We start from the raw sequence: 72,089 nt of genomic DNA, 5'->3' as shown, positions 1-72,089 counted from the left end.
CGAGGCGTATCAATATAATTATACAATAAGAACCACCCCCAATGTAATCAACCAGCAGAATTAGGAGAAAAGGTAAATCTGTATCCGTTACATGAGTTGTTGAGAATTAGAGATGAGAGAGTAGTCTTAAAATATCAAATACCTGTGACCCACGGTACCTGAGAAAAGTAACCTCAACATTTTTGGCAGGGTTGTTCTATAACCTGAAGTGACCAGACAGGCCAAATTTTTACACTACACGCTCTAGTCCTTTCTCTCTCCAACAAAAGAAACAGCCAGTCGATATCTCAACAAATAGAGTTGCGAATTTTACGCACCCGATTTAATTTTTGACAATTTTTTTAAATTTCTCGAAAATTTCCATTTTTTCGATATAATGACAAGGGAACATCATTTAACTTACTTGGTTTGCAAAAAAAGCCTAACCGCTTTTTGAAATACATCCATAGTCACGAAATGCTGAAGCATTCTCATGATGGCACCAGCTAAAAAAATTGACAGACAAGTTAATTTATCTGATCGCCTCACATTACCTTTGTAATTTTGTAACCCTGTACCATTACTTATGGAATTTAATGTGACCTCTCCAGAGCTGTCAAGTGCGAGGGCGTGCTGTGTGCAATCCAAAACGTATCGATCCATGGCATCCCAACCGATCTGTAACGCTTAAGCATTTACCGTGCTCATCGAAAAATAAGGTGTTTACCAAAGACGCTCCGAGATATCCGTAGTAGTAAACCAAACCTTCATTTAACCAGGTGTAGTTCCAGCTCACTGGGGAAATGTGGTTACCAAACCATTGTTCGGCGTAACTCTGAGACATTTCCAACGCATTGGTTTGGAGCTCAGGATCGCTCAGGTTGTACGCCAGACTTGAATTTCTACAAGTAGCACAATGGATAACAACGTAAGGTAATTAACAGTAGATTTACTTGCAACTCAGTAGGCCCCAACCGTTCACTTCTCCTCGTATCACCTCATGATCTGGAAGAGCAATTGAATCTATTTTAGAAAGCGGGTATTTCACTCCAATGTTGTCTTCCAGTTTAGACAAAAGATCGGCCCCTTCTTCCAAACGCAAGTTCACGTTCTCATTAGCCATATTAAGATCGGCAAAAATTCTATGTCGCCCATGACTCATCGACGATTTATAGTCGGTAATTACAAACGCGACTGAGTAGGTCGACATATTTAAAGATTCCTGGAATTCGTCAAGAAATCGACCTCCGCCCAAATATCTGGGGCATTTAAGCGTAGATTATGACTAATTAAGCGGATGTCTTACCTGGTATTCTGTAGGGGTTGATTTGAAATTGCCTGGTGAGTACTGGGTCGGATGATGTTGATGCAAAACTTCGCCTTTTGGTGTGGTTCGTCAAAACATGGGAACGCCCTTCTAGCCCCTTGCGGTTTGAATCGAGCTATTGCCATTTTTCTAAAAAGAATGACTTAGGTTGAACTTTTTACAATAGAAAATTGTTAATGGAACTTTGCCAGGTGGATCCATAACCAATAAAAAAAATAAACACGTGAGCAGGGGAGTGGGACTAAGTTTTTGGAGAGGGTGAAAAGGGGTAAAATCAGATGACGGCAATTTCAGGCCGAAGTTACGATCAGAGACAAAAGTCTTTTTAGTCACTTTCTCACATAACTTCAAATATCCGAAAAAATCGTGGAAAACTGTCTTTTTTGTTTTTTTTATTGTTCATTTCCACAAAAATGATTTTCTTTTAATGGCACTTGGTTGAAATATACTTTTTTCATTTAAAGAACTACAAAGTTTTTCAATATAAAAAATTAAGAGGTTTCCGAAATATTCGGCAAAAATCTTTTTTTTCAAATGAAACTGTCCTTTAAAGAATTATCGTAGGGAGTTCCATTTAGTGTCATTTTCTTTGTTTTTATTTATACTTTTTGACAGAATAAAAAAAGTATAGTCCATATTGGGGAAAAAGCTCCAAAAACGAAAAAACTCCAAAAAACACTTCAGTAACATGGAATTTTCTAGTAAATGTTTATAATTTGTTTAATTTTAGAAATTTGTCAAAAATGGATATCAGCATTCGATTCTACGGGAAAAAATATAAAAGAAACTACATTTCATTGTTTCAAGAGACTTTGTTCCTTGATAGTATTTATTAGAAACATATGAAATAATTTTGTGGAATGTTTGAAAGCGGAATTACCGTATATTTACAATAGAATTAAACCCCCCTTCCCCTTTCCAGAGTTCGAAATCGTTAGAACCCAGACAGGAGTGTGTTAGTGCCATTCTAAGAAGGCCCACGCTCGCATACACTTTAGGTATACGTATTATAGATTTGTACTCCTAGAGATGCTTACCAGCTCTTCAGCGCCATCTCGTTATTCATGTGAAACTATTAGTAGTGGGAAATTTAAAATTCTGCAAGTATATCCTTCGGAAAAATGAATCTGAAGACGCTTTCTCTGAAATGGAGTAGCCTGGTTTTTCTTTGGATGCTGAACATCAATTACCTGTGGAATTCAGTGATGACGCAGGGGAGCTTGAAGAACAGGGACAATTTGAGAATGATGAAGATTCAGTTCTAATCTAATCATCTTTGCGGAAATAAATAACAAAAAACACGGTTTTCCGCGATTTTTCTGTTACTTTGTGGTTATGTGAGGAAGTTACTGGAAAGAAAGTTGTAGAGTTTTTCACGATCTAAAATTTTTCTAATGAATACTTTCTCTGATCTCAACTTTTTCCGGAGATTACCATCATACGATTTTCAGTCGTTTTCACCCTTCCCCTGCTCACGTATTTATTTTTTTTTGTATTTGTTATAGACCATTTTAAGGTCCATTAACAATTTTCTTTTTTTTTTGCCTAAAAAATGGCAAAGTTGCGCAAGGGGAGAAATTACGTAAACGAAATTAATTAAACGTGGTGGTTGAATAATAATTTTTACTACTTATAGAGTAGTTGATGGTTACATAACAGGGTGTTTCATAATTGAATGTCAATATTTAAGGGGGCGATTTTTGGGTCCATTTTAAAAAGAAAACTTCATATGAACCTATGCCCTCAACGTCTTAACATTTAACATACAGGGTGGTAAAGTTTTCAAAAATAAATAATTTATTATTAATACCACCTTAGATATTTCAATGAAATTTGGCATGTATGTACTATGTAACCAGAGGCATTTCACGTAACACATTTTTTTAATTTCCACCAGTGGCGTTCGTACGGAATGTCGCATGCCCATTTTGGCAGGCATTGATGGTACGCCACTGATTTCTCTGAAAATAAAAATTATTCTTGAAATCCCCAATCATTGCTAAGCAAATTTGATCTCTTTGTTTTTTCAATCCGATGCATGGTTTTCGCTTAAAAAATAAAAACGCATCAACAGAATAAATAACTTTTCAGGCGCAGCCTACTACAATGATAAGTAATAATTCGTTTTTACTTAAGTAGTTTTCTTAATGTTTTATTGGAAAAGTTTCAAAATTGGAAGTAAGAAGCATAAGCAGATTTGAGCGCTTGATTTTTTCAATTCGACGTACGATTTTAAAAAGACAATCTTTTTCGCTGCATGAAATTGCCATGATCATGCAGAGAAACGGTTTTTATTTTTACCGTGCATCGGATTAAAAAAAACAAAGGGATCAAATTTGCTTGGAAATGATTGGGGATTTCAAGAATAATTTTTATTTTCAGAGAAATCAGTGGCGTACCATCAATGTCTGCCAAAATGGGCATGTACGAACGCCACTGGTGGAAATTAAAAAAATGTGGTACATGGCAAATTTCATTAAAATATCTAAAGTGGTATTAATAATAAATGATTTATTTTTGAAAACTTTACCACCCTGTATTTCAAAAGTTAAGACGTTTAGGACATGTTTTCTTTTTAAAATGAACCCAAAAATCGCCCCCTTAAATGTTGACATTCAATAATGAAACACCCTGTATAATATCTTCAAGCTTCCAATTGCGCTGTAAGTGTGTTGCATAACTATAGGAGTATGTCACTGCAGTAACTTTGCCTAAAGTTGGTAACTTGACGGTTTAAAAATAATACAGAGAATGCGACTAAATAAAGAGAGGTGGTGTTTGTAAACCCCCTGTTGAAACGGTCGAAGTTCACAAAAAAATCACAATCTGCTTAAGTGGCCTTGGAATTTGAAAATCCTCCCAGAATCTTGGGGTCGTCTTAGAATTTTATAATCTCATAATCTTTTAAGATTCTCCTTGTGATCATGGAAGACTTCTCGATGTCTTTGTAATATCTTCTGAGGATCTTTCTAAAATCTTCAGGATTATTAGCATTTTGGAATCTTCTCAGTATTCGTAGTCTCTTTTTGTTAAAGTACCTGGGCGTTCTTCTTGAATTAGGGAGGAAACGTATAAATAAAAAAAAATATTTCTCTACGTAGCAACCATCTTAATACATACATAAATAATAATAAAATAATAATAATAATATTTTTTTATTATTATTATTACTATTTTATCTTATTTTGTTTTATTTTTATTTTTTAAAATGATAGAATTTAGGACATGACTAGACGAACGACGTACACACATTAATCGTTACTTGATTTTAGCCCAAGTGTCAAGAGGGGGGGGGGGGGGTTTTTACGCACGCACCGTACGTTTAGTCCACCGTTGGAGCAGCAGTTTAATTATTTCGATAAACATGCATAACAATTGCGAATTTGACACCCAGGTTTCCTCTCTAGGCTATATTTAGTTTTTTCAAAAATTTTAAGGTAAATCTCCCCAACCCCTTCTAAAATCTACCCACACGGGTTCTAAGGAACAGCTGTACCAAGTGGCACCTTGGTATCACCATAGAGGACCTCTATGGTATCACAAAATGCAGAATTGCCGTTATACCGCTAGTACTACCGCTCTTTAAGCTTAGAATCAGAAAAAAATCCTTTTGAAAGGGCTTGAACAAGTTACCATTTATGAACATTTAAACGACCATATCTTACTCCATTTTTATTCTACAGAAAAAAACGAGAATTTTCAGAAAACCAATAATTTTGTACTCCACAATCCGGCTCTTCTATAATTTCTTTCGGGCTTTTCAAATCTACTGCCTCACCTTAACAGAAAGGTTTCCTTAAAAAATATCAGAATTTCACTTAGAGCGTGTAAGGTTTTATATAGAGTATCGTAAATTTGATTACCTGATTTATTTACTAAGACCAAAGATAATACTATATCTTTGCTAACACTAATAACGACTGATTTATAACAGTTAATTATTATTTACCACTTACTTGTATTCACACGTAATTATATAACACATTTACATTTATATTATGGACACCTTTGTACTCAATACGCAAATGGAAAAATGAAGTCAAAATAAAATAAAACACGAGCGCGAATTTCACTATTTATCACTTCGGCATCGATATTGAGACTAAAAAGTCAAGAAAATTTAATTGTTTATATAGCAAATAATAAATTTTCACAAAAAGTCTAGAAGGCATATCATATGCCACAGAAAGAATCGTTTTTTATTGCTGATGCCATGCCGCCTTGATATCGCTCTAGACAATTCGCTGCACTAGGAATTTTTCCAGAAAGAAGTAAAAGTTCTGCATTATTTAATTATCTTTGAGAACGACACGATGGTCAGAGTTGATTTTATATTGTTTGAATATTTCGCTCTTGGAGTAAAATTGGTGAACAAACATTTGCAGCGTCTTTAATATTAATACCTAAAGGACTTGCAAAGCTGAAACGGTTTTGGTCCGATTGATAAAATTTGAAAAAAAAAATGGTTTTTACATGAAAAAGTTTTCTCATTGCGCCAACCAAAAAAACCCCAAAACAATAGGGTTTACTCGGATATTCGAAAAAAATTTATGGCGTATGGCCCCCAAATAATATAAATGATTAATTTCGTCCTTTCATTTGCACCATACTGTATATTAAATATACGTTTATGTTACTGGACCAGCTAACTCTTTCAGTTATTTTGAAAACCAGAATTTTTTGTGTTTATAATGGGATCAGTTATATCTAAAGCTTCCCCCACCCCAGATAGATCAAAGATCAATAAAAATTACGTGGAAAGAAGAAGAAATTTAAGTGTGTACCTTTCTTTTCCGTTACGGTCAATATAGCTATTCAAGCAAAATCCCATTTTATCTTGATGACGCAAGTTTCCAGTGTAATCTTTTATAGTCAAATTGAAAAGATTTCCTACGGTTAGGGTATCTTCTGTTTGTATCACGTAGACGCCATTTTTCTCATCCCTATCAATTGACGGAATTTTCAAATTGTGCCCGGACGAATTAACGATTCCCACTTTCTCCGTGACAATCTGTATAGAATCGGCGTGCACGGTGATGTTTGTCGTGTTGGCCTGTACCAAGAAATCTATGGTCACACTACCGCTGAAAAGACCCATGGAGAAATCCGGATCCAAAGTGACATTGTAATGGATTGGTTTTACAATGTCTTGTTGGCCATGCACTTCTCTTAACAGTGCTAGCGCCAGAACGGCAGTAGAAAACATTTTTAAAATTCACTGGCACGAATCTATTTTAAAACTAATTTATTATTCAATTAACGTGTGAGATGTTTTTAGCATATCTTATCACAAAAAAGTCTTAATTAGGTGTAGAGATCTTAAATACACTAGATAAAATTGTTTAATGTATGATATTAGTGACGGCATACACAATTAGCGTTCCTAGAAGAAGCTTAAGACTGGAACCAAGCTTAACTGCACCATTCTCCGTGTTATTCACTTTATCGACGTAGGATTTAAGCCATTCTTGAACGATGTCTCCATACTTCGTATTCCAATCTACATTTGCTTGGATGATTTTTTTGGCAGAGTTAATGGCGTCTGCTTGTTTTGGATTTTCCTTAGCGAGGTTCGTAAACTGCAAACAAATACATTCAACTGCAACTGATTTGTTTAAATGGAAAGAAATGGAAACGTTAGAATTCCACGGAAGGCTCTGAAGTTCTTCAGCATTACTCAACCACAAAGTTTTCACTGATTATTAATTACAAAGCTCGTTTGGATGGATTCTCGCAGGTTTTTGACATTACTCACTCTGAGAGTCTTTAAAGATCCTCAAAAATTTTCCAAATATATTTTCACTCATGAAAAATTCTTGGTATTTTTAAAAATATTTTTCAAAAAATTCCTCAAGGATTCTTCACTTATTGATCAAGTGTGTTTTTTCACACTATTCAAACATTGTTATGAATTCCTTGGAGGTTTTTCAAAAACTAGATTTTTACGGGCTTTTTGGTGATTTATATTTAGGTATTCTGCAAAAATATTCTTCAGAAAATGTTTACAGATTATTGAGATATTCTTCCGTTATTGCATTAGGAAATAACCCAAATCTCAGAAAAGTTTTGAAAATATTGCAGGATTGATTTAATATATTTTTGAAAGCTCTGGAGAGGATCTCTATAAAGACTTTGTGATGAACCTGTTCGGACCTTATAAAGTATTTCTGAAGAGTCTTTAGGTAACTTTCAATCAATTTCTGAAGAATATATACAGAGTGCCCGCATTATTATATTATGGAATATAGTATACAGGGTGGTGACTTGCGTAACGCATCATAGGGATTTCAATGTAAAATTCATAACAGGCGATTATTGGCTCCCCAAATTATTTTAGAGCAAAAATTTATTAAGGTTTTTTGTAGAAAAAATTTTTTTACGCCAATCAACTGTATTAGTTTTCAATTTTTTGCATAATAAAGATGGAAAATTGGAAATTTAAAACCGGCATCTTTTTCAATAATCTGCGATGCCATGGAATTTTCTAAAACAAAAAGATATCCAGTTATCAATTAGCAGCAGTTCGAAATTGATTTTATGATCGACTTGGTTACTGTCTTGCAGTTAATGGTGACTTATTCGAACATTTATTGTAAATTGTTATATTAGGAAACCGTTTTTAGTAATTTGGTCTTTCTTTATGTTGAATTCACTGTTCTACATATAATACTTTTTGATAGAATGTGATTTGTTTTATAGCAGACATTCCATGGCATGACGGATATTGGCGTAGTTTTTGTATTATAACATTCCATGGCATCACAGATTATTGAAAAAGATGGGGGTTTTATTTTTCCAATTTTCCGTCTTTTTTATGCAAAAAATTGAAAACTAATACGGTTGATTGACGTAAAAAATTTTTTTTTACAAAAAACCTTAATACATTTTTGCTCTAATAAATATCGATAAGGCAGCATTCAGTTGTTTTTATTCCAGAAAACAAATGAGTAACGAAAAACAATTGAATTTTTTAAATTAATTGAGGGTATCCATGTTTTCTGGAACTCAAAATGGGGTGGACATCGAAGACATTAGGGAGAATTAATAACTCAAAACCTTCCCCATGTGTCTAAATTTAGACGCATGGGGAAGGTGTTGATTTATTAATTCTCCCTAAATCCTTTGAATTTTTTCAATGGCAGTGCACCTTTTCATTAGACTCATTTTTGTCTCTTTTCGATGATGTAACATTTTAGCACCCTAATAGAAGAAAATTTTTCAAAAAAACTTAAATATATAAAAAATAAAATGTTAAACAACTGTCATATAGAAAAATTTGGTATACATTCGATATTTACCGAGATATACTATGCTCCATACATAATGGGCGCCCTGTATAAAGACTAATCAAAAGATAAAAAATACTATATTTTTACATAGGTTCGAAAAACTCTGAGGAGATGTCTAAATATGAACACCTGCAAAGAATAGTGTCTCAAGAAACTCTAAAATATGAATCTTCTGAGCATTCTTGATAAGGGTCTATGGTGGTACACCATCCTGTTGAAACCAACGGTTTCCAATTTTTCCTTTTTTTGTATGTGACATATATCGTTGGATTCATAATAAAAAATGCTACTCAATAGCCCTGTGGTGCAGTTCAGTTAAAGCTAAACTGTGGTGCCAAGGGTCCCTGGTTCGAATCCGGGTTCGGGCCTGGATATTTGTAAATGTATCCAGTCCACTCAAAAATAAAGGCAAAATAAAGGAAATACAGTATGTACTTTTTTTACGGGCCATATGAAAAGAAAAAGGGTTACAAATCTCTCAATAGTATCTTGTAGAGCTCCCACAGTGACAATGAGAAAGTGTTTTTAATTTTTTTGTATCTGTTCAAATAACATCGGGAAAAAATAAAAATCAAATCGGCAAATTTCTGTTTTTCTGGCATATTTTCGGAAGTATTTGGAATTTTCTGGTTTCTTTTGAACCATGCATTCAAACGCGCCATTTTCAAGAGCGCCACCGGATGTGCAGGGCTCGTAGCTTACCATTGCGATCTCCGTAACGGTGAGAGATACAGTTTAGGTTAAATGGGGGGAAAGTTGCCCATTTTTGTGACCAAAAAACGCATTTGACAATTTTTAAGAAACCTACGCAAGTACTTAACTGAGATATGACCGAAAAACTGAAAACATCAAATTTCGCTGGGCACTTTTTTCGGAGCATCTGAATCTGTTATCAGAATTTCTATAGCACGCTAGATATGTAGAAGCTACAGGCTACACTTTCTTATTTTTTATGAGAACCATATTGGATTTTTACGGAATGAGATAGAGAACAAAAAAATAAATTCATTTGAATGCATCGCCACTGTTGGTTTTGAAATTCTTTTTGTAAATTTATGTAAAAGTATGGAGTGTGACACGTCATTAATTTTCTTTTTTTGTCCTCTATCTCATTCCGTAAAAATTCAATATGGCGCTCATAAGAAATAATAAAGTAGTAGCTTGTAGTTTCTAAATCTAGCGTGCTATTTTCATAACAGGTTCAGGTTCTACGAAAAAAGGTGCCCATAGAAAGTGCCAACGGGTAGGAAAATGAAAACGAAATTTGACATTTTCAGCTTTTCGGTGATATTTCAGTTATTCTCAGATTTTTCAAAAATTTCAAAAGGGTTTGTTTAGTCACAAATAGAAGCAAGTTTGCTACCACTTAACCTACACCGTATCTCCCACTGTTACGGAGATTTCATTGGGGAGTCACGAATTTGAACCACCCTGTACATTTGATAGGTGACTATTTTGGGAAATTTAATTGTAATTATATTTAGATAATTTTTAAAACTTATTGATTTGATCTAGTAAACAAAATTGCACTTACCGCATCTACGTGCTCAACGCTATGTAATTTAGTGGCAATATTGTTCAAAATGGTCGGCAAGGAAGAACTAAAAAGTAAAATAATTTTAAATAATTGAAATTGGTGCCTGCTTTACGTCTCACCATGGGGATCTCGGTTACCTTTTTTTTTGTTTCCGTAGCACGTGAAAACTGAATCACTAGAGAGGCGTAGCGAGGAATGGGGGGGGAGTTTCATAACATTCATCGAATACTAATTTTTTTTAGCAATGCAGTAGCTTTCACAAATATCGTTTTTCTTCAACATTTTGCGCCTTCCAAAATTAGAAATAATTATGTAAATTGAAATTATTTGTGCATTTGGGGAGGGGGGGGGGGATTTCAGAATTATCTTCGGGCTCTTTCTATCCTCGCTATGCCTTTTAGTGCGGTTATACTAACTCGTACAATTTAATCAAGTATAATTTGCCAGTCTGCCTAACTGAAACGGTTAGTTCAATTCCCAAAGGAACTTTCGGTTTGATATTTTAAAATTTGCCACAAGATCCCCATACTGAAATACGAAAAATAGGCACCCTCTATAGTCATACGTACAGTGTTTTTATCTTAGGAAAATTGGCAACGATGTAATTGAATAAAGATTTTATTCCGAAATCTCCCGCATTAGCAACTGCTTTAAACGCAACAGCCGTGTCAGTTGTTTCATCAGTCAACGCCATATTAAAGAACCTACCCAACCAGGGATTAGTTTCATTTAGAGGAAATGTCAAAATCTTACTTGTCCAACGAGTCTTTGTCTTCCGTGCAACTGAGGCCGATTAATACTCTGGATTTCCGCAGTGCGTGTTTGGTTGAATGATACAATTTATACAGTTTGATCCATTCGGCCGGAGTACCGGCACGTACCGCACCACAATATACCACACTCTGTAAGTTTGGAGGAATCTGAGAGGCACCATTGAACATCTCCGTCACATGGCTATTACAATGCTTGTTGCCAAACTTGCATAACCACTCCATCAGCATTACCCTCAAATATTCGGCAGTAATCGCCTCATTGCCCTTTTCAGTCATACCGAGCACTTGAAGTGCAGTTCCATTCAAAATGTTGTTCAAATAAATCTAAAACGATTTCGGATTTAACCTCGCCTAACCCAGTCGAAAGCCTCACCTTAAAATTCTCCCGGTCAGTCGAATTCGCCAATCTGTCTCCCATAATTCCCGCGTGTTTCAAAAATGTGGCAATGGGCACGTACTCTTTTTCACCCTTCAAAAAAGTGGTTAGTTCAAGTGTCGCGTTGTACTTCATTTGGCCAACGCTAGCGAAAGTGAAGGAGTCGTCGATCAGTTGGGCCTTATTGTACGTGTGAATTTTAGTATGGTCTTTGTTAATCAACTCCTCAGTTAGGCGCCTCCAATTCTCTTCGTCGTACATGATCCTATAATAACCTAAAATGGCCAAGTCTAGCAAACGCTCTATCAAATACACTGGAGTCATTACCAGTTTGCTGCTTGTTAAACAGTATCCACCCTTTCGTCGGCATACCGTGTAGTTCTCCCGTTTTCTCATGGAACCAGCTCGTAGCAACGGTGCTTGTATAGCTGTCACTATTTAGATTCACTTCCGTAACAAAGTTTATGGGTATATGCCAGACGGATTGATCAGTACCGGTGGAGTCTTCAGTGAAGAACCGTTTCTAAAAAAATCAGTGAATTTACAAGGGTTTAATTAAACGATGACTTACTTGAGATAGACTTATCACCCCGGTGTTGTAATTCCTGAAAACGCTCAGTACGGGATATCCCGGCTGGGAGTCCCAAGTCTCCATCATTTTTACTATCGTAACGCCATGGGTTAAGTTTGTCAATTTTTTCTCTTCTAAGGTCTTTTGGAATGACATATATAAATCTGTTGGTGTAACTGGAGTGTACGCGCTAAAATCGGTTTACAATGTAACGGGTCGTATTGAGACATTTACCACTCACTGTTCTTCTAAGTAACTCTTCAGTGCACTTACGAAGACGTCCTCTGTGACAACATGGTTCAGCATTCTTATAACGGACGAGGCTGTAAAGCAGAACTGTAAATTTGTCTACTACTTAATGCCCTTACATTTTTGATAATTGATTATTGAAGGGGCCGTTTCAGTGTTCATCGGCACTGTGTCTTTCGCGCTATCTTTCGCTAAAGCTGCATGAACCGAATCCATTACAAACAGACCTTCCATGTTCCAATTTAGCTGAAAGGAATAAATGCTCAATTTCACTTTTTTATAGCTCCTAGAGCCACAGATGTATTTAAAGCTATGACCTCTGTGAGTTATATTCGGAGCAATATTCCCCAAGAAGGCAAAGGAAGTCAAACAGATGTCACGAAGAAGGAGGAGTATAAAAGGAAACGAAGAGTGGACTACTGATGGAAAGCATGGTTAGTACGTCACTGAAGGCGGAAGCCTGAAAAGACCGAAACCTTAGGATTCAGGTTGAATTGAAAATCGATGTCAGAAGTGTTAAGTGATTGAGGAGTATATTTATTAATTAAATTATTAAAGCACGTTTACAAATGAAATTTTTATAGATTTTTAAAATATTCTTCAGAAAATCCAAAAGTTTTTTTCAGAATTTCTTTTGGAATCCATACAATTCCATGGAAGGCTCTGAAGTTCTCAGGATTACTCAACCATAAAATTTTCAAGGATAATTACAAACCGCGTTTAGATGTATTCCAGCAGGTTTTTGACATTGACTCACTCTGAGAGTTTTTAAAGATCCTCAAAAAACTTCCATAATATATTTTCACTCATGAAAAATTTTCGGCTTCTTTGAAAAATATTTTTCAAAATTCCTCAAGGATTCCTCGCGTATTTATCAAGTATTTTTTCACAACTATTCAAACATTGTTATGAATTCCTGGGAGGTTTTTTGTTTCGCGCGATTTATGCGTCCCAATAATAAGTTTTTAGCGCATTTTTTAAGAAAATAATAGTGCAATTGTTTGCGTTTTGTCCCTCCATCCGTCCGTCGGGGTCAACGTCTACGGTTGTAAACTACTTTTAGGAGAATTGTTCTAGAGTTCTGGAATGTTCTTGCAATAGGTAGTCTATACCTCTGCTTCTAGTGTAAAAGATTAGAGGTGGGAGGAGGGGGGTAGTGGTGTGGTAGACCCACGTACTATTTTTCATGATAGTCTAATGAAAGGTCTCATCAAAACAAATTTTCACCCTCTACTTTTGATTGAGAAGTCTAATCGAAAAAGTACGAATTGTTTTGAATTCTACGCACCAAAATTAATAAGAAAAAGTGTTTTCCCGAGAAATATTGGTGCAGTCGATTTTTGGTAAAAATGGAAGGTTATACACTGCCTTTTTTTGCCCCGAAAAAAAAATGGTCTCAGATCGACCGGGAAAAACCATTTTCTTATAGAATGTGGCCTGTAGAATCCATAATTTCAAACAGTTCCAAGATTGGGCTACTAGTTCAAAAGTTACAGCCCTTTGAATTTTCTTTCGAAATTGGTTCTACTCTATAACTTTTGATTGAGAAGTCTGATCGAAAAAGTACGAATTGTTTTGGATTCTACGCACCAAAATTAATAAGAAAAAGGGTTTTCCCGAGAAATTTTGGTGTAGTCGATTTTTGGTAAAAAAGGAAGGTTATACACTGCCTTTTTTTGAGGCCCGAAAAAAAAATTGTCTCAGATCGACCCGGAAAAAAATTTTCTTATAGAATGTGGCCTGTAGAATCCATAATTTCAAACAGTTCCAAGATTGGGCTACTAGATCAAAAGTTACAGCCCTTTGAATTTTCTTTCCAAATTGGTTTCTAGTCTATAGCCCCACAGGGCCATTCCCTTAACAATTAAATGACAAGTGGTACCTATCGAGCAATAGCTTGTTTAAAAGGTTATTCGAAGTTCTTTATTTGACGTTTGATTTTTTAAAATCGGTCGATTCGAAAATTAGAAAAATCTTTATTTAATTTATTTAATCGACCTATCTTAATTTGTTCAGATAGAAAACAAAACAAACGAAAATATCACTTATTTGTTGCTATTGGAAAGAAAGAATTTAATTTGCTGTCAGTTAATTTAATTTATATTATCCTCAAAGTTTGGATGAACAACATGTTTTTGAAAATGTCCGTCACGAATTTGAACATCGCCTATATCTTTGTTTGGCCAACATTTTGACACACTATTGAAATAAAAATTGTTTTTCATTTGTTTTTGTTTTTGTATCTGAACAAATTAAGATAGGTCGATTAAATAAATTAAATACAGATTTTTCTAATTTTCTCGAAAACGAATCGACCGATTTTAAAGAATCAAACGTCAAAATAAAGAACTTCGAAAGACCTCTCAAACAAGCTATTGCTCGACACCACTTGTCTTTTAAAAATTTTAAGGGAATGACCCTGAGGGACAGAGGGAAGTTGTCTTCCTTGACAAATCTTATGACTTCGGCGTTTTTTCCTTTAATCAGCGGTTTTTGATAAATTCGTGGTGGGAAGTTTTCAAATGAACACCGTGTATAAGCAAAGGCAGTTTGATGGACAATACAACCGAATATTACGGATTATTCAATTATCGTGATAGCAAAACAACTGGATGCCTGGAACAGTGTTAGGTTTCTCGCCATCTTTTGTGGTAATTGTGTAGTCGGACGTAGAAGGGCATTATCCACTTCTTTTTCGTCGACTGAGTTCTTAATTTTCGATCTACTACGCGCGCACGGATAAGTGACAGTACTCAGAACTGATTGGCTACGGAAACTCGAAGTGATTTTAAGGGTTGAAATGGCCTGCGGTTTACAGAAATAAATGTAAGACTCAATTCCGGTCTTACTGACAGCTAAGGTACACTTTTACAACTACCCCTAAACCGGCACACATTTTTCCATATGAAATGAAATTAAAATAAGTAAAATACAAGAGAAACAAGTAAAATTGAATAAGTTAGACGACAGGCAAGTTTCGTGAATTATAAAGGACCACATGCAAATGATTATGTTTAATTTAATTAATCAATGGTAAATTAAAGATATTATTTTGCATTACTGCCCAATTCGAACTTTATTAGTAGTGTAGATTTACTTTACGAACGAGTTTCGTTAACCGCCTACAGCGCCAAATGAGTAACGGTTGTACGTCTGATTCGAACCGTTCACTTTTCTTTCACTCTTATTTTGATTAGTTCTAAGAAAATAGATGTGATACCTACTCGAAAAATGATTTTTTTAATATTAGGCTCACCAGGAGAGAATTCCGGTCACAGAGGCCTTGATGTTGGTCTACAGATCGTAAGGTTTAATATGAAAAACATACGATTGCAGACCAGAATCAGGTCACCGGCATTCTCTCCTGGCCAGCATTATATGTAAAACCAAGAGAGTGCCAGTGCACCCAATTTAGTTCGAAAAACGTCAATTCTAATGTTTTTCTTTGAACACACGAGTATTTTGAATTTATTAGTAGAAGACCAATATTGTATCAATGGCAGTCATATAGTGGAGAAAAGTACTCTTCACAGAAATTTGTTCAATTCCCGACAATAGATTAATGAATACATACCATTGTAGGAAGAAAAAATTCAAAATATTCCGCAAATCCTTCGTTCACCCACGTGTAACTCCACCAAGAACAAGTAACCAAATTACCAAACCACTGATGGGCATACTCATGCGCGATAAGTGAAACAGTACGTACGCGTCCAGCTGTAGTTTGTTCTTGTTGTGGGTACACCAGCGAGCTTTTCCTGAAATTATAGCAGTATGAAAGGAAAGAGCATAGATCCTAGATGATCTTACTTGTAAGTTACTAAGCCCCAATTTTCCATGGCCCCAAACGCATAGTCCTTATCTGGAATGGCAATTTGGTCTAATTTACTGAACGTGTATCTAATCCCAGTGAATTCTTCCAGTTTTTTAAGAACTGTAATTCCCCATTTCAGCGCGTATTCTCCATCACCATTCCTGATCGAGTCTTCGTCAGCAAACACGCGTTGCCCCTGACGCGTTTCCGTGGAAATATATTTGCTTACGACAAATGCAACCAGATAGCTCGACATTCTTCTCGTTTCGCGGTAAGAGTCTATGTACTTTTCGGTTTGAAGGTACTTCCTAAAGTGACGTATATACTAAAATTCTGAACCGCTTTTTTGCACTTACCTGGAGGAAACTAGTTCCTCATTGGACAACGACATATACTCCTTGGGCCTAATTAAGTGAATAGTAAAGTTGGCCTTAAAGTGCGGCTCATCGAAACACGGAAAAGCTCTTCGAGCTCCAATGGTTTGGAATTGCGTTGTCGCAAATTCGCTAAAATCGAGTAAGTTAAATCGTAAATCCACAAATCGTACTCACTGTATTCTATTAGCGTTGTCATGGTACGTTGCCAAATAAAATCCTGTCTTATCCGTCGCCGATATTTGACCAGTAAAGCTTGCGAAGTTTATTAAGTACCTCGCTCCTTCACTTAGCGACTTTTTAAGATTGATTACTAAAAATTGCCGACCAGCATCTAGGGCAACTTCCTTGGTCCCAATTGACCCTCCATTGGTGGCGGATACGATTACATTAGTTTCATTAAATCCATCTAACTTGTTTGAGTGCAAAGTTATGACGTTGGTTCGTTTTTTTGCCTCAACTTCAATTTGAACCTGCCCGACAAATTTTCGTGTGCCTATATCCGGTTCTAAGGTTATAGTGTAACGAATGGGAATGATGTGTGTTGGAAGCCGTTCCATCTGCCTCTCATGCTTGTACTCTTTATAACACCATACACCCGTAATCAACAATAAAATATTCCATACCGTGTTTTTCATTTTTCAAGAATACATATATTAAATGCAATAATTATAACCTTAACTACAATCTCGTGATGTTCAAGCCTCATATCTCCATTTATATAACTTTTTTTAATCGAATTTGATAAATACGAATCTCGTTATCAATTAGATAATTATTCTAGAGAGGGTCATAGATCTACCTGTCAGGTACTTTGATTGTGTTGAGATATATACGTATACTTTATATGCGAACTTTGATTATCTTCAACTCTGTTACAACCCATTTAGATTAATATATTTTTTTCAAAACGCAACTCCAGGATCGCTTTCCGTTGTTAAAGTCTTCCTGTTTGTCATTTTTCTAACGAAATTGATAAGTGATTCCCATTGTGGAAGCCGACTGGTAAAGGTAACTAGTAGGTATTACTTTATTTAAGTTTCAAAAACCTTCTCCAGATTTTTATGTTATCAATCAATCAAAAATTAATTGTCTAATTCACAAACTATGATATGAGGTGAAATTCCAAGCAGACCTTTTTTATGATGGCCTCTCGAAAACTGAGAATGTTCATTTGCACCTCAGTTACTCTCGATAGATAAGGAAAGTGTTAACAGTACGTAACATCTATCAGATACCCTTTTATACCATCGTATTGTTATTACTGATTCTGTGGGGGGAAAATGCGCTCCTATATTTTCTTGTTTAAAGTGTTTATTAGAAAAGTGTCTTTAATGATGTTGAATGATCTGTCGTTAACCTCATTTTTTTAGTACACCATCTCTATACTAATCCAAAAAGAGAGCATGTTAAATTCTTTTTTCAAAAATATAACACAAAAAAATAAAAAAAACTCAGTATTGATCGAGAAAAATTCAAAATTTTTGTGCTATGAAAAATAAGCGTCACATGCTCTTTTTGGGTCAAACTTAAAATGGTAAAATCAAAGTTTGAAAATATTCGGGAAAATGCCAATTTCAAAATAATAATATGCATTTGCATTCTGCATTTCTTGTTTAAAATGTTTATTACAAAACTAGCTTTATAATTATTGTTGAATGATCTACCGTTTTCCAAATTAGTATACGGGGTCAGGACAAAAGTAATCGGACCTACCCTCATCTTTTTTAATGGAACGCTCTCTATATATTTATCCAAAAAGATAGCATATTATCTCTTCAGAAATATAGAACAAAAAATTTAATAAATTCAATATTGATTCAGAAAGATAAAAAAGGATTGAAATAATTCAGCCATCATCGAACCTAATCACATTTTTTTTAATGGAGTACCTTCTCTATATTGGTAAATTCTTTTTTAAAAGTATAGCACAAAATAATTTAAAAAAACTCTATTTTTTCCAAAAATATAGCACAAAAGACTTTAAAAAATTCAAAAATTGTTTAATATATGTGGGTCAAACTGAAAATGTCAAAATTTGAAAATATTCGCTGACTTAAGAGATACGAGGGAACATAAAAAATTGTCAGTTTCAGTGTGACCCTATATTTTATTAATTAAACGAGATACAGAAAATAAATATTCAGAATGATCCTACATGATCCGTTTTCAAAAAAAGTATACCGGGTCAGGCAAAAAAGTTATTGGTCCTAACATAATTTTTTTAATGGAACACCCTCTCTATATTAATCCAAAAAGATAGCATATTAAATTCTCTTTTCAAAAATATAGCACAAACTTTTTCAAAAAATCTGATATTGATTCAGGAAGATTAAAGAAAGGATTTAAAAAAATGCAAAAATCTTTTTTAAAATTTTTTATTTTTTTGTGCTATCAAAAAAGTAATGTATGCGTCATGTGCTGATGCGTGTACAAATGAAGCTTCGATTTTTTGTGGACTGTATGAATGTAAATTGATTATAAATCTGGATGGAAATTACAATACATTTGTAATGGTCTTCTTTGGTTGTGCGACCAAAGTTGGATATTCACTCCTGAAGAAGCGTGATCAAAGTGGAAGTCCGTTATATCGTCATATGTATCTTCCCAATCGCCCCGTCGTCTTCATCAGAAATTGAACCTGCTGGATCGGCTAGAATCTGATTAATGATAGGTAGTGGAGTTGGATTTGTTGAACGTTTGGTTTTAGTTTTAAAATAAAAATACCGTAATTGCAGGGGGAAACAAGTACCATTTTTGGTGTACAGCAAAAATTCAAATTCAAATTAATTCATGTTAATTCAAATTAATTCACGTTAATGAAACTAATTCAGGTTAATTCAAATTATTTCACGTTAATTCAAATTAATGCACGTTAATGCAAATTAATTCAGAGGGGTATACACCAAACATTCAAAGTTGTTTCCCTCTAGGATTTTAATGTAATCGCAAAGAACTATTTACAGTGGCAATTTCATACAGCGACGTACTTGTCACTATTACTTTCCGAGTACATATTATAAACTATGTATAAAGGAATGCCAATGTTGCATTTTCTGGACGGTTTGAAGCCCACTTACCCCAAAAAAGTGGCCTTGATGCCTGGGTGTGCGTGTGGGTGTGTATGTGCCTATGTGGTTCGTTTTTTTTTGTGAACACGATATCTAAAAAACGTCCGAACCGATTTTTTTGGATAAAATTTTGGTTTTGATGCGTAACCATATTCATGGTTGTTGAAGGTGTCAAATGTTTAAAAGAGCCATGACGGCTTGAAACAATTTGTTTCCATTTTTTCACATACACTGGCCAAGGTGGCTTCAAAAACTTGCCAAAAGTTCATTCGTGAGTTTCTTAGTTTTTGAAAAATTTTGAATTGAAAAGTGAAATTATTTATTTTATTTTTCGAAATTTGTATTTTTCTCGAAAAGTAAGCATCACAGCGAAAAATGTTAATTACAAAAAAGATGTGTCTTGATGAGATCTACAAAAAAGTGTTGTAAGTACACTTTTTGCGCCGGGTTCAAAATAAAGGTGCCAGAGGGCATTTTCTAAATGCTGTACTATGACCTCTATTAAAAGTAGTGGGAAAGTCAAGTCAGAGTTTACCTAGTTCTGTAACTAGTTCTTGCTTGGCATTATACAGGGTGTTAATTAATTGAGTGCCGATAATAAAGGCTGCGAATCCTCGGGTGATTTTAAGCAGAAAAGTTTACATCAACTATGTCCTACACCTCTTAGTTTTTGAGCTGTAGGTGTTACAATTTTAAGGAAAAAGTAAATTTTTTATCACTCTTAGATATTTTTATGAAATTTTGTACACACCATTTTATCATTAAGGAGCATTTGTTGATACAAAAGATTTTTTTTAATTTTTACCAGTGACGTCCGTACGAGGTTTGAACTGACAATTTTATTTTAAGGTTTAGGACATTATGTTGATATAAACTTTTCTCCTTAAAATCATGCGAGGATTCACACCCTGTATTATCGGCACTCAATTAATTAACACCCTGTATAAAACAACCTTACCACGGCTTACTTTTATAAATATATTACAAAATACAAAAAATGGAATAATTTCCAAAATACAACAAGAAATGTAAATCGATAATAGGTTAATCGAAAGTTCCCGGAAAGACCTACATTAAAAAAAAATACGTCAAAATCTGATTAATCGAGAAATCAGCTTTTGACTTTGGGCTTGTTTTTGAGACAACCAAAAATAATTTTGCAAATCGGGTCGCATCGAACGATTCTTTAAAGCGTGAACTTTTTAATGCTTCTATTTGACCAAAATGTATGAGTTTTATTAATCAGAGTGCCAAATTTGTTTATTTAATTATGCAATAACTATAAAACCTAGGAGAATCGAGCTGGTCATATTGTTTTGTTATCAAAAGAAGTGACCGAATACGGATTTTCAAAATGATCGATGAATTTTACTTAGTAATAATGGATTTGTTAATTTTCGGGATTACTTTTTTATATTTTTCCATAAAAAACAATAACATATGAAAATCAACGGTCTATACCAACTGTATCTTATACAAAATTCACCCCGCTGGACCTAGCTGGAATTACGAGCTATTTAAGAGCTTTAATTTACAATCAATTTCGATTTTTGAGCGCCACTCCTAAAAGAACAAATAGATATAATCGATGGGGCGGCCAGCTCCAGTTGGACGTAGCCCCTCCTGTGTTATCGTTTACTTATTTCAAATTAATTTTTATGCATGAATTACGAGCTATTTAAGAGCTTTCATTTACAAGTAATTGCAATTTAAGAACGTCACTCTTAAAAAGAGCAAATAGATGTCATCCTGGGAGCGGCCAGGTCTATTCTGGCGTAGCCCCTAATCTGTTTTTCTTTATTTATTACAAATTAATCTTTGTCCATGAATTACGAGCTGTTGAAAAGTTTTCATTTAATAAGTAAGTTTAATTTTGGAGCTCCACCCTCAATAGGTCAAATAGTCAATCGTTGAGGGCGGCCAGGTCCATTTCACAGTAGCCTTACCTCTGAGCTACCGGTTAGTTGCATCAGTACGTACTCTCTGTGTTTGCATACGACTGTGAGTGGACATTTCTTTCCCCCATACTCGTGGCACTCTTATGGCCCAAGAAAAAACAGAAAACACAACAAACTACTCCGAGAGCACCGGTATTAAAGAGCCTAACTCTCCGGAGCGGCGCACCGGAAGCTAATAAGGAATGAGACAGGAACCAGGAGACTCTCGGTAAGAGGACATATGGCGAATCAAAGCCTGGATCCTTGACAGAGTCGATGCTTTTCCCCAATTTACGGAATGTCGCCACAAGGGAGAGCGCTGCTGATCACATGCGCAATCCATGGTATCGGTGGACTGCTTGAGGTCAGAGCTAGCGAGAGCAGCTCCAGGGGGGTGGGGGCAGACATTTTGATTCTTCGAAACGAAGACCGGAAGGGCACACGCCTGGATCCTCAAGTGGAACCCCAAAAGGATCGAAAGCCAAAATGCTGGAGATTAAATGATGCGGGTTACACCACAGTGTTGCCGATGACATAGTGATTGTAGTACGTAGGGGATTTGAGGAGATCGTATCAGTTGTGAGGCAAGGAGCTTTAAATCTAGTGGAATCATAGTGCGAAGAGGAGGGCTTGTCTGTTAATTCAACAGAAACAAACCTCATTAACTTTTCTCACGTACAAAAGTGCCGACAAAGCTAAAGGACCTTGCAATGTAGGGCACCAAGCTACAGGTAGTGAGAGAAGGTAAACACTTGCGCATCACGTTCGCCCAAGCGCCTAATTTCAAATTACAAATGGAAAAAATAGCGAACAACGTCACAAGGTCCCTGAATATACACTAAAATAATTATGCCAGTTATTACGTATGCGTCACTGGTGTGGTAGGATCAGACCTTTGCCCAGAAGAACATACAGATACTGATCAAGCTGCAGCGCAAAGCTTGCCTTAGAATTACGAGGACAATGATAACGTCTCTGACAGTAGCTATGGAAACTTATGAACCGCCACTACACCTGGTAATTATGGCAGAGGCACTCAGACGGGCATACTGGCTGAGAGTTAATGGAGAGGAGGAATCGTCAAGGGTGATGCATTCGCTTAATCTTTGATGAAATATCTAAAAGTAAAATAGCTCGGTAGGATAACTGAGAGGATAACCAAAACAGTTTGTGATTTAAAAAAACTGTTTAAGATGATAATCCCCGCTCGATACGGAGGCAGGATAATACTAGTAAGGTAAAGCTGAATGGAATCGTGTATTACACAAATGGCGGAGGGCACCGGCTGTGGAGTGTACGGAAGCAATTGACAGGGCTTCATAAACTAGGACAAAAAGCACCCTTGCTCCAAGACGAGGTATACGCAATCCTGACGGCAGTTGCTCAATTATATTAACAGAAAACCTTACTAAAAGGAAAATCTTTAGAGTAACAGACAACAAAGCACCGATTGCAGAATTAGACTCATATGTAGTCGATTCAGGACTTTTCCTTGGATGCACACAAGTACTAAACGCACTAGGAAGCTGTAACACAGTCACAAGTGGAACTGGCCGACCCATCGATTATATCTATTTGCTCTTTTAAGGGTGGCGCTCAAAAATCGAAATTGCTTGTAAATGAAAGCTCTTAAATAGCTCGTAATTCCAGTACAAAATTTAATTTGAAAAAGTAATTCTGATCAGTGGGGGGGGGGGGGCTGAGTCCAAGTAGACTTGGCCACCCCATAAGGAATGTTCGATTCCTAGGGATTTAAGCGAGCTCTAAAATTTTAAGCTTGCGATATGAAAAGCTCCTAAATAGCTCATAAATTGGATACCATTCTTAAATTGATTCACAATGGGGGGGGGGGCTAGGTCCAGCGGGGTACAAAATTCGATTCTAATCATTTTTTCCCTCAGAGCAATAGTTAACGAGTCAAATGCGAAAAGAAACGACATTTTGTCATTTTTGTTTTGTTTTTTGTTTAGAACAATATGTTCGCGGAGTTTCCGGCCAGGGGGACTATGATTTTCGGATTCAGCGGAATTTTTTACATAGAATACACTTGGTTTCGTTGAGTGAAATGACAATGACAACATCCATTCGACTTAACTTTAAGCGATACTTAATTTTGACGGTGCAATCATATGGAATAAAGAAATTGGGTACCTAAATTCATTTATTGGTATGACTAAAGTATTCTGTCAGCTTACAGTTGCATAGGTATCTTTAGTATCTACTATTTTACTTTTAAAAATATCTTAAAAATATCCTAATAATATTGTTTAATACATGAGATTAGTGATGGCATACATAAGTACAGTTCCAAGAAGAAGATTCAGACTGAAACCAAACTTGACTGCACTGTTGTCTTTGTCTTTGTTCAAACTATCGACGTAGGATTGAAGCCATTCAGGGACGACCTTCCCATATTTTGTATTCCAGTCGACATTTTTCTGAATGATGTCCTTTGCAGTGTTAATTTTGTCTTTCGTGTCTTGGTGATCAGCTGCCAGTTTCGTGAACTGAAATTATACGTAGACAATTTTAAATCGCGGTCTGGTTAAAGTTACGTTGTAAATTACACTTCATTTGATATTTGATCGGGCATGCAACACCTTATAGGCTTTATAGTTGACAGGACTGTCAATTAATACCAATATAAACACAGGCATACTATGTACTTACCGCATTTACGTGTTCAGCAGTGTACAATCTGGTGGCAATAGCTTTTAGAATGTCCCCAATAGAAGAACTGAAAATAAAAAAAAATGTAATGCCAACTAAACCATTTCAAGCATACTTACAGTTTCTTTATTTTGTCAAAGTTGGTTGTAATGTATTTAAAAGTGGAATTTACTCCAAAATCACCAGCGTTAATAACAGCTCTAAAGGCAGTAAGTGGATTAACGTTTTCATTGGTTAGTGAAGTCTTAAAGAATCTACAACAAACGTTCATCACTAACTGATGTACACAGCCTTTAGTCGTACTTGTCCAACTTATCCTTATCCTCCGTACACGCAAGACCCGTTAATAGCCTATTACGCGGTAGCTCATGTGTAGCTGAATTAAACATTTCAAAGAGCTTGTCCCAGTCAGTAGTTGCCCCGAAGCGTGCCGCCCCACAGTACACAACACTTTGTAAGTTTGGTGGGATCGACGACGTGTTGGTGTTAAAGGTGTCCATTACGTAATACTTACACTGTTCATTGCCAATTTTGCACAACCACCGCAACAAGGTTACTCTCATATGCGTTCTTGTTATTGCCTCATCGTTATTGTCTGTGGTACCAACGCTCTCCATTGGAGCTCCACTCAAAATGTGATTCATGTATGTCTACAATGAATTTTGAATCCGTGTCGAAGATCTAAGGTGCTTACCTTTAAGTTAGCACGCGCCGTCGAATTGGCTAATCTTTCCTCCAACATCCCCGCGTGTTTCAAAAATGTGGCAATGGGCACGTACTGCTTTTCGTTTCGTAAAAATTTCGTTAGATTAAATGCGTCACCGTACTTCATTTGGCCAATGTTCGCGAAGGTGAAGGTGTCGTCGATGAGCTGGGCCTTATTGTATATGTGAATTTTGGTGTGATCTTTTTCATTCAGCTGTTGTTTTAAAAGATTCCAGTTTTTTTCGTCATACATGACTCTGTAATAACCTAAAATTGAAAGTGAGTGATATCCGAAAGATCTTCTGTAAACGTACCGGTCTGTTGCTTATTAAATAGTATCCACCCCCCCTTCGGCATGTTAGCGAGCTTTCCAGTATCTTCTTTCAGCCAAATTGTAGCAGTAGTGTTCGCATAGCTCTCATCGTTCAAGTCTCCTTCTATGACATAATTAATCGGGATATACCATTTGGACTTATCAGTCGCAATTTCTTCGTCAGTAAAGAATCGTTTCTAAAGTAAAACCAGTTTACGTAATCTTTTAGAAATTGAATGGGCCTTACTTGAGACAGGCTGATTTCGCCTGTTTCGTAGTTTCTGGTGACGGTCAGGAGGGGATAACCGGACTGTGAATCCCAAGAGGTCATCACGGTCTTAACATCGACGTTGTTCATTAATTTGGTCAATTTTTTCTCTTCCAAAACTTTTTGGAACGAATCATACAGGTTTGAGGGCACTACAGCTTCGTATGAGCTGAAATAGATTCAATTAAGGGTGATGTGGTTTACTCCGGAAAACGCTTACTATTTCTCCAGGTAGTTCTTTAATGTAACACGGAAAACGTCATCTGTTACAACGTGACTCAACATTCTTATGACAGAACCAGCTATAAATTAGATCATTACACATACGTACCATAAACTACAAATCGTGACTTACCTTTTTGATAATTAATTAATGAAGGAGCACTTTCGGTATTCATTGGTACTATATTTTTCTTACTATCACCCACCAAAGCCGATTGAACCGCATCCAGAATGTACAAACCTTCCATATCCCAATTTAACTGCAAAGACGAGATTTCAATAGCAAGGGCAGTAAAAAAAACCAATGATTTCACGAGCTTATGAGAATTGCAAAAATTGAAATTATTGCGAAACTATTTTGATATTGGATTTGTATCTTTTTTCCCGATACCTCCACTATTTTTGCAAATAGAACTGGGCCCAAACTTTCCCTACTCAAAACCGTTTCGGTTGTACGAAGAGAAAACTGACCCATATACACGGTGTCCATTTTTCGAGTGCCACTATGGGGATCTCATTTATCTCAAGAGATAGAAAGATGGTTAAATGAGGGCAAAGTTGCCAATTTTCGTGCCGAATAAGAATTTGAAATATCTCCAATAGTTTTGAAGATATCGCAAAAAAACGAAAATTTCTGATTTTCTTATGATAAACTAATCGTAGTAGATATTTCTAATTAACACATTATTCGGACACTTTTTAATGGAGATCTCAAATATGGCATCCTGTTTTTAATAACTGTCAAGATAACGGAGAAACACGTGACAACTTTAGTTTTTCTTATGGGCGCCATTTTGAATTTTCACATTTTGAGATTACGTCTTTTTTTCTCTTTACAACGATATATCACACATGGCGGTTCAGTATCACATTTTTCCTAAAAATACAATTTTTAATTACTTGAGAAGAGTGCTTTGGAAAAAGAAAACGTTCTTTTGTTGTGAACAAAAGGTTGACTTATTTCATGTAGTGCCATTTACTAGGTTTATGCTAGTTGTATGCGAAAATGCCTTTTTCAAGTGCAGATCAAACAGATATGATCCAAATTTACTACACTTCTCATCGAAATGCCCACATGGCTGCTGCAACATACTTCCAGCGTTATCCAGAGCGGCAACAATCTAGTTTGAGGTATTTTTCTTTGCTGCAAAAACTTGGGCGAATATGGTTCTTTTAAAAGATGTAGACAGTAATATGGTGATAGACCCAATGAATAGGAGCAGGCAATTTTGCAAGCGGTAAAAATTTTGAAATTTTGACAATGAACATTACTGGTCAATTGAAAATTCTCATCAATTTCAAGAACGACGACCACAAATACGTTTTAGCGTTAACGTATGGGTCGGTTTATTGGGCGATACAATAATTGGTCCTTAGAGACTCTAAATGCTGATCGGTACCTCCATTTCCTGAGGACATTTCTAACCGATTTTATTGACAATAACGTTCCTCTTCATCGTTTGAACTCGATATGGTTCCAGCAAGATGGCGCACCGCCCCATAATGCTAGGAGGGTTGGGGAATGCTTATCGGAATTGTTCCCAATCATGTTATTGCTAATAATGGCGACGTACGCTGGCCGGCGCGGTCACCTGACCTGTCTCCCTTGGACTATTTTTTGTGGGGAACAATGAAAAATGAAATTTACAAAACATTGCCAGCCGACCTTGATGAACTTCGTCATAGAATTGTGAGCACTCTCAGGAACAAGATTAGAAGAAGGGATGTTTCAAGAGCCATAGCAAATCTTAGGAAGAGAGTGGCACTGTGCTCAGAATTAGGAGGTGGGCAATTTGAACACATGTTGTTATGTATTTTGTTCTAATTTTAATTATAATTCTTGCAAAACGAAAGTTCAATTCTGTTCAGATGAAAATCGAATTTCTACTTCTCTGACAACGCTGCAACCAGACAGATGGATCAAACTGTCAAACATTTGTTCACAACAAATGAACGTTTTCTTTTTACAAAGCACTCTTCTCAAAAAATTAAAAATTGTATTTTTAGGAAAAATGTGATACTGAACCACCATGTGTGATATATCGTTGTAAAGAGAAAAAAAGACGTAATCCCAAAATGTCAAAATTCAATATGGCGCCCATAAGAAAAACTAAAGTTGCCACGTGTTTCTCCGTCATCTTGAAAGTTATTAAAAACAGGATGCCATATTTGAAATCTCCATTAAAAAGTGTCCGAATAATGTGATTAGTTTATCATAAAAAAATTAAAAACGAAAATCAGAAATTTTCGTTTTTTTGCGATATCTTCAAAACTATTGAAGATATTTCAAATTTCTTTTCAGATTCTTATTCGGCACGAAAATTGGCAACTTTGCCCCCATTTAACCAACTTTCTATCTCTTAAGATAAGTGAGATCCCCATAGTGGCACTCGAAAAATGGACACCGTGTATACAGATATACCGGGCGTTACATATAAGTATGCAAAAAAAATGGGTAGTAGAGCTGCCTCCATCGTTTACGAGATACATTATCTGGGAATCAAATCAAAAATGATCTCAGATGATTGGTATAAACTATTTTTACACTATGGTATAAATGAAACTAGATGAAAAGCACAGGGAGAGTGAGATAGCGCGATTGCATTTAGCTTGAAGGTAAATCTGGTTCATTGACTTTGTCAATATCAATGTCTGCTGACAGCAAATATATATTATTATTATTATTATTATTATTATTATGCCTACCACTACTTATGACAAAGAGGAGGTAGAGGAGATTCATGGATGGAAACCATCCTGAGAGACGTAGGACAGCGCAGTTGCCTGTATTTTCATAATAGAATGGAATGCTATAGTAGAGGAATGAAGTGGCGGGATAACTAGAACTTGGTACCAAAAACGAGAGAGAGCAGATAGAATTGTCGAATTTTCTAGGGAAAAGAGTTGGTTTGTTTGTAGCAACGCGGTTTAGACAGGTTAAAAGAAGGCTATATAGGGTATAGAAACGCTTTAAGGGCCATAGGGATTTTAATGGTTATATTGATATATTTTCTCTCCTAATTATTTTACAGCAAAGTTGTAAATGCGCTCATTTATAGTTTTTTGTTGAGGGAAATGGGAGAAATTATAGTTATTTATTATACAAGACGATTGGCCATTGAGTGAATTAACTTTCACGAGATGGTTAGTTTCCCTTTATCGTTGTGTATAATACAAAACTGTATTTTATAGCAGAAACCGTATAAATCATTGTAAAGCTTCTGAATTTAATTTAGAGACGTCAAAATAGCAAACTTAGGTTCTGCCGTCGCGATCGTTCCCATAGAAACAGAATGGTCATATGTTCTGAACGTCATTTTATATCGTGCATTTGAAATAAGAATGACAGATGTCATTAGAATGCACACTCATCTGTTTCACTTTATCTATTCTTACGGTTAAAGAACGGCTTAGTCTACTCATTCAAACCTATTAAAATGTCAATTTAACATATGCTATAAAAATAAAGGAAATTATAAGTATCATTATAAATCCAATTTTTGTTTCAATAATGTCCGCGACACAAGTGATTTTAGTAAAAATCACTGGTGCCGTGAAATTATTGAAACAAAAATTCCATTTTTAAGCAATTACTAATCTCTAATTTATTTATTTTGTCTTGTTACAGGATACCTATTTACAGATTTGCTGTAAAATAATTAGGGGAGAAAATATTTCGATATAAAGAAATTAGCATTGAAATCTCTATAGCGCGTAAATCGATTCTACACCCTGTATACATGGGCGTATAATACTGACTGAAGGTAGGTTTAAAAACAGAACGTTTGCGAATTTCGCGGTGCAGTGATTATGTGTTGCCTATAGCGAAAGTGAAAATAAGACTGAAGAAAAAATATAATGAAATAGGACTTGGGGAGGTTTTGAATTCCTTAAGAATTTTTGAGTTAGCTTTAGAAAAGAATCCACATGGGATTCAACTGTAGAAAATGGTTTATGTCGGGGGGTTTTCTTCGCGGGTTATAGAGAGCGGTTTTGTTCCGAGCGGAATGGGGTGGGGGTTATTGTCCTGTACCGGAGCAACAGTTCGGTTTTAGAAAATGAATGGGACTCAGTTGTGGTTATCAGAACAATAAGAGAGATATGCTTGGAGAACAGGAAAAGTTTGAAAGTGTGTTGACATAGTAAGCCAGTCATTCTATCCCAAAAAACGACAAATAGAAAAAATAATTCCTGTAGTTCCAATATTTTCGGGAATGTGTGGCTGAAGGTCCCCTGATGATGGTGTAATAAAGTCCCGAGCGATTTCGGTGCCACCGGCGGGATGGGAGGGGGTTACAGATACAGTTTTGCAGTTTTTCGGCTATATCCCGAACCGAAAGCTCATAAAATGTTCTACATTTTTTTTCAAAAGCTACGGGTAGAACTTTTCGTCTAGCTTTCCTCAGCATTTTAAACGTACAAGTGGATGGTATAGGGAATTAAATTTCCTTCAAGAATAATTGACATATGTGGTATTTATGCTTCGACAGTTCGACGTTACCTCCGACAAAGATTAAGTGAAATTTCGTGAATGAAGATAAATTCCAATTCAGATGTACCGGATGTACTGTTCCTCGGCCGTATCTCGGGAATCGGTCGTCGTATGACTTAGGGGTAAAAAAATTATTGGGCAATTTTCAAGTTCTAAAAATGACCACCAGAGGGCGTAACTGCCATCTTAAATTTCAAAATTGCATTTTCTTTAAATTTCGCATAAGTTAAAAATTTTTTTTCACATTTTTAAAGAGAACCAGTTTTATCATTTTCCTAAAAACAAGAACTCAGTTATTTCAAAAACAAAGATGGTGTGGGGCGTTCAATTGTTTTGCAATAACCTGCTCTAACTTCTTAACGGTTTGACCGATTTTAACAAATTTGATATCGTTGAAAAGAGCATTCCTTGGGCAAGAAGAATCAATATAGTTAGTTTAGTTGAATCCTTCTCCGCCAGGGGGCTAGTTGACACCATGACCCGAAATCCTAAAAAAATCAAATGGAATGATATGCCTTTTTCTTTATGAAAAAGTAGCCAAATAACATCTAAAGAGGCCAGTGAAAACCGTTTTTCAAAATCTCGTTCCTAACCTCAAATATTGGATACAGACAATGTTGTAAAATATGCCAGCTTTCTTGGACCCACAGCTAGCCGTGCAGTTGGTTCTAGAACAATGGCAAAAAATGGCTTGTAAAATGTGTAGGTGCAGGAGTGACTGGAGAAATGACTCCCTCCAGAACAATGGGGTTGGAAAAGAGGTGACGATGGACACCTTCACCCAATAAGGAACATAGCTCCGCCAGTCCCAGAGAAAAAGTTTTTTTGTCGTTGTTCTACTACCAACTGCAGGGCTGCAAGAAGGCTGGCATATTTTACACCATTGCCTGTCCCAACTACCAATGGATCTTTCCACCAATCTTAACAGAAGATGAACAGGACGTAGGTAGACGATCCTCATAGAGAGGATCGTACGTGCATCTGAATTGGACATTATCTTCGCTTAAGAAATTTCACTTCATTTTTGTTGTAGGTAAAGTGGACTGTCGAAGCCTAAACACCACACATGCCAATTATTCTTGAAGGAAATTTAAGTCCTTGCAACTGTCCACTTTTACGTTAAAAATGAAAAGGTAATGTGCTACAGGAAAAGTTCGCCCGACAACAAAATGGAAAAAAATGTATAAAAACAAAGTTATAGAAAACTTTCGATTTTGATGAGAAATGTTTTTCTTGCAACCCCCCCCCCCCCCCCGCACTCAATTTTCTGGATATAGCCGAAAAAGCGCAAAAATGTATCTCCCCACCCTCCGGCGGCACCAAAATCGCTCAGGACAACATCAGGAGACCTTCAACCACACATTTCCGAAAAAATTGGAACTACACGAATTATTTTTTTTATATTTCCTAGAATGACTGGACTATGATTGTGTAATTAATGAGAATATTGAAAAAAGTGGAGTACCTATATCGGGGACATATACGGTTTGTGAATAATGTAGTAGGTGGTAATGAGGATTGGGGAAAAGACAACGGATTGGTTTTGCTATGAGCAGAGGGGTTAGGCTGGTATGTTTGAAGATAAACACCAAAAAGAGGAAAGTAATGAGTATATAGATGAAGAAGAAAATGTAGTAGTTTGCAGTTGGACTGGTTCAAGTACCTAGGTACTTAACCAGGAGCTGGAAGGGCGCTTGAAAGCAATTTGGATATAGAATTGAGGAAGGGATTAGCAAAGTGTCTTCTCTCTTCTCTGGATCGAAAAACCATATGGTTGTAAAATAAAGAAGTTTTGGAAATGTGTGTCAAACAAAGCCCTTGACAATTTCTATTCATCTGTGTCAATAATTGGCATTTAGAATAAGCGTTTTGAAGATATGGGCAACATTATTTGCTAAGTGCTCTTAATTCGTACTAAAATTATTAGTAACACAAAGGTGCACCCAAAAACTTGAATAATGCTTAAAATCATGGAAAAAGAACCTTTATAGTTTTTTGAGGCATATTTTGAAACGCAAGGGCGCATAAAATTGAGAACGTAACGGGATCGTATAAATCTTTGGTTAAACCTACCATATGTGGAAGGAAGTGTCCTAAGTAATTGGCAAATCCCTCATTCAACCACGTGTACTTCCACCACGCACAAGTAACTAAATTACCGAACCACTGGTGGGCGTACTCGTGCGCAATGATGCTAACAGTAGCCTCACGTCCGGATGTCGTCTGTTCTTGGAGAGGGTAAACCAATCTACTTTTCCTAAAATCGTATTTAAGTAGGGGGTGGTGTCACGTAAATTCGACCTTACCTGTAGGTGACCAAACCCCAATTCTCCATCGCGCCTGGCCAAAAATCTGCGTCTGGAATCGCGATTTGGTCCATTTTACTGAACGTGTACCTAATTCCCGTAAATTCCTCGAGTTTGTTGAGAACTTGAATTCCCAACTTAAGCGAGTATTCCCCTTCTCCGTTTTCGATTGACTCTTTGTCACCAAATACACGTTGTCCTTGCCTAGTTTCTGTAGGGATATACTGGCTTACGACCAGTGCAATTAAATAGCTCGACATTCTTCTCGTTTCTCGGTAAGAGTCTATATACTTGTCGGTTTTCTCGTATGGCCTAAAGTAATGGGCTGGAATGTTGCGTTCGACGCATGTTTTTGAGTACTTACTTTGTGGACATCAGTTCTTCATTCGACAATGACATGTAGTCCTTCGGTCTAACTAAATGAATTGTAAAGTTAGCTTTGAGGTGGGGTTCATCGAAACATGGAAACGCTCTTCGGGCTCCAATGGTCTGAAATTGTGTCGTAGCGAACTCCCTAAAAGTAAATAAAATAATTTTGATCAACTATCATCGGTGGTCAATGCTCACTGTGTTTTGCCGGATTTATCCTTGTATTGTGCCAAATAAAAACCAGTCTTATCTGTTGCGGATAATGTACCAGTAAAACTTGAAAATTCTAGTATGTAGTTAGTTCCGGCAGCTAGCTCCTCTTTAAAAGTTATTACTAGAAATTGAGGGCCAGGCTGTAGAACAAGTTTATCTATAGGTGTCTCTTTTCCATCGGTAACTTTTGTAAGTTTAAAATTTTTATCGACTCCATTTAAATGATTTGCGTGTAAAGTTATGGTTTTAGTTTTTTCTTTTACATGAATTTCAATTTTTACTTTTCCCTCAAAAGTTCTTTTTTTAATGTCTGGATTTAAGGTTATATTATATTTTATAGGAACGACGCTCTTTGGAAGGCGTTCCATCGGCTTTTCCTCCCTAGTCTGAAACGCATCCTCATTGGGACATGTGGACCCCCATGTGCCCATGGCTAATAGTAAAATTATGTACGCTATTTCCTTCATCTGCGAAAAAAGCTTCAATTAATCTATGAAATTACTAAACTGCATCTAGCAATTTGATTCTTGGAAAATGACGCTTAGTGCACTTTATTATGCATCTACAGATGAAACAAGAAACAACCAAGAAAAAACTTACCTTCATCTTCATAGAAAACTTTAACGAAATACTTCTCATTTTTCATATCTGGCTTTATATATAGGTAACCTTTCATTTATCAAATTATAATGAAGCAAATACATCACTTCAGATAATAAATTACACTCAAGTATTTCGAAAACAGTGGAAATCAATTTGTAGAGATTTAAGATTATGGGGTAACTAAATCACAGTTCAAAATAAATTTTTCCAAAAACCACTCCGACAGCCTATGTAATACAAGGTAATTGTAAGCCCAAACAGTTTTTTTTTCTAAATTGCCGACCATAGTGTGACGAGGTAGTGGATTGTGATTCAAAATCACCCACGTCATGAACAATACAATTGAGATAATGCCTATCCCAAAATGCCCCTCGATTGTTGTTTGCTGCAAATGAATCATGTGTACCGGGGGATTTTCTAGACGAAGTAAATTGCCCACACAATAAGTTAACCTCAATTTAAGCCTGGGTACGTATTTCCTTATAGGTCGATTGCATTAATCAATAAATAAATATTTACCAAGTCTATAATAGTACAATGTGGGTTATAGCTAATGAGAAACGTTCATTACTATCTAACAGACCGTATACACAAGCAGAAAATGCATAACAATCAAGGTCGAAATTTTTCGACTCTTCCTCTGACCCAACGTTCTTCTTAGAGGATGATTTGAATGCACTAATGCAAATTAATTACTTGGAATGGTAAAATATCTGAGTATTTCGGCAAAATTTTGCAGTATAATCGATTATCTTGAAAAAACTTCAAAGTCACGTCCTTAAAAATCATAAGTGCTGATATAAAAATTCGAGTTATGTACGTATAAGGACATGGTAACCTAAAACATGCTCTAGACCGTATCCCAAAATAACTGGGTCGATGCATCCAACCAAAATGACCAAATTTTGACAGAATTTCCGAAATCGGTACTTTACAGGAGTTGAATAGAAATAAATCCTGTTCTTGGGACTTTCAAATGATTGGGTAAGCACATAGACTGAAAACGTGAATCATATCATATTGTGATATTCATTTAGAAGTAGACATAGGGATTTCCTATGTCTAGTTTTAAATGACAAAAACTCTACTGAAGAACGTCTAATTTTATGCAACCAAAATGACTAATTAAAATATACGAACATTTTGCTTCAATTAAACAGATATCTCAAAGTTTTCCTTTTGCGGTTGTTGATATATCAGGTACCACCTAGGTAATTTTAGGTATATAGTGATAGTTTCAGCGGGGAAAGTATTGAAGTCTATACCTGCCCTCTTGTTTGTTTTTTTGTGTGTGTTTTTTTTTTCGTTCTAATTTCCGTCATCCCTTTCATTAAGTTTAGTAATAATATATTGTAGTATGAGTAACTTGCCAATAGTGCATATAAATACAAGGTCAATATTAAAAAAATATATTATACCAGGGATTTGTAAACGATTTTGAGCTTCTGTACTCGGATTTGCTATTGATTTCTGATAAAAATGTTTGTGTAGGAGATTTTAACTTTGATCTCTTGAATTTAAGTAAACCTGGAGTGCAACAATATGTTGATATGCTATATAGATTTGATATCACCCAAGTTATCAATATGCCAACGAGTATTTCTAGTTCAAGTAGCACCCTTATAGATCATGTGCTAACATCAGACACTAATTTAATCAAATCTTCTTCTGTGGATCTTAATCATTCTATCTCTGATCATGGTATCATTTTTTTTCAGCTTAATTTAATGTCCTCTTTCAGGAAACCTACCTTTTTAAAGCATAGATTAGATTTCAGGTCAATCAATACAGAAATTTTCACACAAGCTCCGTGGTTAACCAATAATATACGATTGCGTGACAATGCCTTTGGCAAGTTTTGTGCATCAACATTGGATAGCCATTGGAATTACTTTAAAAGCTTGACAAATTATGCCAACAACGCAATTTTAAGGGAAAAACGTGCTTTCATGGAGCATAGTGTTAAAAACCAACGTAATAGCAGTAACGTCTATATAAAAAATTGTTGGATCTTGGTGTAGGTCACAATAGCTCTAGAAAAAAAATTACCTTCTCATTTAACAGACGCTAATAATGCTGTTAATCAGTATTTTGCCTCTAATTTGTCTTTAAGTAAATCTACTAGTCTGAATTTAATACAGTTTTATGAATCTTCTTTGTACAGGGTGGCCAAATAAGAATGCGAGGTACTGTATCTGGGAACCTGTCCATCGTAGAGGCTTGCGGTAAAAAAATTTATTACTAAAACGGCCACGAGAAAAACCTGGAAAATATTTTTAAGTTTCTGAAATGGCCGCTAGGAGGCGTAACTGCAATCTGGAATCTAAAAAAGTGATTTTTCTGTGAATGGCGCTATATTAACCTAACAAAAAATACCCGGTCTTTGAAGACGACGATAATCTGAACCTTTTTTGTTTGACAATTTTTCCTGTATCTCTAAAAATGAAGTGGTGGGGGGTATTCAATGGTTTCCGTAAAGAACACCCTGTATCTTTGAAACGACTGAGCCGATTTTAACAAACACTGACTGACATTAATGGGAAGACTTCAACAATGGTTAATTTGCGATGTGGCGTTCCCCAGGGTTCTATGTTAGGGCCTCTGCTTTTTGCAATATATATTGCTAATATTATAAACAAATTAAAATATTGCAATTACCACCTGTATGCTGCAGTTATATTATGCATTTTATAAATCTGAAGTTGAGAAGGCAAACGGTGAAATAAACGAAGATTTAAATACCTTCCTAAATTACGCTGAACAACATTAATTACATATTGACCCCAGTAAATGTAAGTTTCTATTATTTGGTGCATCAGCTACTCGTGCCGAAGTTTCCTCACTCTTAGATATAAGAATCGGAAATAAAAAATTAGAGTTGGTTCAGGAAGCCAAAAATCTCGGGCTAAGCTTAAACGCGAATTTCAATTATGAAACGCATATCAAAAATTGTTCACAACGGGCTTAGATAGATACATCGAATTAAAGGTTTACTTTCTCGCTCTTCAAAAATTATGCTCTGTCGGTCGCTCGTGCTATCCCATTTTTCATTTTGTCTTTCTAAATTTCTTGAATTAAGAACACAGATTATTCAAAATTCGTGTGTTCGTTTAATTTACGGAATTAGGAGGTTTGAAAGGGTTTCTCACCAGTTAAAGTGTACCATGACTAAACATGGAAAAAAATCGACTTTTCCACTCTGCCACTGCATTTCACAAAATTATATTGTTTAGATCATCACCTTATTATTTGTATAATACAATTACATTTCTAACAGATGTTCATAATTTTAATGTTCGTGGGAAAGATTCCATTACCATTCCTAACCATAACTTAAAACTATTTAAAAAATCATTTTCATACAATATAGCCAAGATCTATAACTAGCTTTCGTAGAACGTTAAACAATTAAAACCGTCTAAATTTAAACAAAAAGTTTACCACGAGTTTTTAACATCTTAGTAATTTTTTTATTAATTTTAGTTTTCTATTAAACGGGATTAAACCGAAAGAATGCAAAATAAATTTACAGAAAAGCTTAAAATTACCATACTTATGAAACGTAACTTGCGAAAATGCAAAAGGCAAAAGATAAACTTACTATTCGGTTAGACGCCAAAAGTGTTTTCCCGAGAAATTTTGGTGCAGTCGATTTTTGGAAAAAAGGAAGGTTATACACTGTCTTTTTTTTGCCCCGAAAAAAAATTGTCTTAGATCGACCCGGAAATTTTCTTATAGAACGTGGTCTGTAGAATCCATAATTTCAAACAGTTCCAAGATTGGGCTACTAGTTCAAAAGTTACAGCCCTTTGAATTTTCTTTCGAAATTGGTTTCTAGGCTATAACTTTTGATTGAGAAGTCTGATCGAAAAAGTACGAATTGTTTTGGATTCTACGCACCAAAATTAATAAGAAAAAATGTTTTCCCGAGAAATTTTGGTGCAGTCGATTTTTGGTAAAAAAGGAAGGTTATACACTGCCTTTTTTTGAGCCCCGAGAAAAAAATTGTCTCAAGATCGACCCGGAAAAAAAATGTCTTATAGAATGTGGCCTGTAGAATCCATAATTTCAAACAGTTCCAAGATTGGGCTACTAGTTCAAAAGTTACAGCCCTTTGAATTTTCTTTCGAAATTTGTTTCTAGTCCGTAACTTTTGGTTGAGAAGTCCGATCGAAAAAGTACGAATTGTTTTGGATTCTACGCACCAAAATTAATAAGAAAAAGTGTTTTCCCGAGAAATTTTGGTGCAGTCGCTTTTTGGAAAAAAGGAAGGTTATACACTGCCTTTTTTTCGAGGCCCTCAAAAAAATTGTCTCAGATCGACCCGGAAAAAAATTTTTCTTATAGAATGTGGCCTGTAGAATCCATAATTTCAAACAGTTCCAAGATTGGGCTACTACTTCAAAAGTTACAGCCCTTTGAATTTTCTTTCGAAATTGGTTTCTAGTAGGGAATGCAATCCCGCAGCAAAATCTCAATCCCGGTATTTGCGGAATTGTTTGATGTTAATCCCGCGGGATCCCGGAATTTGCGGGATCTCGCAAAACCTTAAATAAATTGGCAAATAAGCAATTCTGTGCGGTTAACTTCTGTATTCAAATAAATCGCTAATTATCACAATATTTAACAAAAAAGTACCTTCGGCCTAACTTAGAACTCAAAAAAACCTTACCTGTAAAGCACAAAGGTCTTCTAAAGTGCCTCAAAAATCATAGTACATTTTTAACGAAAAAAGTTTAACAATCAGTTTCATTAACAAAGTAAACCGAGTCGTCCCCTTGGTCGACAAATTCCTCAGTCCCTCAAATCCTGCGGGATCCCGCTCCATTTATGTGCGGGATTAATCTCGCAAAAATGCTCCGGGATCCCGGTATTGCATTCTCTAGTGCGGACAGTAAAATCGTGACGGCTGCTCTATTGAGTATTATACTATGCTCTAAAGTATTTATTGAGACATTACAATGCTGAAAGGAAAGTTAACAATATCTACGGCACTAAAATTATTGAGCCTTATCTTGAGAACACTCGCCCAGATTGAAATGTCTAAAGTTAATAGTCCAGAAAGGCTAATAAATGACAAAATCTTTCGGACGCAACAAAAATAATTGCAATAAAGCAATTTGTTTTAAATCATTCAAATTTTCCTGGCAAATGTCTTACCAACAAGTGTGCTTGGTGGGTTACATGAAAATAGCTCCTCGTGTTATTGCGATTAATTTTTAGATTAATTGGTGATTCAGTTTTTTCCGTTGTTTCATTAGTCTTTTATATCGAATTGTGTGATTCAATTTTTGTAAGTATGCATATCTAACAAGCCTTCCTTATGTAATCGGTTTGTTATCGCGGACACTTGTCAGTAATTAAAACAATTCTATAGAAAGCACATGATTACTCCTTTATCTTAATAAATTACGCCGCATTTTGAAATCTTCAAATATTCTTTAAGAAGACGGTGTACATGAAAGGCTGTTGATTATTATCAATTGGAAGTAAATGTTGAGTGCACTTTTTTGACTCAGCATTTCGTATGTCTTGGATATGTAATTTTAAGCCAGGACTTTAGGCTTTCTAAACACCCCTTCCTCTATATGGTGATTAAAGGTTTAGATTCGATGGCCACTTGTTTTTTAGCTGTATTATTCTTCTTTCTTCTTTAATATTGAGTTTTCGACTGCGCGATATAACTCTTGATTTAATAAGGATTGCAATTTGCAAATATAATTAAAGATGTGCAATTCTCAAGTCAATTTATTAAATTTTACTAATATCAACAACGTTACTTAGTTACCGTATCCTACCATAGTTACCCAAAAACATTTATATCAGTAACCAGAAGTAAGTTGACCTGGTTTCTGTACACATTTGTGGAAAATGAATCTTTCGCCAATCTCTTTGACTGCCGAACACTAGTATCCTGCGTGAGACCTTTTTAATTCCGCAAATGGAAACTGACTAGGGTTCCTCGGTAACTCAAGTTTCTCAATATGTTGTAGATTTCAGGATCTGCGAGGGTTATAAAGAGCGAAACTTTATCTTATCCTCGGTAATGACATTTATGGTAAACTAGTGTACTCTTTTGCGTTTCCACCTTATTGTTCTATATGGAGGCAATTAACGTCATAATAATAATAACTTAAAAACACCACCCTGTATAATGGGTTAGGTTTACACAATAGAAAAGATAGACAGAAGCTTGAAATTAAAATTTACCAAAGCATTTAATATTGAGAAAGAGTATTCCAGGTTTTCTTATGTTTACGGGGACGATTTTTGACGCAGAAGTAAAATGACACTCCAATGGCGATTTTTTTTGATGCCAAACTAACAATTTTTGTTCGGGGTGAAAATTCCCAGCAGATATTCTGTAAATAAAACGTTTACTGTATATAATTGACATCAGGCGACTAAAACTGCATTATTCCATGATTCATAATCTCGACACCTGAATGTATTTGTTGAAGGACGACCGGTAATTACAAAAATTTCGTTATCAGTCTAGCTTCAAATTCTTTGTGAATCGGTCGCGTTGTAATAACGATTTGATCCATTTTGTGTTGCGAATTATGGAGATGGGGAAAAGGGTAAGTTAGCTTTGTTTTTAACTATTCTAAATGCAATTTCTCCCAAAATAATTCTCAAAAGTGTGGAATTTTATATGCAAATAAGTTTAGAAATCGATGATACAAAACGGCGCATACTGTGTGTTAATTAACTTAAATGAACCAAAACGGAAACGTTATAAAGACCGAACATCCTTCGCGTTAGTTAATTACATCGCAAGTTGATAATATTCCCGAAATTTCGCAAACTTGAGTGAGGTAATGGTATCAAACATAATCAAGTTTTAAATTCGATTAATTAGTCAGACTGCCTCCAAATTATAAAGATCGTTACGTATAACGTTCAAACTTTAAGGATAAAAACGTTTCTTTTGCCAACGTTCTCTTCATTATGAATCAATTTTGGTTGATATTTAATTATCTGCGTTTTTACGCCCGTAGGTACATTTTCAATTTCGCATTTTGAATTATTTTTTTGGTCAAAAATGAAAGTGGAAAGAAATTGTAAGGATATTGCAATTTTCTGAAGGTTGTGGCGATCGATTGCTGCATATGCCTTTAGCACATTTACTCAAAGGACAAAGTGCTTTGGCGTCCCGTTTGTTCGTAGATACGAGTAAATAGCAAATACGGACTATTTCAGTTCAAGTATTCCAATGTAGTTTCTACCGATATGATTGAGCATTCGGCATTTTTGTTCTGCTGGAACGGCGTTAAGAGTTAGAACGTGCCTCATCAATAAAGCTTATCCGCAATAACAGTTTACACGAGATTTTATTATGTCGGGTGGTGTCTTTAAATCGTGTAGAAAAGAAAGGCAGATTTGTTTATTCGAATTTAATAATTTGGGGAACGGATGAAGATAGTCCTTTGCTTTGCTTAGGGAATCTAGTGGTAAATTTTCGTTTCGTACGAAGGGGTTGATTTAACGGGTGTGAAAAAAAGGGGCCAATACTAAAATTTCTGAATATATACGAAGCGCATTTTTTTTGGATTCTTTATATACTGTATGAGTTTCTCATTTGAAGCATTTGGATCTCGGATACCATAAGAGAGAGAGATTTGGTTAAATGGAAAGAGTTGTCGTTTTAAAAGCTTATGTATTTTAGATATGCTTTTGTTTTTGAAAAAAATCCACAGTTTACTAGATACGAGCGAAAAACAGATTTAGTGATTTTTCTTTTAACTGTTGTAGAATCGTTTTAGAAATACAGCAAAATGACACGAATAAAAGCTTTAGACATTTTAATGCTTAACATGACAAACGTACTAATTTCCTTCTAAATTTTACAATTTTTGAGTTAGAATACAAACTTTTTTTTAAATGGTAGTCATAGTTGGCTTTGACATTTTTAGAAAGGAAAAATTTTCCTCTTTATAACGATATATAAGGCGTATGCGTTGCAGGAATTTTCATATTATTGAGAGGTAAATAAACAAAACTTGCCATGGAAATCAGTATCTAATGAGATAGGTAATAGTGTAAGATAGTGTATTGCTATCAAACCACAAACAATCGAAACGTTATTGGTACTTTCAAAGCAAGTAAAAAATATGAAGAATAAATTTTTTTCATAAATCAATATTTAACAAAAAATTCCCTCTTGTATACCCCATCGCTTTACACACTGTATCACTATAAACAGAAAAAATGCACTTTGTAAAAATGTCAAAGCCAACTATGGTTGCTATTTAAAAAAATGTAAGTTTGCGTTATAACTCAAAAATTATAAAGGAAGAATGGAAATTAATAAATGTATCTACGATTTTTGTTCTTTGAATATTTTTGTATTTTTAATAATAAAACTGTGGATTTTTTTCAAAAAACAAAAGCATATCTTAAATAAGCTAATATATGGTTTCCGAGATCTCAATGCCTTAAAATGAAAAAAAAAACTCACCCTGTATAATGCATAAAGAATTTTAATTGAAAACAATTTTCCCTTGGTTTATAAAAACGATCCAATGAAAAAGCTGTAGCAGGCACCCTTTCATTATATTTATCAAAACGGTGCATTCTATCAGAACTGGGTCACCGATTCTACTTGGAATCAGCCCCCTTCCCCTCATAGTTTGAAATTACCTTCCTAAGATTACATTTTATACATACAGGGAGCCCATTATGTATGGAATATAGTTGTATGTATATCTCGGTAAATATCGACTGTATACAAAATTGAAAGTTGTTTAACATTTTATTTCCCATAATAGGGCAGCATTCCGTTGTTTTTAATTCAGAAAACAAATGAATAACGAAAAACAATTGAATTCTTTTAAGTAGCAATGTACACTTTTATTAGGCTCATTTGGTAATGATTTACATTTTTGAAATAAAAAAAATTCTCTATCAAATGACACAAAAAGTAAAAACTTCCATAATAAAAATCAAAGTTGATGATGTTTGCCTGGAGATGAAACGTGAAACTTAAAATTTAAAAGTAGCATCTTGTAGAGGGAAGGAAGTGGTCATAATAATGTGTTATTTATTAAATAAAAACGATTTTGGAAAATTTCGTTTTTTCCGGATATTTCCGGAAGTAGTCGGAATTTTTTCAGTTTCAAAACTGCATTTTGTTAAGCATCAAAATGCGCAACTTGAAACCAAACTTAAACCAACCTACCTATCTCTTACAGTTCCCGCGATCACCATGGTCAGCCTGTATACTATATTCCATACATAATGGCCACCCTGTATTTACGAGCTATTTAAGAGCTTTCACTTACAAGCAATTGTAATTACTGAGCGCCACTTTTAAAGGAGCACATAGATGTAATCGTTGAGGCGACCAACTCCATTGGCGCTTCTTCTGTTTTCTTTACTGATTTCCAATTAATTTTTATGCATTAACACTGCTTTCTCTCTCTCTTTCTCTCTCTCTCTCTTTGGGATCTTAGATCGTCTTTTTTTGAAGATTTTTTAAATTTACTTGAGTAATCAATACATTGTTTTTCTCTGTTCATCGGTTTTGGTGCTTTGTTTAGGTAAATTTCCCTAATTTCCGGTACACTTCATGTTGCTATTCTATTTTTTTGCGCCTTTGTATTCCATCACTATTCACTAGTGTACTCTAATTAATTCTTGGTGCCTTGTTTGCTTTAGTTTGTGTCAATTCTCTCTCTAGTGTAACGAGAAAAGTTTATTGGGATCTTTTCCCGTAAACAAATATTGTTCATGGTTGTTTCAAGTTTTTATTTTGACGACTGTAACAAAAGTGAGCGTTCGTCATCTTCCCACATATCATTCACTGTAGGCTATGGTTTTACGTTACACTCTGTAAATTATCCTTCTTTGGTTGCTTTTGCAACTCAGTCAATTGGGATGGAAATGGCGAGAAACTGCTGATTCAGCAAAATTTGAAAGCTAACCACAGACCTAAACGCCGTTTGGTAGTGTTGAAGGGAAGAAACCTAACAAATGAAATTTAATTGATGCCTGCCACCATTAACAATTCGACATTTAGTGGGCGTTAAAAAATTACTGAGTAATTCAGAGGGGAGATTATTTTGCACTACATTTTTTCGCGTTGTGTTAGTCGACCTGGTCAGAAGTAGCAGTCAAGTTGATAAAAAGACGGTCCATAGAAGATTTCGGTGAACGCGATTAAATTTCTAAGGAGTTTCGCCATCGAATTGATAAAAAAGCGGACAATTGGTCCCCCCATCATTCGGTTTAATGTTTTACAACATTCAATTCACATGTAAATAGTCATAATTAGACAATCTCGAGGAATTAAAAGGTTCTGACAGAATTTAAGGTAAGTAATATCTAAAAATCGTATCGCAGATGGATCAACTTCAAAGCTTTGAGTGAAACTAAAATTCAATGTCAGCCCCTATCCTTTTGTTTGCCAAACAACCGACATGCACCAATAAAACAACTACAAAGAAGCCGAACTTGTCGATTTTACGCTGATCGCTTTAACTTGACTCCCTTGTAACATTTTCCCGAATCTCTCATACTTACGTCGGAATCCGAAATTGGAAACCCTAAGATTACAATTGGATTTCCGAGCATGTCATACGATATCTCAATTAAATCTCTTTCAACACATTTTATGATCGCCTAGTCGAGTAATTAAAAGTTACTGCGATATAAAAAAACGATCCGAACCGATCGAGGACAGTGTTTAAATGGAAGTTTTAATGAAAAGTACGGCTAATGTCTAAACTTTGGAGGGTTTGGGAACTCGTACCTTGTATAAAGCTTCGATTTTTCGTTCGGCAGTTTTTAGGACGTAAAGTGACCGAGAAAAGGTATCCGTGTCTGCACAGACGCGTTTTAATTTTGTAAAGTTAATTGAAAAGATTCACAATAGATAAAATTGTTGACATTAGCTTTACATGGTCAAATTTGTACTGTATGGTATAGGTATGTATGGTATTGCTGCCGTACCGTAACTAATTTAGTTCCAACAAAGTTTATGTATATATATTATATATATATATATATATATTATTTAATGAGAGTTGAGAAAATTTCCGTACAAACAAAACATTAAATATTCTTTGATTTCCAACTTCCAACTTTTAACAGCCAATTAGTACACTTACTTCTGTCTGTTACTGCTAGTCCACAGTTTATTTAGAAGATCTGAGAACTTAAGGTAGTTCTCTAATTCTAAAAGTCTACAATAAAAAATAATTTCAGGGTACTTTTGGCAATTTTTGAATTTTTGCTTTCTATAAATAATTTCACAAAAACATGCAATGATTACCAACTACAAAGTCTTAGACATTCTTTGAGCTAACGTTTTGCTTCTCTTGTTCAGAACAGAAAAGTGTACTAGAGGTGGGTCGGGGTGAATCAATCAATGATCTCCAAAATAATACAAATAGGACACTGTAATATATAGATTTAGTATCTCACTGTTTTAGTAAAAGGGAATCAACACGTATCAGAGAAAATATTAATATAACAATGTAATAATTTCAATTCGATTGTATCGAAATCTAATATGTAATCAAGGAGTTGACGAAATCAAAACATTACGTTTAAGTTCACGATATAGCGGTCGTCTGAATTCAGAAGGGCGCGTTCTTCAAATCTGTGACAGATCATAATACAAACAAACAAATAAACGAGGTAGTGAATCGCACTGCACATAAAATATTGCGAAATAGCAATGCCAACGTTGGACACGAGGGCAATCGTATACTAACCTGTAATTAATACTCAAGAAGAATCAATAATTCGAAAGACCTTACACTATCAAATATCGGGGCAATTTACAAGGGCGTTAACTTCCAAGGTTTCGTTATACAGGGTGTTACATGACCGCATGTAAAAAAAAATTGGGTGATAGAGGGGATCAGTACAAGCACATTTTCCAAATACACCGATGGCCCAACGTCTTTAGTTTGGGATTCTACGCAAAGAATAAAAAAAACATAGCAGAATAAATTATAAATAACATTCTCAAATGTCATAGAATAAATAAAGTTTCTCTAAATTGGATGAATCACTTAAAATGTCTTTAGATTCCCACTACCTGTTTATCATTGGATCAAGTTTTGTAAATACTAAATATGTATCTGGGGTGTCCTAATACAATTTTAAATGGTCTACCAAATGACAGATTTTTTAGAGATTATTTTTTGATAAGTTTAAGATCGAATAAAGCTTGTAAAGTAATAATGCTCTTTTATCTGTAAATTGTTCACATAATAACTCCCACGTTATTGAAAAATTGTCATTTGTAACTTGAATATTCGCTATAATTTCAAAAGCTTCGCCCTAAGGTTCTTTTTAAATAATGAAAACGCTGAAAATGACCAGTATGACTATTATTGTTGATTAAGCTGCCAAATGAATTCCTAAAATATAACCAGTCACCTGATTCACCTGAAAATGTTGGTAAATTTATTGCAGGCAATTTACCTCAGAGTACTCATTAAAGATTTGATTATAATTTGAGTTAGAACCTAAGCTTGCCCCATTTTCTGCATAATTGCCTTGTAATAAATCCCGCACGCGGGAAATTGTTGAATGATATTCGTTTTCAAACTGTTCACTGGCAGAATATTTATTTTACAAGTCTTCGTCCTTTATTAAACATTCAATTTCTAATTGTATCGCTAGAAATTCATCTAACAAACTCCAACTATAGGAAATTGTATTATTCCCATCTCTAAAATGTCAGTTTTAATTTCCCTCTCGTTATTTGCATGTAACTGAAAACTCCATTTATCTATTATGTATGTTTGAAAATTATCTTTCTTCATGTCTCACTAATATTAGTATTGAACCCTATTGATGATACATAATTTTCCCACGAATCTTTCTTGCTTTGTAGAACTACTCTCCTTGCTAAGGCTTGAGCTTGCTTAAACGCTACCATGTTGTCCATAGTAGGCGTTTTTTTAAAAATTTGTTAAGTAGCTTCTTTTTATGATTAATTGCTTCCTGTACACGGTTATTCCACCATGGAACAGACTTTTTTAGTGACCGTTCTTTTGTTATAGGTATCGCAACACCGGCAGCGTCAAGGAGCCATTGAGTTAAGCGTTCCAATGTGATTTGCCCCGTACGCCGCATACCAGATTCATCTAATACTCGTCGGTAAGTTATCCAATCAGCTAACTTATAGAGGTATCTCGGTGGTAATATAACCGGGGTTTTTACAATATTGGTCTCAATTATAATGGGGAAATGATCACTACCGTACAGCTTCTCCGATACCTTCCACTCTACAACCAATCCCAGCTGTTGTTGGGTGGCAATGGTCAAGTCTATAGTAATTACCCGTCTGTGCCACAAAATTTGTTATCGAACCACCATGTAGTATCAGTAGGTCCTCGCAATTCACAATACTGAATATCTCTTCTCCTTTTACTGTGCGATCAAAAATGAGTTGCTGTCGAGTCACCTTTGGAACTTTTGTTTACATGGTAAATCGTATTTAACTTGAACTTCCAAAGGCGACTCGACAGCAACCCATTTTTGATCGCCCGTTATATGTCTCGACGGGTAGATCCCCACAAAGTATAATAGTAATAATAATGTCTTTTATTAAGTTACATACACACAATTACAGTAAAAAATAAACTAAACGACATATTTCAAAATTAAAGTAATGCAACTTAATGGGCGAAGTTCAGTTAGTGGGGGCGACTGCAACCCCATCATTTAATAAATTATTACAGAAAAGATTATAACACAATGGCACAATTTATGGCCCAAATAATAATACCTACTCAAAAAAAAATAAAATAAAAAAAAATTTGTTAAAGCGTTAATATACTTCTTATGATGTGGAGTACTAATTAATTGAAATAGTTACATTAATAATGACTATTGAAATCTCCCAGTAACAAAAACGGTCTAGGAAGTTGGGCGATCACTACCTCAAGATCTCTTTTCTCCCATTGTTGGTCAGGGAGATACAGGGAACACACGGTTAAATTAAATGGGGTCTTAATTTTAATCGCAATCGCTTGTAAGTGTGTTGTTAGATCAATTTCCCTCGATATTAAGTTTCTTTTTAGAAGTATAGCGACTCCTCCATGCGCCCTTTGGCCACCGGCTAGATCTCTCCTTAGGAGTTTATAGCCTTTCAATGATTAGGGTTTCAGTAGCTTAAGGTGGGTTCTGTATCGCTACACAAAGTGGGTCATTACCAACAAGTAGGCACTTAAGTTCAAATTACAATTCCATTGTACGATTTTTTCATTTCTGGGCTCCATTTGTATATTATATGAATATAAAACGATCAGAGATGGGACAAGAAGACATATTACTAACATGGAATTGTAAATACATAATCTTAAATACATAAACAGAGAAAATAACAAAATAAATAAATTTAAATATATAGTAATCACAGGTATTATCACAGATCAGTTTATACACCTTTCTTTGTGGATTTCCTTGATGTAGATCGAGATCTCGATTAATCTTGGACTTGTTCTGCATGTTTAATAATCCTGGGTTTGCCTTTCGGCCATCCCCTAGGCCTCTTAGCAAGATTTGTTTTTTTCATTTTGCCGAGAGGACGATAGCTGGCTACTTTCAGAGAAATTTTCTTCATCGGAGGGCGTCCTCTGATCTTCTTTCCTTTTATTGGTCTATACAGGGTGGTGACTTGCGTAACGCATCATAGGGATTTCAATGTAAAATTCATAACAAGCGATTATTGACTCCCCAAATTATTTTAGAGAAAAAATGTATTAAAGTTTTTTGTAGAAACATTTTTTTACGCTCATCAACCGTATTAGTTTTCAATTTTTTTCATATAAAGGCGGAAAATTGGAAAAATAAAACCCGCATCTTTTTCAATAATCTGCGATGCCATGGAATTTTCTAAAACAAAAAGATATCCAGTTATCAATATTAGCAGCAGTTCGAAATGGATTTTATGATCGTCTTAGTTACTGTCTTGTTAATGGTGACTTATTCGAACATTTACTGTAAATTGTTATATTAGGTTTTTAGTAATTTGGTCTTTCTTTATGTTGAATTTGCTGTTCTAAATAGAATACTTTTTGATAGAATTTCATTTGTTTTATAGCAGACATTCCATGGCATGACGGATATTGGCCTAGTTTTTGTTATTATAAAATTCCATGGCATCACAGATTATTGAAAAAGATGGAGATTTTATTTTTCCAATTTTCCGTCTTTATTGTGCAAAAAATTGAAAACTAATACGGTTGATTGACGTAAAAAAATTTTTTCTACAAAAAACCTTAATACATTTTTGCTCAAAATGATTTGGGGAGCCAATAATCGCATGTTATGAATTTTACATTGAAATCCCTATGTGCCTTAGGCAAGTCACCACCCTGTATATCTATTTCGACTGTGAGTCCTGGTCGTGTAGCTGTGGTTTTTAGGAACAAACACAGATTTTAATGTGTCTACCAAACATTTGCTAATTCAAGGACTTTTATTACATTCTTTACAGATGATACAGTCTGGCTATAAGACACATTTCCAATTGTAATTGGCCTGACTACCTACTTTGCTTCAATATAGGATAGTTTTCCCTCGCTTTAATTTCCTGTATGGCCACTTTTTGTTTATATACAGGGCAGTCTTTATACCTAGAATTGTGGATTCCATTACAGTTCACACATTTTATGGGTGGGTTGCATGACTTGAAAATGAATTTATCGTATTTTACTCTTTTCCGTGAGCTAAAATGAGCAATGCAACTTGTTTGTATTAATTTGTTTTTATTGTAAAAATTGTTAAATTCATGAAAAGATATTTTAACTTTATTCAATAAAACATCCTAAGATGCATCTGATAGTATTATCGGCGTACAGAAGAATCTTGCTTTGCGGAATGTGCCTTGCCAGGTCATTAATAGAAACAAGGAAAACTAGTGGCCTCAAAACACTTCCCTGAGGTCTACCGAAATCAATATTAAATTCTTTGCAATAGACATCAATCTTTCGACAATCTAAACAAGATACAAACCATTTGTTAAAACCTACGTATGCCAGGACTATCCAATTTATCCGAAACAAAGGACTTTTCAATCATGTCAAATGCTCTTTCTAAATCAAATAGGGTAGACACGACATTATCCCCTCTGCCCAATCTTTCATTCACAAATTAGACGTACCTACTCAATTGTACTAGATTCGGTCAAAGAATTGTGTCGAAAACTAATTTGTAGTAATTGTAATATGCTTCTACTGGTTTAGCTACAACTTTTTCAATAATTTTTGAAAAAATACTAAGTATCGCAATAGGTCGATGGTTTTCAACGTTGCTTTGGGTGAGCAGTATGTGAGTATTATGAGAAGTACCTGTCCCACGGCTTCAACGGTACGCCCATTCCGGTTCCCTTGCCAGTTACGTTGTTTACAGTTCAATGGAAATTTGGAGTAATATAAGTTATAACCTCACTTTCGGCGCGAAATGATATGAACTTTAAATTAAGATTGTGGAAAATTTAGGACTTCTTCGGCAAATTTTTTGATTGAACACACTTAATTTAAGGTGGCTTTTATCCATGACTTATTAGCGTCACGTAACTGTAATAAATTTACCATCAAACTTTAGGCTTTAATCAAATAAAAAATATGACATTAATTAATCAAAGCTGTCTATATAATATAAAGTGAACTATTTAATATTAGCACATTCTCCCCTCGTTATTTTGAAATGTAGTCTTGTAGAGACAACGGTGGTTTTCTTTCTCGTTGCGATCTTCTTTGTTCTTCTGTTAATACTGGGTTGGGGAAGGAATTGGATTCAATGACAGGAACTTCTGATACATGAGGAACAGCTCGATCAGATTCAAAACTGTGATCTTGACCTGTAGATTCTTCACGACCAAATATTGAACTGTCCCCTGTTGGAGCCAAATGTTTTAAAGAAACCGTAACTTCCTTCCCATTTGCCCGTCGGATTAAAGCATATTCTGGATTTGCCTCAATCAGATCCACTTCTTCTACCAATGGACTGTACTTGGAAGTTCGTACATGACTCTTCATTAGTACCTTTCCTGGATTTGCTAACCAAGAAGGTATAGCTATTCCATTTGTCGAACGACGTGCATGGGAGAACATCCATTCGTGAGGAGTGCAATTTATAGATGTACATAAAAGGGAACGTATGGCATGTAATGATTCTGGCAAAACTTCTTCCCATCGCGAAGTCTCTAATCCCTTATTCTTCATAGCCAAAGACATGGTTTTCCATAAAATTCCATTATACCGTTCGACAATTCCGTTGCCCTGGGGGTTATATGGAGTAGATGAACTCGTAGCGATGCCTTGTGTATGAAGATAGTTAATGAGATCTTTCGAGAGAAATGATGTTCCTCTGTCAGAATGAATATATGCAGGAGTCCCGAATATGGAGAAAAGATTGTAAAGGTTTGTTTTAATCGTAGCAGAGGTCATATCCCCACAGGGGTAGGCAAAAGGAAATCTTGTATATTCGTCAACAATAGTCAAAATATACGTATTCTTAGTGTTAGAAGGGACTGGTCCTTTAAAATCTACATTGAGCCTTTCGAATGGTCTTGTAGCTTTAATCAGATGATTTTCTTGACATTTATAGAATCTAGGTTTCAATTCTGCGCAAACGGGACATGCAGAAGTGATTTGTTTAATTTCTTCTAAAGAAAAAGGTAGATTCTTTGATTTGATCCAGTGATACATTCTGGTAACTCCTGGATGACACAGAGATTTGTGTAAATTATACAATTCATCGTGATTTGTGGCTCCACAAATCCTCGATAACGTGTCAGCTACTTTGTTGAGAGAACCAGGACGATATGAGATATCAAAGCTATAACAAGACATCTCTAGTCTCCATCGCTGAATTTTATCGTTTTTGATTTTACTTGTATGTTGCAAATTGAACATAAACGACAATGCTTCCTGATCAGTAATAAGTTTGAAATGTCGATTGCACAAAAAATGTCTCCACTTTCTAATACTCTCAATAATAGCAGTAGCTTCTTTTTCTATTGCAGGGTACTTCTTTTCACTTTCGGTAAGAGTTCTAGTAAAGAAAGCAACAGGACGTCCGTTTTGTGTGAGAGCTGCAGAGATAGCAACATCTGAAGCATCTGTTTCGACAACTAGAGGAAATTTCGGGTCCACACATACGAGTAAAGAGTTGGCAATGTCTCTCTAGTTTTGAAAAAGCTGATGTGGCTTCTTTTGATAATGGAAACGATTTGCTATTCATCAGGGGACGAATCTTTTCAGAGAATCGTGGAATCCATTTCGAGTAATAAGCAAACATACCGACTCTCTGTAAAGATCCTTTATCACTAGGCGGAGAAATTTCCAGCAAAGGCTTCAAACGATCGGGGTCCGGTTTGATCGAACCTTCACTTATAAGATGTCCTAACAGTTTAATGGAAGTAGTAGAAAATTTACTCTTCTTCTCGTTTAATTTGATATTGTATTTCTTTGCTACTTCAAGGAATTTATTAAGATTTTCGTCATGTTCAACTTTATTGCGTCCGCCAATTGTAATGTCGTCAATGTAACAATGAACGCCGCAAAGTTTTTCAGTGTCGACTATTTTATCATTAAATTTTTGGAAAGCCGGTACCCCGTTAGTGACACCAAAAGGAAGTCTTGTAAATTGATACAGTCTCCCGCAAGCTTCGAATGCCGTAAACGGTCGTTCTTCAGCACAAATTGGAACTTGATGGTAGGCCGACTCAAGGTCTATTGTGCTAAAATGACTATATTTGGCTACTTCCGAGATCACCTCCTCCACACATGGTGCTGGGTAAGCATCTAATTCGGTGAATTTGTTTATAGTATTTGAATAATCTATGACCATGCGTTTTTTATGATTAGCATTTTTAGTAACTATTACTTGGGCCCTCCATGGAGAGGAACTCTCCTCAATTATTCCAGCTTGAAGGAGCTTGGTTACTTCTTCCCTGATGAATTCATTATCTTCAGCTGAATGTCGTCGGGAATTTGTTGCAATAGGTTTCACATTAGGGGAGAGGTTTGAAAAAATTCGAATTGGTTCTATATTTACATGAGGAAACACTGTAGCGCTAGACATAGAAAGGGGCGGGTTGAGACCACCAAAATTAACATCAAGTCGCGAATGCGATTTCAAGATATCATGGCCCACAATAATATCAGCACATAAGTTTGGCAAGACTAATAGTTTGGTGTTTATATACATGTGATCTAATATTTTCAGATCTATCTTCACACATCCTTTTACACAAGATGACAATGAGGTAGATGCCATGGATACTGTAATTGTACCTTCAGGGAAAATTTCAAAACCATTAATAATTGTAAATTTCTCATTGATATAACTGTTGGAGCTACCAGTGTCAATTAGGCATTGTGCTATTTTTCCATTAATGTTTGCTAATATAGCAGCTTTACATAGAGTTGATAAGGAACTAGCACCAACAGTACTTGCAATGAATGTTTCTTCCAAGGATGCTTTGGGTTCAATTGAATCATTAAGAGCTGCAGATGTTTTAACAGTTCTATTAGTCTTCTTGGAAAGGCATACTTTTGGATAATGTCCAGTTTTAGTACAGTTCGTACAGATAAAATCACGAGCTGGGCAAACAGAGCGCGGGTGACGAGATCCTCCACAAAAGTAACATTTGTAAGTAGTTCCAGAACGCGTTGAATAACAATGGTTATTAGATATTCCATCAGAATTTGATTGTACATGTGTACGTTTCTGAATTTTTAATTGCTCTTTCAATTGATCGAGCCTTTTCTTCTGCTTCATCTAGTTCAAGGGACTTGTTCTCTAAAAGTCTCTGTCGTATATTAGATGAAAATAAACCTGCAATAAAGGCGTCTCGAATGTAATCTTGTTTGTTTTGTTCAGCAGACACGGCCTTAAAATGACATTCCTTGGCTAACGACTTGAGAGCACTCAAATACCGATCAATTGATTCTGTTGAGAGTTGTTTTCGAGTTGCAAGTTGATGTCTAGCATAAATCAAGTTTTTCGGTTTCACATAAAGAGCTTTAAGAATATCTACAGCGGCTTTGTATGTTTTACAATCGTTAATGTATTCAAATACGTTAGAAGATAAAAAAATTTGACAGTACCTGCAACTGATCTTCGTCTTTCACTACATATTCAGATTTTTCAGTGAAGTTTTCGAATAGTCGAATCCAATGAAGCCATTCTTGTTGAGCCGTAGGACTATCAGGGTTTGAAGAAAACTTGTCTGGTTTAAAGAGCTTTTCCAATTTATTTTATTTGATTAAATTGTAATAAATTTACCATCAAACTTTAGGCTTTAATCAAATAAAAAATATGACATTAATTAATCAAAGCTGTCTATATAATATAAAGTGAACTATTTAATATTAGCACAGTAACCCAATCCTCACTTGCACGAACTTCCTCACCACCGAGCCCTCAGAAAGCTAAAGTGCCGCTGATCTCCACTCTTTCACTATTTTACCAATGCTATCCACTAAGAGGACCTTTCGGTGGAGATGGGTCCTGATAACACCAGTACCACAAATAAAACCTTAGCTTATAGGATCATATTTTATTCTGATTTCCAAATTCTACATAGGTAATAAAAAAATTCATGTTAAAAGTGTCAGTTATTGGTACTTGTCTACTTATTTCATTTTTCTTAAATTTAATGCTCATATTGTATATGAGATGATGGTAGAGCCCAGTTCCAAGAAGAAGATTCGCCGTTGTCTTTGCCTTTACTTCCCCAAACTATCGACGTGGGATTGAAGCCATTCATAGACGACACCCCCATACTTCGCATTCCAATTGACATTTGCCTGAATGACTTCCTTCGCAATGTTAATCGTGTCTTTCACGTCTTGGTGATCAGCTGCCAGTTTCGCTAACTGAAATTATACGTAGGGAACGTTTGATTATAAATCACGATTCAGTTACAGTTATTTACATAAAAGTCAGGAAAATGACACATTACTGGCGAGGAAATATTTCCTGACATAAAATAGGCATGACTTAAGCTATACATTTCAGTTGATATATGACGTGACATCGAACATCTTATCGTCTTTTTGGTTGAACAGACCTACCAAAAGCAAAGCGTTTTACGTTCCTACTGACAGTGTCGATGATGGAACATTTATACCAAAATGTGCTACCCACCAAATAAATCATCAGATACTGTAATGAATTGTCCTGGAGCCAGGAGCAACAAACGTGTCATAGACACATTCGTACTTACCGCATTTACGTGTTCAGTAGTGTACAATCTTGTGGCCACTGCTTTCAGAATATCCTCAATAGAAGAACTGAAAACAAAAAAAAAATGTAATTGCCGACTAAACCATTTCAAGCATACTTACAGTTTCTTTATTTTGTCAAAGTTGGTTGTAATGTATTTAAAAGTGGAATCTACTCCAAAATCGCCAGCGTTAATAACAGCGCTAAGGGCAGTAAGTGGATCAACGTTTTCATGGGTTAGTGAGATGTCAAAGAATCTGCAACACAAACGTCTTGCCTAACTGATGTACAAAACCTTTAGGCTTACGTGTTCAACTTATCCTTATCCTCCGTACACGCAAGACCCGCTAATAACCTATTTCGCGGTAGCTCATGTGTAGCTGAATTAAACTTTTCAAGAAGCTTGTCCCACTCAGTAGTTGTACCGAAGCGTGCCGCCCCACAGTACACAATACTTTGTAAGTTTGGTGGAATCGACGACGTGTTGGAGTTAAAGGTTTCCATTGCGTAAGTTTTACACCGTTCATTCCTCATTTTGCACAACCACTGCATTAAAGTTACTCTCAGATCTGCTCTTGTTATTGCCTCGTCGTTCTGCTCTGTCATACCAACGCTCTCAATTGCAGCTCCACTCAAAATGTGATTCATGTATGTCTGCAATTAACTTTTAACCCGCGTCGAAGATCTAGGACGCTTACCTTTAAGTTCGCCCGTGCCGTCGGATTGGCTAACCTTTCCTCCAGCATTCTTGCGTGTTTCAAAAATGTGGCAATGGGCACGTACTGCGTTTCGTTTCGTAAAAATTTCGTTAGCTCAAATGCGTCACCGTACTCCATTTGGCCATTGCTCGCGAAGGTGAAGGTGTCGTCGATGAGTTGGGCCTTATTATAAATGTGAATTTTGGTGTGATCTTTTTCATTCAGCTGTTGTTTTAAAAGATTCCAGTTTTTTTCGTCATACATGATTCTGTAATAACCTAAAATTGAAAGTGAGTGATATCCAAAAGATCTTCGGTAAACGTACCGGTCTGTTGCTTATTAAATAGTATCCACCCCTCCTTCGGCATGTTAGCGAGCTTTCCGGTATCTTCTTTCAGCCAAATTGTAGCAGTAGTGTTCGCATAGCTGTCATCGTTCAAACCTCCTTCTGTGACATAATTAATCGGGATATACCATTTGGATGCATCACTGGCAATTGGTTCTTCAGCAAAGAAACGTTTCTAAAATAAAACCAATTCCCGTAATCTTTTAGAAATAGAATGTGGCCTTACTTGAAACAGGCTGATTTCGCCTGTTTCGTAGTTTCTGGTGACGGTCAGGAGGGGATAACCGGCTTGTGAATCCCAAGAGGTCATCACGGTCTTAACATCGACGTTGTTCATTAATTGGGTTAAATTTTTTTCTTCCAAAACTTTTTGGAATGAATCATACAGGTTTGAGGGCACTACAGCTTCGTATGAGCTGAAATAGATTCAATTGAGGTGATATGGTTTAACTCGGAAAACGCTTACTATTTCTTCAGGTAGTTCTTTAATGCAACACGGAATACGTCTTCTGTTACAACGTGACTTAACATTCTTATAACAGAACCAGCTGTAAATGAAATCATTACACATAAGTACAATAATCTACAGAGCTTAACCTACCTTTTTGATAAATAATTATTCCATGAGCACGTTCAGTGTTCATTGCTACTGTATCTTTCTTACCATCAAACACCATAGCCATTTGAATTACATCCAGTATATACAAACCTTCCATATCCCAATTTAACTACGAGATTTCAATATCATCATTCATTAGCATTCAATAGCGATAGATCAGTATTGCAATTTCAAAACTATTATGGTAGTAGGACAATTGATAATAATCAGTAATGCAAAACGATTCAATAGAGACGAGATTCAACTTATGCGCAACGCACCAGTTACATCATCAGGGCTTGAGAATTGTAGAAATTTTGAAAATAACAGGCAAATTCTTATTTGTTGTAGGTAGTCACTTTGATTGCATACAATTACGCATCTTTCAGGAGCAGACATAGGAAGTTCCTATAGGAAATCCCTATGTCTACTTCTACACGAATATCAATGTATATGTTTTGTAAAATATCACTATAAAGTGATATCCTGTATCGCCAGACACTTTCCGCTTACCACAACTTCTTACAGGCGCTTTAATGTAATAGTTGTCTAAATAACATACAGGGTGGCAATTTGAACACTCCCCCCCCCCCCATGTCTTAGTAAATAATCGAGATATTAAAAAAAATCAAAATCCGTTTCGGTAATTCGGAGGGGGAATCACAATGACATAGTTGGCGACGCACCCCCTCCCACACCCTGGGCCACAACCACTTCAACTTTTAAATCTTAAATAGTGACCCCCCATTTAGGTTAGTAATTATCGTGCAATTAAAAAAATAAATTAATATGATACATTTTCTAAAGTTGGCTTTTATTGCAATAAAATGTTCAAAATAGTGCGGGGGTTATAGGTTTCAATCTTGCATTTTGTGATAACTTTATGAAACTTTCAGAGGATGTTCTACAGTTCTAGACACCCTAAGGTTCAATTTCAGCTATGCCGCAACCCGGACGGCACTTGCTATAGCGGGTTTCTTAAGTGCAAGGTAGCATTTCAATACCCGCCCATAAAAGGAGTCAAAAATGTATATCCAGGGTTTGTTTTGTATTTTCTTACGTCTAGGAAGGTTGAAGGGAATTGTCAAATACCCAGGGAGAATTTATGTAGGGTATTTTACGTGGTTTGCCTATTTTTAAGGCGCTTTTAACAGTGCGGGCAGTAAAATCGTGACGGAGACCTCTTTTGGCTGCTCTATTGAATAGGTATAATAGTTAACTATGCTCTAAAGTATTTATTGAGACTTTACAATGCTGAAAGGAAAGTTAACGATAACTACGGCACTAAAATTATTGAACCCTATGTTGAGAACACTCGCCTACGCAGTCGCACAATTCGGTACAACCTTCCTCTTTTACTCTATTACCAAAAATCGACTGCACCAAAATTTCTCGGGAAAACACTTTTTCTTATTAATTTTGGTGCGTAGAATCCAAAACAATTCGTACTTTTTCGATCAGACTTCTCAATAAAAAGTTATAGAGTAGAAACTAGGGAAAGCAATACCGGGATTGCGGGATCCCGAAATACCGGGATCCCACAGCATTTTTGCGAGATTAATCCCGCACATAAATGGAGCGGGATCCCGTGGGATTTGCGGAACTGAGGAATTTGTCGACCAAGGGGACGACTCTGTTTACTTTGTTAATGAAACTGATAACGGCGAATTATTTTTTAAATAATTGTTAAACTTTTTTCGTTAAAAATGTACTATGATTTTTGAGGCACTTTAGAAGACTTTTTGTGCTTTACAGGTAAGGTTTTTTTGAGTTCTAAGTTAGGCCGAAGGTACTTTTTTGTTAAATATTGTGATAATTAGCGATTTATTTTAATACAGAAGTTAACCGCACAGAATTGCTTATTAAGTTTTGCGAGATCCCGCAAATACAGGGATCCCGCGGGATTAACATCTAACAATCCCGCAAATACCGGGATTGAGATTTTGCTGCGGGATTGCATTCCCTAGTCCGCACTGTTAAAAGCGCCTTAAAAATAGGCAAACCGCATAAAATACCCTAAATAAATTCTCCCTGGGTATTTGACAATTCCCTTCAATCTTCCTAGACGTAAGAAAATACAAAACAAACCCTGGACATACATTTTTGACCCATTTGACCCATTATACTATACCCGCTATAGCGAGTGCCGTCCGGGGTTGCGGGGGTGGCGGCATAGCTGAAATTGAACCTTATGGTGTCTAGAACATCCTCTGAAAGTTTCATAAAGTTATCACAAAATGCAAGGTTGAAACATATTTTGGCTCTTAACCCCTGCACTAAAATGGTTTTCGTTATTGGTAAGACAGTAGTATAATCTATTCTCAAACTCTTGTAGAACCGTTTCAAATGTTGGTTTTGCAATATTTCGACATTCTTGAATTATTCTCTGTCTTAGTTCGCCTATGTTCGCCGGTTGCGTTTTAAATACGACAGATTTCCAATGTATCATATTGGTTTATTTTTAGCGCATTTCCAAAAATTTTAAAAAATGCGCTATTATGACCACTTTGTCCGTCCGTCCGTCCATCCGTCCGGCTGTCCGTCCGTCCGTCTGTGCGCTCGTTCGTTGAGACGATACTAGTTCTTTATCTTAAGAGCTATTGTTCTACTTTTTTCGCTATTTGGTTCGTTATGTTATGATGTCCATAATTTTACACTTTTGCCGATTATTAACGATCCTAGAGATCGTTTATAATTTTGTATTGCTGTCTGTCGTCTGTCCGTCTGTTTCTTTGGCTGCCTGTCCCTCTATCTGTCCGTGTGAACGATAATTTTGTTTAGAAATGTCCGATCGCTTTTACAACTCCGTTAATTCTGAATTGCATGAAATTCAATATGGGCATAGCTTTAGCCTAATTAATGGCAATACGTTGTTTAAAGTAAATTGTCTTGAATTGTGTTTCACTAATAATGATAGTATTTTAAACGCCTGATGTAATTATTTTCATTGTTTTGTTGCCTCGAATAGATTTTGTTTTTTTTAATTCATCGCGGACTACTTGATTGAAATATAAAAACTATTGATTTAATTTTCTAAATTAAGCGACATCAGTAACTTTTATATAAAATTTTTTTGTATCTCGTATACTTATGATGATATATGTCATTCAAGGAAAAGACCGGACAGACGGACAGACATCGCAAAATTATAAATTCGCTAGGAGCTCGTTAATAATAAGAAAGTTAGCCGTGCAATCCCACTCGACCTAGAACACACTTTATATTTGTATATTCTGTTTGATTTTATCTGTCATAGCGGATATGACAAAATGTTACAGAAGAAAAATTGTGCTCCAATTAATTTTGTATTATCTGTTATATAGCAAAAAAAATTGAAAAATGTATTAGGTGCAGAAAATAATTAAACAATTTTAAATGAAATCTACTCAATTGCTACGTATTTTAAAACTGCACAAAATTCTCTTTTCAACGATATACCACATGTGGTAGTATCTCGGAGGGACAGCTTTTGTGTTACCTCCGTGAGAAATTAATGAACTTAAATTTATTACGATCCATTAATTAAATCAAAAATAATAGACGATAAGAAAATTAAAAAAATTTTAAAAACACCTTGCGTCAACAAGGCACAGAATCTTGAACAAAAAAAACAAAAAAAATATCCGAACTAGTTTCCCCTCTGTACTATGGAAACGATTTTGGTTTTTTTGTTGATACAACTAATGGAAAAAATCACAAATTGACATCCCTTTCTCAATTAATTCCCTAATTATGATTATTATTAAACTGATTCGGTGCAAAAAAACGAGAACGTAACACAGGATACAACTTACCATCTTTGGAAGAATGATTTCGAAGTAAGTGGCAAATCCCTCATTTAACCACGTGTAGTTCCACCACTCACAAGTAACTAAATTACCGAACCACTGGTGCGCGTACTCGTGCGCAATATAAATCATAGTCATCTCACGTCCGAACGTCGTCTGTTCTTTGAGAGGGTAAACCAATAAGCTTTTCCTAAAATTATATTTAAGTAGGAGCTGGTGTCACATAAATTCCATCTTACCAGTAGATGACCAAACCCCAATTCTCCATCCCGCTCGCCCAAAAATCCGCGTCTCGAATTCCGATTTGGTCCAATTTACTGAATGCGTAGTTAATTCCAGTAAATTCTTCGAGTTTCTTGAGGACTTGAATTCCCAAGTTAAGCGAGTATTCGCCTTCGCCGTTTTCGATTGAGTCTTTGTCGGCAAATACACGTTGCTTTTCCCGTGTTTCTGTAGGGATATAGTCGCTCACGACAAATGCAAGCAGATAGCTAGACATTCTTTTCGTGATACGGTAGGAGTCTATATATTTGTCGGTTTGATCGTATGGCCTAAAGTGATGGACTGGAGTGTAACGTTCGGTGCATGTTTTGAGTACTTACTTTGTGGACATCAGTTCTTCGTTCGACAATGAAATGTAGTCCTTCGGTCTAACCAAATGAACTGTAAAGTAAGCCTTGAAGTAGGGTTCATCGAAGCATGGAAACGCTCTTCGGGCTCCAAAGCTTTGAAATTGTGTCGTAGCAAACTCGCTAAAAGTAAATAAAATAATTTGGATCAACTATCATTTGTAACAGTGCTCACTGTGTCTTGTTGAATTTATCTTTGTATTGTCCAAAGTAAAAGCCTCTTTTTTCTGTCGTGGATAATATGCCAGTAAAATTTAAAAGTTCCAGTATGTATTTTTCTCCGGCAATTAGATCCTCTTTACAAGTTATTGCTAGAAATTGAGGGCCAGGCTGTAGATCAATTTTTTCGATATTTATCACTTTTCCATCAGGAACTTTTGCAAGCTTTACAGTCTTTGTATCGAACCCTTCTAAATAATAAGCGTGTAAAGTTACGATTTTAGTTGTTTCTTTAACATGAACATCAATTCGTACGGTTCCAACAAAACTTCTATTTTTAATATCTGGATTTAAAGTTATATCGTATTTTATAGGAACGATGCGAGTTGGAAGGCGTTCAATCAACGTTGTCGCCCTAGTCTGAAACTTATTGGGACGTGTGGATTCGCATGTGCCCAAAACTAGTAGTAAAATTAGGTACGCTATTTCGTTTATCTACGAAGAAAAGTTTCAATTAATCAATGTAATCAACATATCTTTTTCTGCCTGATAGTCAACAAGTACATACACGACATCTTGCAATTTGATTCTTCGAAAATGGCACTCAGGGTATTATTTATGGATACAACAAGAAACAACCAAGAAAAAACTTACCCTCATTTTCGCGGAAATCCTCAACGAACTACTTCTCATTTTTTATATCTGGCTTTATGTAAGTTAAATTTTTTGTTTGTCAAAATTTGATGGAGCAAATAACACTATCACTTCAGATAATCGTACTTTCAAGTATTTCAAAAACATTTCTGATCAGTAGATATCATTTTATAGAGATTTACAAGATGCGGTCTTCAACATCACCACGTAAAGAAAAATACAATCGAGTCCATAAAAATAAGCATTATCTCAAGAGTGTAATAAATTAATAGATAAAAGGGCACATGGATATAGACGAGCGTTATATTTAGTTTATTTTTTATTGTTAGTAATTATGTAAAAGTATTCGCTATCCAGACTCTGGTTAATACCACTCACCTTCTCCTAGACTTAAGGTACCTTTACACTATCATACTTCTCATGTGATTTGTCATATAAGTAACAAGCATTTAGATTTGTGTTTACACTATACTATTTTTGGTATTATGACTGTCATAAGACAAATCATAAGGAAATAACATGGAAATAATACGTAAATCATGGAATAGTATGTTTCTATTTCTGCATGACAAATGACATGACTTATTTTAAATATCCAAGTGATCCCGCCCTTTTTCGCATTTTGCTGTTGTACTTATCTGAAAAAGCTGAATACTTGAGTAAACCAGTAAACTTTTGATTATATCATTGATGATAGGTGTGTATAATCAATGATTATAGGTATATTAGTTAGTAATGAAAGAATAAATTACATAAACAATAAATCGAGCAATAAATATTTACGAGTATATTGGTATTTGGTTGTCTGGTTGTAGTGGTGTTTTCAGACACACATTGTCAAATAGTGTCTTGATTGGTAATTAACTCTTCAAATGTTTGGGGTAATCTTTCAAATAAGGGTGCACTCATCCTTAATGTCGACCAAGGGGACGACTCTGTTTGCTTTGTTAATGAAACGCATAACGGAGAAATTATTTTTAAAATAATTGTTAAACTTTTTTCGTTAAAAATGTACTATGATTTTTGAGGCACTTTAGAAGTTCACCAAGTTGTGCTTTACAGGTGATTTTTTTGAGTTCTAAGGTAGCCTGAAGGTACTTTTTTGTTGAGTACTTATTGTGATAATTAGCGATTTATTTTAATACAGGAGTTAACCGCACAAAATTGCTTATTTGCCAATTTATTTAAAATGTTGCGGGATCCGGCAAATACCGGGTTCCCGCGGGATTAACATCTAACGATCCCGCAAATACCGGGATTGAGATTTTGTTGCGGGATTGCATTCCCTAGCTGTAACTTTTGAACTAGTAGCCCAATCTTGGAACTGTTTGAAATTATGGATTCTACAGGCCACATTCTATAAGAAAAATTTTTTTCCGGGTCGATCTGAGACAATTTTTTTTTTTTCGGGGCTCAAAAAAAGGCAGTGTATAACCTTCCTTTTTTACCAAAAATCGACTGCACCAAAATTTCTCGGGAAAACACTTTTTCTTATTAATTTTGGTGCGTAGAATCCAAAACAATTCGTACTTTTTCGATCAGACTTCTCAATCAAAAGTTATAGACTAGAAACCAATTTCGAAAGAAAATTCAAAGGGCTGTAACTTTTGAACTAGTAGCCCAATCTTGGAACTTGGAACATTTTAATTTAGAGAAGTTATATAGGTTTCGTAACTTCTTGTATTAAAGTCATATGAAAAACCTGTCAAGTGTAAAGTAAAACATTAAAACTCAAAAATATGTTGGTAGTAAATATCATATAACATATCATATAAAAAATCATGTGAGATATATTATAGTGTAAAGGTACCTTTAGACCTCCTAGATGTTAGAGTTAGGACCCTAGATTTTACGTTATGTCTTGCGGTATTTTAAGTTGCAATTTTAGAGGTCGTCGTCTGAAGTACCACAGAGACAAGGTAAATAAAAAAGGCGATAATTAGGTTTATTCCTTAATTAACATTTTAAAAATTGATTCTTGCTCATCTGCAATCCACACACATTTTAAATAGACAAGTGATTTTTTTAAATGGAATACCCTGTACAGTTTTAGTTGTTTCGTTAATAACCTCTGCATGGAAACCTATTCATATTTAGTTTTTTGTCAATGTTATCAGACGAACAATTGCTCATAAGCAAGCCCCACTTTGATAAATCGTAGCGATCTTGATTTTTAAAGTTAAGAAATACATTTAATCAATAATGTTAATCTGATTAAGAGGCATAATAATGAGAAAGTTAAATTTAGTGATACAGGGTGTTCAGAAAAAAAATTCCATATTTCAAACTGCCATAACTATTTTATTTTAATGGAACTACCACTATTTTATTTGTCTATTCAATAGTATTTTGTGTGCTCTTCAATTTTTATAAGGGATGTCCTGTGCCAAAACCCCGTATTTTTAGGTTATTCAATATTTTTCACAAAAATAGTTACACATTAATTAATTACATATGTTTATAAATAGAAGTAGGCCGTGATAATAAATAAAACGAAAAAAGTAGAGTAGCTACACTTGCAGCAGAAAAACAAAAGAATGTCAGAAAGTAAGCAAGTGTCACAATTAAATTATTTTATCAGGTAGCTATGGAAATGGCGTTCCTAGCTACAACTTTTTGTTTCCAGCTTCAGGGCTCTTGACGATTTTCCGCCTCCAATTGGGCACGGTCCAATAAATAGATATGAAAATTTTATTAATTTGATAGATGAAGTTTGGTTTAACAGTTGAATAGTCAGATTTAGGGTGTGAAGTAGACATTTTTTGTTGTTGCGCGATTTTTGAATTTAGATCATGTACGGTACAGAGTAAATTCAGCAAGTACTTGGCAATTTTAAAATTTTTTTGTTGTGTTACGTTTTATAATAAAATCAATTATTTAATATAATAATAATAATAATAATAATAATAATAATAATAATAGTTATCTTTATTTTGCTATACCTCATAATAAATACAAACCTAAAACATTGTTTGGCAAAAGACATATTCTCATGGTTCGTAGACCGTCTGAGGAGTTGCTTCTTAAATAAAAATATAAATACTATAAAATAAAATAAGCCCCCTTTTGCTATATATAGCAGCAAAAGAAAAGAAAAAAAATTATAACTAACCTAAGCAAACAATTTAAGTATTTAATATAATGAAACTAACTGAAATCTATACTTCCATGCTGCTCTGCAATACAGCATGAGATTAACTGGATCTTTACCATTCAGGTAATCTTTAAATTCATAATAACTTAGCAAAGTTTTATTGAAAAATGAAGATCTAAATTCTGCTAAAATTGGACACACTGCAATAAAATGATATACATCTTCTTCTTCCTTTCTATTACATAAGTTACATAGTTTGTTTGTGTTATTGTAACAATATTTATTTAAAAAGAGATTACGGCTATTTTTACAATTTGATATGTACCCTGAATAGAGTTCACTTCTTAAAGCTGCAATCACCTCCTCCACCTTATTCAATATAGGAATAATATATTTGAAGAGTAGTCTTTAATGTCTCTTTATTTTATAGCAAATGTTAAATTGACACTTTAATGGGTTTGAGTGAGTAGGCTTTTTAACCGTAAGGGCAGATAAAGTCATAACTTTAACGGCAAGGGTATAATGTGAAACAGATGATTGTGCATTCCAATGACATCTGCCAAAAATGGGACGCGGAGCACGATATAAAATCAAGTTGCGAACAGAAAACAATATTTTTTCCATGAAAACGTCTAAATTAAATACCTACAGAATTTTCGGAATTTTTATAATTATTTCATGAAGATTAATTCACTCGTGGCTAGGATTAACTTCTTTTACTCGATGGATAACACACCCCATTATCGTCTTGTATAATAGATAACTATTTATTGTTGCACAAGTCACGGAACTAGAATTAATTCATTCCCGTGCAATTGATATCGTTTTAATGAAATCGATATGAGGCAAATAATAAATCACACCTGAGTAATTCCACATAAAAGCCAAATACACGTGAAGCTTGTGTAACGAAAGACACAGAGTAAGACAAACTGGATATAGGTAAGCCACTGGTTCACTGCTACTTTTATACTTAGAAAATTACGTGAGGGGTACTTGTTACCATTACGCAGTGTCAATTCTTTGTCCCTAGTAGTTGCCGTTTCGGTTCACAGGGAAGGTTTCCTAATTTTATTCTCAATAAGGTAAAGTGTAGTTTTGTTTAAGAAAAAAAATTTAGATAAACAGAAGGAATAAAACGCCACGAAATTCAATACAAACAGTATCTACATACAGGCTTCTATCGTGTTTGACGTCGTGCTTTTAGCATGCGAAATTTATTCCCTATCTACCACAAAAGTACACGATAGAAGCAATTGTAAACAAACCGGGAGAGCGAAACTACAATAAAGTCAGAAGGAGGATTGATTTTAACAATTTATTGAAAGAGCATTTGCCGAAGTCATAAGCTGATGAGATTTTCTGGAACCTAATTTAGTTTCTTCGACATGAAAACCGTTCTTTTTGAAATAGCTTCTTTATGATTATGATGAGAACGCAAAGCTGACGCACGTTAGTTTCAGATGTTGAAGGGTGTTAGCAAGCGATGAGATCTTTATAGGTTGGCTTAGAATGAGATGGCTGATGCCTACTATAAGAACAAGTGTGATTACATTCGCATCCCCGAGCTAAATATGCACCGTCGTATCTAGCTTTTCCATTTTTTTTTTGTTATTTGCTTAAGAAAGTTTTCTGTGATAAAGGACGTTGTTTTTTATTACAGTTTCATTGTTCCTTCTAGTGAAGCTTATGTCGCAACGTGGGGTTAAAAGAAGTACATATAATAAACTTACTCGTGCTCAGCTGAATAATTCGTACGAATCGTGCGGTATTTGATTTCTATATTACGCCATTTCTCCATTAGGAACTCAATTCGTGCAGATCAAATAAATAATATATAAATGAATTTTAATGACAATTTTGCATTTTGCAGAAAAGTGGTAAATGGGCGGATGTAACCGTCAAATAACAGTACCAGGGGGTGAACCAGCATACTAATTTTTAGCTTTGGAACTGTGTAGTGAGGGGGCTCGGGTACTCGCGATTTTTAAGGGTTTTATTTTGTATAAAAGGCCATCGGGAATGGTGAAGATCCTAACACGAAAAAAATGAATTGGTCATTAGGTCTAGTATTAGCAGTATATCCTGGAAAGGATAACTACATTCGAGTCGGGAAATTGAAAACAACCTATGGCACTATAGTCAGACCTATTCAAAATTTATTTCTCTAGAAATAAAATATAAATAAGAGAGTTACAACAAGCGACAATTTTTTAGTTACAATTTCCCATTCAATAAAAAACAAATAAAATTGTCAACTAATTATCAGCAACCGAGGTACCGGTGCAAAATGACACCAAATGGTGGGGATTTAGTGTAGCCTCCGTTGCAGGATTTCCTTAAATCGTGTGCGGACAATTCGCGCCCGGACAATTCGCACTCGAAAAATTCGCTCCCGAATAATTCACACCCGGATAATTCTGTAAATCTTTGGTTTATTAAAATTAAATATATTTAAGAGGCTACTAGGCCATTGCCTTTACAGAATGTATGTAGTAGTGCACATCTTGGTAAACATCTAATTCATGGAAAAATGTTTCAAATAATAGTTATTTGGTCTTTCATTTTCTACACATCGCGATTCTTAAGTACTTCCATTTCTTAAATATAATCACGCTGGTTTTTTTTGAAGTTGTATGAAGAGTCTGATATAGTTAAATCCTGTAATTTAAGAACACATAATTTTTATCTACTGCGCTTTCGTTTTGAGAAAATAAGAATAGGTAACTGAAACGTCTTTTGTGGAGTAATTAAATACCAAATAGTTATACCTAGTTATAGTATATCTACAATATTATGTGTAATATTCGCTACTTTTGAGACGCTCTTAATATTAAAACAGAATCAACATATAATACCGTACACAAACAAAGTGATAAGTCTAAAGTTAAAAATATTTACATTATAAGATCAAGATGAAAATAGAAAAAGGAAGTAATTTTAACGCTCCCTTACATAAAGATTTCTTAATGAAGACACATAAAAATTGTTCTTTATTTCTTTAGTTGAAAAGGGTGACAAAGGAAATGAATTAAATTTATTTTAGACAAAACGAGTATGTATAAATGACAATAGAACAATGCAATTCATAGATGGCACTAAATTTGGATAAGTAATTAAGATAATATTATAATTAAAGGTAAATTTGAAAAGACCCCGATAACACAAATTGCACTTCATAAAGAAACAATAAGAGAAATATCGTAATGACATCCTTTCTATTATTTCTGGAAGATGAATAGGGTTTATTACAAGGTAAAAGTAATTAGGTCCGAAGAATCAGGTTTAAGTACGTATGACCATAACTAATTACAACTTTAACGCCTGTATAGTATCTTCATTCTAGAACGTTTGACAGAGTGGTATTTTAAAATTTATCTGAGCACGGGTTTTGATTTTGTGTATACTTTTTTTTTAATTTAAAAAAATTTTATTTCTGGTGGTAGTGTTGTGGTGGTGTTCAGAAAAGGTAAGTTTCCAGTTTTCTTAGAATCAGTTTTACGTTTCTTTGACCACATATGGCTATATGTCGATTATTGGTGACTGAGTAAAATTACACTAACTGCTTATTTTTTTGCTACAACTATGGTAGTGAATGAACTTAAAAGTTTCTTTTTGATTTTCTTACTGTTATTTATTTTATAGTTTTTTTTTTATTATTTGCAATTTAAATCTTTACAGATTATAATGCTACATCTGTCACATTGAAACATAAAAAAATGTATATAAGTATAATGTTAAATATTTAACTTGCAATTATTTAGAAATGTACATATAACATTACAAATGGAGGTAGTAGTATTGTGCAAAATTGCCTCAACGCGAGTAGGTAAATGAATTCCAAGATTTTTAAGTTTTTCAGTTGAAATCCTTTCGGAGATGATCATAACTTGAGCATTGCCATAGAATGTGATTGATATCTTGGAGTTCATGACCACATTCGCAGTTGGTATTTGATACCATTCCCATTTTGTAGAGAGATGACGCAAGATCATAATGATCTGATCTGCACCTATTGTGGCAATATTTTTTCTCGTAAGTTTTTTATTATCAAACCAAGGATGTCTTTTGCTATTAAAATAGTTTATAAAATAATGTTTGCCTTTTGTTTGTCCTTGCTTGACGAGCATGTCAAAAGTGTTTTCAATTGATTCCCTTTTGAAGTGTTCTTTGAAATCAATAAACGGAATTTTTACCGATGAATCTGGGGCATTGTTTGATGCATTCTTGACATGAAGGTCAACCGATTCGTTACCAGTAATACCTTTATGGGCAGGAATCCAAAAGAGCTTTATTTTTCTTTTGTCTTTATTGGATACGGTATCATTATATAGTAACTCTTTGGCTGTAAGGATGTAAGGATTAATTTTTATGGAAGAATTATTGTTGGAGATAGCTTCAAGAGAACTTTTGGAGGCGGAGTATATGTTAATATTTTATAGTTTGAAGAGATACATGGAAAAATTCGGGCATTTTTTTAAGAGATTGTTAATAATCAAAATAGTAAGGGTTTTGAAAATTTTGAAACGTTTTAGGAACAGGTCGATATTGATGATTTTTTCTTTTAAATGTTTGTAATTATTAAGTACCTATATACTTCCTTTTTAATTTTTGTATGGCATACCTAGTACTAAAGCAAAACCCTTAGCATTGGTAATTGCGCAACAAGGAAGATAGGACATCATTGGAAAGGCTTTCCTTCTCTGAATTTGGTGAGACTATAATTTTTTAGATTTGATATTTTCGAAATATTTTAAAAGTAAGTTGAGGGCGCGCTGTTGTTTATGTCATTGGAAGGATGTCGAGCCGATCACAATGTAATAGAAGCTAATGCGATCGTGCGTCAAAATTATGCAGTTGCAAGTGGTATAAAAAAGAGAAAACTTGTACCTGCAACGTCGAATGCGCTGGAAATGAAACAACTAAACCAAAAAAAATACATATCCGAATTCAGAGATGGGCGACCTTGCCAACGATGCATTATTTAAGATTTTAAGGGTTGCACTGTCCGCGATGCGAGACAAAGACATTAGTGAGCAAGTTTTATTTTAGACACTGTTTCCTTCCATGATCAATTTGACGTGCCAAAGCGTTTTTTGAAAATTATTTTAATTTACAGAAATAGCTATGTATGGTTTCTAATGCACCACCGTATATTATTTAGTTTCGGAGAAATAACACCAAAATCTCCCCATAAAAATTGTTATAATAATAAATGGGTCGATTTTGGTGTTATTTCTCCGAAGCTTCTTAACACTGAGAGTCATGGATCTTCACAATTTCAGTATATTATTTAAATAATAGCCATATAATTTATAGCAAGATCAATTTTTTTCACGATATTTATCAACATTTTTTGCTTTTTTTCGTTACTTTACAGTTCTTATCTCTTTAATTTTACGGAAACTGTCAAGAATCTATTTGTTTTACGTTCAAATATGATTATAATTTACTTGAGATCCTTTTAAGACAATACATACGTATTTCGTTATGTGTCCTTTAAATGGACGACATCGAAGATTAGAGAACTAGGAAACTTAACTTGCAGCTATTAACAAATAATAATTGTTGAAATTTTAATTAGACTTTTATATTCCTATTGCAATATTATTTGTACGAGCTAAAAGGTTTCCAAATGAAGTAAACCTTGATTGTGAATTGGTACAATAAAACTGGGTAAATAGGTTTAAGAAATGTCAGGTGACAGTTTTGTTGATAGACCGATACCAGCGTTTAGCAGCATCCGTCTACTTGTGAACATGAGAGCATGGACAATTTACATTACAGATGAGTGTCTTTTTACCTTTTTTTTTGTTTTTTTTTTAAATAAATTTTCATTCATGGTACCTTTAGCAAGTAGTGTTCTCATGTTTAATACGGAGATTACAATAAAATAAGTACTAAATTCCAGATTTTGAGTGATATGGATGCTATTAAAGTGACCTAATATCTCTACTGCTTTGATACGGTCCATTCCATTTAAAAAGGTACATATGATTGTACGTATGAATTCTTGCCCCATACATACTATTAAAAAAAGTATTCCTCTACAAATTGTATGGCTATTGTTTAACCAACATAAATATTTAAGTGCCACATTAAAATGCCAAAATCATGGAAAATATCACCAAAAATGGACTTGTCCCTGAGGCTAAAAGTTGAAATTTGATTTGTTACAAAAAGTTGATAATGGATATGAGATTTAGGCGGTGCAAACTATACGGGCGCGTAACAATGGAGTTCGGTACAACGAAAAGGGGAAAGAGATACATAATCTATGAAGGATACATGTACCTCTTTGCCAAGAACCTTAAACTCCAAAACTGCTCATCATGGCTGTGTCGAGCGAGAAGAGCAAAGAAGGATCCATCGCTCTTAGTTTAACATGCAATGCCAGGATCTGGGTCAACGACGACAAAGTAAGATTAGCTAAACCGAGCACTGATTTTGGAAGTGCAGATGGTTTCCAGTTTCAAAGCCCTTAATTGGGTATTTCATTAGTTAGGATATCGTCTTTTGACCTTTTGACTTTTTTATACGTAAGTATCATCGTTGCTTACCGCCGTCTAATGTTAGTTTTTAGGTTCGGCCCTCCCTTGCAAAAAATTTAGTTTATCAACCTCTTCAAATTTCAATTTTACTCTGGAACCAACCACGGATATGGTCGTTGGCCTTTCCAGTTTTACTGCCCTTTTGGGTTTTTAATTGTTTTCCATCTACTTATTGTAAGTTTTATAGCTATATTCATTCCTCAATTATCTCTACCATCTTGTAGATCACCTGAAGATGACCGTTGGTCGAAACATGTAGTGTATCACTTCGTTTTATTAAATTATATGGGAACGGTTTAGAGAACTTTTATTCAATATTAATAAATGATCCCATTTAGAGTTTGAACACAAAATGGACGTCACGATTCCAAATTATACCTTAATATTGAAAGTATCCAAATTTTAAATGTAGGTATACGTCTATTACATGCACAAAGTAATAAAACGTGACATTTGTGAGTAATATTGGAGATTTCAAGCTCTGAGTTAATTTAATACTTCACAGCCGACTTTCTATGTTAAAAGTCAACCGTACATAAAATACCCTCTCAGGGGAGCGAAATTCTGGTGCGAATTATTCCGGTGCGAATTGTCCGGGAGCGAAACGTCCGAGTGCGAAATATCTTTGGTGCGAATTTTCCTTGGTGCGAAATGTCCGGGTGCGAATTGTCCTACAACCCCTTAAATCTCCTTAGAGTCGCATTGGAACCTTTTTCTGATCTTAGAATCCCCTCCTTAAAATTTTTTGGCAATTTATCTTACAATCCAAATCACATTAATCTGCAGTGCTTATTTTCTGTCGAAGCGCATATTTCATGCTTATTCATAATGACGTTTTGCGTCAAGTACTCACAAAACTAATAGATCCTTTTAAACTGCGTGCAAAGTACCTATATCTGGTGTTGCACCG

The 72,089-nt window shown here is 35.1% G+C and overlaps 4 protein-coding genes across 4 annotated transcripts in view; all 4 read right to left on the bottom strand.

Moving 5' to 3' along the window:
- LOC116166438 (aminopeptidase N-like) overlaps nucleotides 1-6,525 on the bottom strand; it is an 11,361-nt gene extending 4,836 nt beyond the window's left edge. Inside the window, exons 1-6 of the mRNA XM_031481389.1 lie at nucleotides 6,091-6,525; nucleotides 1,286-1,435; nucleotides 933-1,238; nucleotides 707-881; nucleotides 534-657; nucleotides 404-485 (exon numbers count right to left, since the gene is read on the bottom strand). Of these exons, the coding sequence (XP_031337249.1) occupies nucleotides 404-485; nucleotides 534-657; nucleotides 707-881; nucleotides 933-1,238; nucleotides 1,286-1,435; nucleotides 6,091-6,512 (1,259 nt within the window). The 5' untranslated portion in view covers nucleotides 6,513-6,525. The remainder of the gene's footprint in view (nucleotides 1-403; nucleotides 486-533; nucleotides 658-706; nucleotides 882-932; nucleotides 1,239-1,285; nucleotides 1,436-6,090) is intronic.
- A 123-nt stretch (nucleotides 6,526-6,648) lies between these two features.
- On the bottom strand, nucleotides 6,649-16,927 carry LOC116166437 (aminopeptidase N-like). The gene is made up of 12 exons (XM_031481388.1): nucleotides 16,467-16,927; nucleotides 16,272-16,421; nucleotides 15,912-16,223; nucleotides 15,676-15,859; nucleotides 12,221-12,347; nucleotides 12,094-12,175; nucleotides 11,853-12,042; nucleotides 11,609-11,804; nucleotides 11,279-11,556; nucleotides 10,886-11,229; nucleotides 10,130-10,196; nucleotides 6,649-6,885 (listed from the first exon to the last, which is right to left on the bottom strand). The coding sequence occupies exons 1-12, from the start codon at nucleotides 16,925-16,927 to the stop codon at nucleotides 6,649-6,651; spliced, it is 2,628 nt and encodes an 875-aa protein (XP_031337248.1).
- A 6,521-nt stretch (nucleotides 16,928-23,448) lies between these two features.
- Nucleotides 23,449-33,614, bottom strand: LOC116167322 (aminopeptidase N-like). The gene is made up of 14 exons (XM_031482656.1): nucleotides 33,456-33,614; nucleotides 32,841-33,322; nucleotides 32,638-32,787; nucleotides 32,274-32,585; nucleotides 32,041-32,224; nucleotides 25,609-25,735; nucleotides 25,474-25,555; nucleotides 25,233-25,422; nucleotides 24,987-25,182; nucleotides 24,662-24,939; nucleotides 24,271-24,617; nucleotides 24,087-24,221; nucleotides 23,968-24,034; nucleotides 23,449-23,804 (listed from the first exon to the last, which is right to left on the bottom strand). The coding sequence occupies exons 1-14, from the start codon at nucleotides 33,492-33,494 to the stop codon at nucleotides 23,565-23,567; spliced, it is 2,829 nt and encodes a 942-aa protein (XP_031338516.1). The 5' UTR covers nucleotides 33,495-33,614; the 3' UTR covers nucleotides 23,449-23,564.
- Nucleotides 33,615-53,979: 20,365 nt separating this feature from the next.
- LOC116166436 (aminopeptidase N-like) lies at nucleotides 53,980-61,573 on the bottom strand. Its single transcript, XM_031481387.1, has 14 exons — nucleotides 61,535-61,573; nucleotides 60,897-61,375; nucleotides 60,695-60,844; nucleotides 60,332-60,643; nucleotides 60,099-60,282; nucleotides 56,308-56,434; nucleotides 56,173-56,254; nucleotides 55,933-56,122; nucleotides 55,686-55,881; nucleotides 55,361-55,638; nucleotides 54,970-55,316; nucleotides 54,785-54,919; nucleotides 54,664-54,730; nucleotides 53,980-54,313 (listed from the first exon to the last, which is right to left on the bottom strand). The coding sequence occupies exons 1-14, from the start codon at nucleotides 61,571-61,573 to the stop codon at nucleotides 54,164-54,166; spliced, it is 2,736 nt and encodes a 911-aa protein (XP_031337247.1). The 3' UTR covers nucleotides 53,980-54,163.
- Nucleotides 61,574-72,089: the final 10,516 nt, after the last annotated feature.

The sequence above is a fragment of the Photinus pyralis genome, unplaced genomic scaffold (genome assembly GCF_008802855.1).
Source record: "Photinus pyralis isolate 1611_PpyrPB1 unplaced genomic scaffold, Ppyr1.3 Ppyr1.4_LG3b, whole genome shotgun sequence".
Taxonomy (NCBI): Eukaryota; Metazoa; Arthropoda; class Insecta; order Coleoptera; family Lampyridae; genus Photinus; species Photinus pyralis.
Note: the sequence above shows the minus strand (reverse complement) of the source record. Positions and strands in the feature narration are given on the sequence as shown.

Coding starts and splice junctions, on each gene's coding strand:
- LOC116166437 (XM_031481388.1), bottom strand. CDS start 16,927: ATGAAAAACACGGTATGGAATATTTTATTGTTGATTACGGGTGTATGG. Junction 12,348..15,675: donor AATTTTTTCTTCCTACAATG/GTATGTATTCAT, acceptor TATTCCTTTCAG/CTAAATTGGAACATGGAAGG. Junction 11,230..11,278: donor CTGACCGGGAGAATTTTAAG/GTGAGGCTTTCG, acceptor AAATCGTTTTAG/ATTTATTTGAACAACATTTT.
- LOC116167322 (XM_031482656.1), bottom strand. CDS start 33,494: ATGAGAAGTATTTCGTTAAAGTTTTCTATGAAGATGAAG. Junction 32,225..32,273: donor TGGGGTTTGGTCACCTACAG/GTAAGGTCGAAT, acceptor ATACGATTTTAG/GAAAAGTAGATTGGTTTACC. Junction 24,940..24,986: donor ATTTAATAAGCAACAGACCG/GTACGTTTACAG, acceptor TTTCAATTTTAG/GTTATTACAGAGTCATGTAT.
- LOC116166436 (XM_031481387.1), bottom strand. CDS start 61,573: ATGAGAAGTAGTTCGTTGAGGATTTCCGCGAAAATGAGG. Junction 60,644..60,694: donor GAAGAACTGATGTCCACAAA/GTAAGTACTCAA, acceptor CCATCACTTTAG/GCCATACGATCAAACCGACA. Junction 56,255..56,307: donor AATAATTATTTATCAAAAAG/GTAGGTTAAGCT, acceptor TTTCATTTACAG/CTGGTTCTGTTATAAGAATG.